The sequence below is a fragment of the Oryx dammah genome, unplaced genomic scaffold, assembly GCF_014754425.2.
Source record: "Oryx dammah isolate SB20612 unplaced genomic scaffold, SCBI_Odam_1.1 HiC_scaffold_28, whole genome shotgun sequence".
In the NCBI taxonomy this organism is placed as follows: domain Eukaryota; kingdom Metazoa; phylum Chordata; class Mammalia; order Artiodactyla; family Bovidae; genus Oryx; species Oryx dammah.
The window spans coordinates 83,421,829-83,493,917 of record NW_024070212.1 but is presented as its reverse complement, the minus strand read 5'-3'; the positions used below and the strand labels follow the sequence as shown (position 1 = coordinate 83,493,917).

Below are 72,089 nucleotides of genomic sequence, written 5' to 3'. Positions count from 1 at the left end.
TTAATTTAAAAAATGTTTAACCTGTGTGATCTTCTTTGACATCACCAGGTTGTTTAGCTTCATGGAATGTGAGCAGGATAGTCACTTCTGAGACTTATCTTTCATCTGGGTAAATGATTGTACCTCTAAGATATGTTAAGGAATTTAATCAGCATATCATACTTTACAACACTAATTAAATGAAAAATGAATAAATGGAGTCCAGGCTCTGATAATTGCTGGACAACTTCATTTTCAAGAGTCATTCAACTGACCCAAACAACTGATTCTCTACTCCTTTTCTTGAGCAGGCATGGGAATCTTGAGACTCAGATTCCCAGCTTTCTCAAGACCCTACTATATGAATTCAGCTTTTGATAAAACAAAACTCAACTGTGCCCCCTTTTGAACCACTGTTTTTTCATTTAACTGAATAGGGTCCAACTGAGTTTACCTGAACTGTGATCCATTTACACTTTCCAAGAAGCTATTGACTCTACTAGCTGTTATTTGCCTAATATCAATTGCCACCTGAGGCACAAATAATAGGAACTTTATGTCTGATGTCACCAGAGCTGAGAAGCACTTACTTCTTTTCTTTGATAGCTAATATCTTGTTTTTCTTTATATCTTTGTTATTTTTGTTGAACATGAAGTCATTTTCTATTCCCATGAAGTTCTCTAAGAATGTCCCTGACCATTCTTCCTATAATCAACACTCCCAGTGTATTTTAGGTTGGTTGGAATTGACAAAGTCAACTTATATATTAGAAATGTTCAGTCTTGAACCAGGTTAATGGGACAAGAATACTGCCAGGATGGAGAATTGGTGGATTCTCCTTCTATTTCAGATTGTTTCTGTTTCCAGTTCATTTTGCCTGAACACTAGTACTTATGGAAATATTATGGGATAGTTAAGAAGTTTCTGAAGTACCTAATAGAATGACACTCCTACATTTTGAGGGAGAAAAATAATGCTCTTTTTAGTACACACTTTATTTTGAGCCCATACCAGTTATCTATTCATTTCATTTCCAGTTCTATTCATGACACAGAGAATCATGCATGCATCCATGCTCTAGACTAGAGGCCATGATGAGTATCAAAGTTCAGGCTTATTTTTCTATGGAGATCAACCAAGGATTGAAGCATATCAAAAAAGATAAAGGCAGGGAAATAAGTTGCTTTCAATAGAGAAATTTGGCCCAGGTAAATAGTGAATCCAGAGTAAGTGACTTGTCATATAAGCCTACAGAAAGACAGTCTGGGTTTAGTCTATTTGTACATTTAGAATGAAAATAAAGATATCCTGGAAATCTATGAAAATTGATATGACACACTATCAAAAATCCCTCAAAGGTACCCAAATTACCCCCGATGACCATAAAAGTTCAACTATGCCCAACTCATGTATTAAATTCATAGCATTCTTTTTTATTTTTTAAAATTATGAAAGTATGATACACAACTACAGGAGACTTGAAAAATACAGAACAAGATTACATATAATTCCACTATATATTACAATTGTTTTTTTAAGTAGATAAATTAAGATTTTTTTAGTTGAAGTTTGAATATCAAACTCTCAAAAATTAATAGAAAACTCACAGCATTCTGAAAGCTCATCTTTTAGCCATGAATTTATGCAGTTTTAATATTTATATTCACTGCACTGAAGAAGAGCTATGAAAAAGATTGGGGAGGCCTATTCAAATACAGTTGAATAACTTTAATTTGTATTTGACATAGAATCAAAACTTCAAATGAGGTGAACTGAGAACAATGAGAAAGGACAGATTAAAATTATATAGTTTTTTTGACTGATTAATTGACTTATTGCAATATCCAATAAATATTAAATGCTTACCAAGTTTGATATACTACATCCATTGGGTGAGTAAAACATATGATCCATTCTCTTGCAGAATATACAATCCAGTAGTCTTTGGATAACATTTGTAATAATAGTATGAAAGGGGCAGCTATATGCTTTTTTGACCATACCTCTAGGTAAAAATAAAATAAATTTTAGTATAAACTCAGAGGTCCCTCAAGAGTGAATACTCCTTAAGCTCTCCCTTTGCCACCATTTTGCATCAAATGCTTTCCTTGTTTTAAAGATAAAAAATATACACCAACTATTTAAATAAATTTTTATATGTTTATTTTCATGCCATTGATGTTTAATTGTAGAAGAAATTTATTTTTAGGGTAAAATTACATAAAGTATATCATAATTTTTATTTCTTGATTTTTAAAGTAATCATGGATATCTAAACATGTTTTTATATCAATCAGAAGAAAATTCCCAAGCATTCTCTATGAATAGTTCTATTGGTTCTTTATTTTCCAAACAATATTAATTACCCACAATAACTTATTTAAGTGTCAGCTTGATGTGCCTGTTTTATTTCATGAACTCTTACTGTTATATATGGCTTCTAAAAATTTGGTCACTTTCAGCATTATATATTTTTGCAAACAGGATCCTGTGACTCATATTTACTATAAAAGTTGATCTAGTCCAATGGACAAACAAAGAACAATGACAAATGAGAAGTAGAAGGGAACTAGTCAGATAACTCTACCTCATTTATCTTTTGGGGATTTCTTTAAGTTGAAAAATTTCTTTGTAAACCTTCCAAAGAAGTCCTGCAGGTCAAGCAAACATACCTGACAACAAGCTGCAGGTAAGTCTTCCTGGCTTATTGAGAAAAAGAGGCCAGTGTCCTAAAATATATTGCATTGCTTCTCATATTTCCTTGCTTCATTTTCCCTTTTCTTTCTCATCTTCATTTCTCTAGGCTTGCTTCTTCTAAATAAAGTGTCACCACTTCAATCCTTGATTCAAGCACTACTTTATAGAAACTTGGCTAAACCAAGAAATGATTCTAGAGAACAAGAGTTTAACATTGTATTGCCTGCTTGTCAGAAGCAGTACAACCTGTGACTGGAAGTATGCTATGATGCATTGTAATCACTTAAGTTTTTACCTGCAGGAAATTGGGGTTGTGCAGTTGGAGGGCAAGGGGTTGGGAAACCAATGAGTTGTATCCCTTAATTGATGTGGGAAATTGATGTGTGTTTGTTTCTTTAATAAAAGCTGTGAAATGAGGTGCTTTCAGTTCAGTCAAGTTCAGTTCAGTTGCTCAATCGTGTCTGACTCTTTGCGACCCCATGAATCGCAGCATGCCAGGCCTGTCCATCACCAACTCCCGGAGTTCACTCAGACTCACGTCCATTGAGTCTGTGATGCCATCCAGCCATCTCATCCTCTGTCATCTGCTTCTCTTCCTGCCCCCAATCCCTCCCAGCATCAGAGTCTTTTCCAATGAGTCAACTCTTCGCATGAGGTGGCCAAAGTGTTGGAGTTTCAGCTTTAGCATCATTCCTTCCAAAGAAATCCCAGGGCTGATCTTCAGAATGGACTGGTTGGAACTCCTTGCAATCCAAGGGACTCTCAAGAGTCTTCTCCAACACCACAGTTCAAAAGCATAAAATCTTTGGCTCTCAGCCTTCTTCACAGTCCAATTCTCACATCCATACATGACCACAGGAAAAACCATAGCCTTGACTAGACGGACCTTAGTCAACAAAGTAATATCTCTGCTTTTGAATATGCTGTCTAGGTTGGTCATAACTTTTCTTTCAAGGAGTAAGCGTCTTTTAATTTCATGGCTGCAGTCACCATCTGCAGTGATTTTGGAGCCCCCCAAAATAAAGTCTGACACTGTTTCCACTGTTTCCCCATCTATTTCCCATGAAGTGATGGGACCGGCTGCCATGATCTTCATTTTCTGAATGTTGAGCTTTAAGCCAACTTTTTTGCTCTCCTCTTTCACGTTCATCAAGAGGCTTTTGAGTTCCTCTTCACTTTCTGCCATAAGAGTGGTGTCATCTGCATATCTGAGGTTATTGATATTTCTCCCAGCAGTCTTGATTCCAGCTTGTGCTTCTTCCAGTCCAGCGTTTATCATGGTGTCCTCTGCATAGGTAGCATTATAGACCTAGTTTAAAAAAAAAAAAGGAAAAGGAAAGGAGAATCCATTTCAACTTAAGGAAGAATGCAAAAACTGAAAGGTTTCTATTAAATCTCTAATGGTCAGTCTTCTCTCCTGCAGTTTCAGGGCACTCTCATGATGAAATCAGGCCAGGAATGGATTATAAGGGTATTTGAGCTATAAAAGGGATTGGTGCATAATCTCAGGAGGTCTGCTATGCCAAAAACTGGGTTTTATAGAAAAAGAGTAGAATCATGAGACCTGCAGTGGTAACATTTGAATAAACAAATCTGAGATTCTTGAATCCACAAATTCTCTTGAGCAGCACCTTCATCTTTTTGATATTCCCCCTTTCCTGGAAGACCATGTATCTATTTAGCCTGAAGCAGGTACATTATAAAGTGAGTACCTCAAGAGTCACCTGTACCACCTGTCCTTAACTCTTGGCTAATAATCAGAGGTAGGTCTCAGCACAGTCCTGAGAGAAAAGTACTAGCCTAACTCTGAAAAGAAAAATCCTTAAGCCAAAGAAATCCTGTGTGTGTATGCTCAGTCACTTCAGTCATGTCTGACCTATGCAACCATATGGACTATAGCCCTCCAGGCTGCTCTGTCCATGGAATTCTCCAGGCAAGAATACTGGAGTGGGTTGCCATGCCCTCCTCCAGGGGATCTTGCCAACCCAGGAATCAAGGCTGCATCTTTTAAGTCTCTTGCATTGGCAGGTGAGTTCTTTATACCACTAGTGTCACCTGGGAAGCCCCAGGATTGGTCTAATGTGTATCAGGGAAAACAGGAGAGAATAGTTGTTGGGATGTGTAGATCTCTATGTTTCACATTCAGTGCCACCAGACAGCATCCCGTGCAGGAGGACAGATGCTCTATGCTTAGGATGTCAGCTATTTTCTTTCCTTAATAACCCAGAGTTTGTGCAATTAAAGGATAGACCATGGTGGCAGATATGTAGGTTAAGCACCAGCTCAACAATTTAAGCTTCTCCTCATCAAGGCTGCTCTAACCATTGTCACTGCTAAATTAAAATCTGCTAACAGAAAATATCAAGGAACAATTCCTCAAGGAGACCAAGCATATTTGTTAGCAGATCATAATATCAAAAGTCTTTTGCTGTTTATGTTTTACTGGAATGAACACATATTCTAGATAGTGGTTTGACTTCCCTTTGTATGGAGCTATTCCCATCAGAGCACCTTCTGAAAGCTTATAGAAGTCTCATCTACTGGTTTGAGTCCAATACATTGCCTCTGATGAAGAGACCCATTTTATAGCAAAGGAAGTGTGATGTATGATAGTGGGCTCATGCTTATGATTTTATGGTCGTTTTATGTACCCTATCACCTAGCAACAGTGAGCCTGACAAAAGTGGAACAGCTTGTGACTGCTCAGCTAAGGCACTGGTGGTAGGGCAATGCTTGCAGGGTGGGATGCATGCGTGCTAAGCTTCCTCAGGTGTGTCTGACTCTTGGTGACCCCATGGACTGTAGCCCAGCAGGATCCTCTGTCCATGGGATTTCCCAGGCAAGAATACTGGAGTAGGTTGCCATTACCTTCTCCAGGAGATCTTCCCGACACAGGGATCCAACCAAGGATCCAGGAAACCCGAGGTGGGATACTGTCTTTCAAGATGTGGCGTATACTTTGAACTGGTGGAACTTTGTCCTATTTAACTAAAATGCATGGCTCTGGAAAACAAAGGGTGAAAGTGAAAGTGGCCATCCCAACTCTCATGCCCTCTGATCCACTTGTAGAATCTGTGCTTCCATTTCTCTAATCTTATCTCTGTCAGGTTACAGAACCTAGTTCTATGGTGGGGACAAACATTTTTCCAGGGGATAAAGTAGGGCTCTACTTAACTGGATGCTGTAACTACTACTGAGTCACTTTGGACTCCTCATATGTCATTAGTCAGGATGCTAAGAGGAGCATTACTGTACTAGCTGTGGCAATTTAATCTTCCTGTTGCTATCAGGAGAAAGGAGGACTGCTATATTAACCCAGAGGAATCACTAGGGTATCTCTTCATATTTCTATGCCTGGTAATGGTCAACTACAGCAAACATACTTGAACAAGGACAGAGCACTTAGTTGCTATCTCGTAAGTATTAAAGTTTGAGTCACCCCACTAGGCAGATAACCCAGATCAACTAACATACTAGACAAGAGTGAGAGGAATCCAGGATGGAAAATTGATAAAGAAGTTGAATGTAAATTTTGCCCTTTAGACAAACTATAGGAGTAGGCTGTAGCTTCTTGTACAAACTCTATTGCTTTCATGTTCAAGGGTATCACAAGTGGCCACAATATTGGATGTGAAATATTGGATATTCCTCTCAGAGAATTAGTGAGAACACATTCATGTATTTTTTTTTTCCTTAAAGATATATATTATAGTCCTGGAGCTTCTTAGGGCAGGAGACAATAAATGGATCTGAGTGGTGCAAGAGGCTGTCAGTCTCCATATTAAACTTTCCTTTGGAATTCAGTGATTTTCTGGCTGGATTCATCAGTCTCTGTTTGAACTTTGCTGATCAAATCCTGTGGTTGTGTTGCTTTCACCAGATTCTTGTGAATCCATCCCAGATGCTCACAGTAAGCTCACACTACAACTGGCTCCCAGCAGAGATAGAATTTATATCTATCTGGTTCAGTTCAGTCACTTAGTCATGTCCAACTTTTTGTTTGGACAAAGGATTGCAGTCCCAGGGACTGCAGCATGCCAGGCTTCCTTGTCCATCACCAATTCCCAGAGCTTACTCAATCTCATGTCCATCAAGTCATTGATGCCATCCAACCATCTCATCCTCTGTCGTCCCCCTCTCCTCCTGCCTTATATCTTTCCAGCATCAGGGTCTTTTCAAATAAGTCACTTCTTTGCATCAGGTGGCCAAAGTATTGGAGTCCAACTCTAACATCCATACATGACTACTGGAAAAACCATAATTTGACTTTATTGGCAAAGTAATATCTCTGTTTTTTAATATGCTGTCTCGGTTTGTCATAGCTTTTCTTCCAAGGAGCAAACGTCTTTTAATTTCATGGCTGCAGTCACCATCTGCAGTGATTTTGGAGCGCAAGAAAATAGTCTGTCACAGTTTTTATTGTTTCCCCATCTATTTGTTATGAAGTAATGGGACCAGATACCATGATCATAGTTTTTTGAATATTGAGTTTTAAGCCAGCTTTTTCATTCTCCTCTTTCAATTTCCTCAAGAGGATCTTTAGTTCTTTGCTTTCTGCCATAAAGGTGGTATCATCTGCATATCTGAGGTTATTGATATTTCTCCCAGCAGTCTTGATTCCAGCTTGTGCTTCATGCAATCCAGTATTTCACAAGATGTACTCTGCATGCAAGTTAAATAAGCAGGTGACAATATGCAGCCTTGATGTACTCCTTTCCCAATTTGGAACCAGTCTGTTATTCCATGTCTGGTTCTAACTATTGATTTTTGACCTGCGTAAGATTTCTCAGGAAGCAGGTAAGGTAGTCTGGTATTCCCGTCTCTTGAAGAATTTTCCAGTTTGTTGTGACCCACACAGTCAAAGGCCTTGGTGTAATCAGTAAAGCAGAAGTAGATGTTTGTTTGGAACTCTCTTGCCTTTTTTTATGATCCAACAGATATTGGGAATTTGAACTCTGGTTCCTCTGCCTTTTCTAAAACCAGCTTGAACATCTGGAAGTTGATGATTCACTTACTGTTGAAGACTGTCTTGGAGAATTTTGAGCATTGCTTTGCAAACATGTGATATGAGTGAAATTGTGTGATAGTTTGAACATTCTTTGGCATTGGCTTTCTTTGGGATTGGAATGAAAACTGACCTTTTCCAGTTCTGTTGCCACTGCTGAGTTTTCCAAATTTGCTGGCATGTTGAGTTCAGTGCTTTCAGAGCCTCATCTTTTAGGATTTAAAATAGCTCAACTGGAATTCCATCGCCTCCACTAGCTTTGTTCATAGTGATGCTTCCTAAGCCCACTTGACTTTGCATTACAGGATATCTGGCTCTAGGTGAGTGATCACACCATCATGGTTATCTGGGTCATGAAGATCTCTTTTTGTATAGTTCTTCTGCATATTCTTGACACCTCTTCTTAATATCTTCTGTTTCAGTTAGGTCCATACCATTTCTGTCCTTTATTGAGCCCATCTTTGCATGAAATGTTCCCTTAGTATCTCTAATTTTCTTGAAGAGATCTCTAGTCTCTCCCATTCTATTATTTTCCTCTATTTCTTTGCATTGATTATGTAGGAAGACTTTTTTGTCTCTCTTTGCTATTCTTTGGAACTCTGCATTCCGATGCTTTTACCTTTCCTTTTCTCCTTTGCCTTTAGCTTCTCTTCTTTTCTCATCTATTTGTAAAGCCTCCTCGCACAACCATTTTGCCTTTTTGCATTTCTTTTTCTTGGGATGGTCTTGATCACTGCCTCCTGTACAATATTATGAACCTCTGTTCATAGTTCTTCAGGCACTCTGTCTATTGGATCTAATCCATTGAATCTGTTTGTCACTTCTACTGTATAATTGTAAGGGATTTGATTTAGGTCATACCTGAATCATCTAGTGGTTTTCCCTACTTTCTTCAATTTAAGTCTGAATTTTATAATAAGGAGTTCATGATCTGAGCCATGGTCAGCTCCTGGTCTTGTTTTTGTTGACTGTATAGAGCTTTTCCATCTTTGGCTGCAAAGAATATAATCAGTCTGATTTCAGCATTGACCACCTGGTGATGTCCATATGTAGATTCTTCTCTTGTGTTGTTGGAAGAGGGTGTTTGCTATGACCAGTGTGTTCTCTTGGCAAAACTCTGCTAGCCTTTGCCCTGCTTCATTTTGTACTCCAAGGCCAAATTTGCCTGTTACTCCAGGTATCTCTTGACTTTCTACTTTTGAATTTCAGTCCCTATGATGAAAAGGACATCTTGTTTTGGGTGTTAGTTCTAGAAGGTCTTGTAGGTCTCCATAGAGCTGTTCAGCTTCAGCTTCTTAAGCATTACTGGTTGATGCATAGACTTGAATTACTGTGATATTGGTTGGCTTACCTTGGAAATGAACAGAGATCATTCTGTCGTTTTTGAGATTGCTCCCAAGTACTGCATTTTGGACTCTTGTTGACTATGAGGGCTACTTCATTTCTCCTCTGGGATTCTTGCCCACAGTAGTAGATATAATGGTCATCTGAATTCACCCATTCCAGTCCATTTTAGTTCACTGATTCCTAAAATGTCAATGTTCACTTTTGCCATCTCCTGTGTGACCACCTCTAATTTACCTTAATTTATGGACCTATGTTCCAGGTTCCTATGCAATATTGTTCTTTACAGCATTGCACTTTACTTCCATCACCAGCCACATCCATAACTAGGTGTTGCTTTCACTTTGGCTCCATCTCTTCATTTTTTTTGGAGTTATTTCTACACTCTTCTCCAGTAGCATATGGGCACCTACCAACCTGGGGAATTCATCTTTCAGTGTCATACCTTTTTGCCTTTTCATACAATTCATGGAATTCTCAAGGCAAGAACACTGAAGTTTTTTACCATTCCCTTTTCCACTGGACCACATTTTGTCAGAACACTCCACCATGACCCATCCATCTTGGGTGGCCATACAGGGCATGGCTCATATTAGCTCACATTAATAATCAGCACCCTAATTCAAACCACTGATGTTCAAGCTGGTTTTAGAAAAGGTAGAGGAACCAGAGATCAAATTGCCAACATCTGCTGGATCATGGAAAAAGCAAGAGAGTTCCAGAAAAACATTGATTTCTGCTTTATTGAGTATGCCAAAGCCTTTGACTGTGTGGATCACAATAAACTGTGGACAATTCTGAAAGAGATGGGAATACCAGACCACCTAACCTGCCTCTTGAGAAATCTGTATGCAGGTCAGGAAGCAACAGTTAAAACTGGACATGGAAGAACAGACTGGTTCCAAATAGGAAAAGGAGTACGTCAAGGCTGTATATTGTCACCCTGCTTACTTAACTTATTTGCAGAGTACATCATGAGAAACGCTGTAATGGAAGAAACACAAGCTGGAATCAAGATTGCTGGGAGAAATATCAATCACCTCAGATATGCAGATGACACCACCCTTATGGCAGAAAGTGAAGAGGAGCTAAAAAGCCTCTTGATGAAAGTGAGAGGAGAGCAAAAAAGTTGGCTTAAAGCTCAACATTCAGGAAACTAAGATCATGGCATCTGATCCCATCACTTCATGGGAAATAGATGGGGAAACAGTGGAAACAGTGTCAGACTTTATTATTTGGGGCTCCAAAATCACTGCAGATGGTGACTGCAGCCATGAAATTAAAAGACGCTTACTCCTTGGAAGAAAAGTTATGACCAACCTAGATAGTATATTCAAAAGCAGAGACATTACTTTGCCGACTAAGGTCCGTCTAGTCAAGGCTATGGTTTTTCCTGTGGTCATGTATGGATGTGAGAATTGGACTGTGAAGAAGGCTGAGTGCCGAAGAATTGATGCTTTTGAACTGTGGTGTTGGAGAAGACTCTTGAGAGTCCCTTGGACTGTGAGGAGATCCAACCAGTCCATTCTGAAGGAGATCAACCCTGGGATTTCTTTGGAAGGAATGATGCTAAAGCTGAAGGTCCAGTACTTTGGCCACCTCATGCGAAGAATTGACTCATTGGAAAAGACTCTGAGTTGGGAGGGATTGGGGGCAGGAGGAGAAGGGGACGACCAAGAATGAAATGGCTGGATGGCATCATGGACTCGATGGATGTGAGTCTGAGTGAACTCCGGGAGATGGTGATGGACAGGGAGGCCTGGTGTGCTGTGATTCATGGAGTTGCAAAGAGTCGGACACAACTGAGCGACTGAATTGAACTGAATTCAAACCACTAACTTGTAAATATTTAGCCTTACGGAGACTTCAAGAAAAAAACAGTACAACAGAAAGTGATTTAGTGCTGGTACATCACTAGACATTTTATTAATCAATTATTAATAAAATAATAATAGATGCTAGATATTAAATTATATAAAAATATACAATAAGGCACAGATTCCTCAGTCAAGAAGGTAACAGTCTTGCAAAAGTAATAGGAAAAATAGTGGCAATATAAGCTAAAAAGATTCACAAGTTCTAATAGAGTTGAGAACAAAGCAACTTTGGGATTTCTCACAGGATCTTAGGCCTGGCTGCAGTTGAGAGCTATTTAGTAAAACCAGCAGCTGTAAATTTTCATTTCTTTGTTGGAGATTTGAGAGATGACATGGAAATCCTATGGTAGACAGAAAGTTCCTACTGGTTAAAGTGTTCCATTAGGACGTGCTGTTATACTTTGGAGTGTTATAGGATCCTTCTGTTCTTTTAAGTAAGAACATCTACTTTCCATGCTCCCACAGGGACATTTATTGAGATCTGAGGCAGATGTGTTGTCTCATCAAGTTGTGTGCTTAGGGTAAACAGGGGAAAGCTGAGTCCAGTGGCTTTCTAGATAGCAGTGCCTTTTGTTTGAGTTGAAGAGACCGTCTTATTCTCAGTGTTGAATCATGATTAGCACCTATTGATTCTCATCATTTCAGACTATCTTGAGATTCATTGTGTGGGGCACCAGCATAGAGCTTTCATTCTTGCAGCTTGGAGTTTACATGACAGTCAACAATAAGACAAATACTATAGGAGGAAGTGTGGTACCGAGTGTATCTTTCATAAAGATAAGAAAAATAATTTTGGCTCTTTCTTTTCCTAGTTTCCAGCTACACTTATGAATGTATTTAGAAGTTTGCTTTTTCATCATTATTTATATTAGACAATTATTACTGGTTCAGTCCTTGCCTAGCTCAGCTAACACTTGGAGAGAGTGAAGGAATCTCATGAAATTTCATGGAATTGGAGCAGACTGAATTTTTTTTTAAAAAAAGAAATCTGCTCCTGTCTGTTTTAGGAATCTTGTGGATTGCAGGAAAGCCACCAGGATATTGGTGCCTGCTTTGAAGCCATGTGGCTGCTAATGAAACACTAGCTGCTACTGCTAAGTCACTTCAGTCGTGTCTGACTCTGTGCAACCCCATAGATGGCAGCCCACCAGGCTCCCCCATCCCTGGGATTCTCCAGGCAAGAATACTAAAGTGGGTTGCCATTTCCTTCTCCAATGCGTGAAAGTGAAAAGTCAAAGTGAAGTCGCTCAGTCATGTCTGACTCTTAGCGACCCCATGGACTGCAGCCTACCAGGCTCCTCCATTCCATGGGATTTTCCAGGCAAGAGTACTGGAGTGGCATGCCATTGCCTTCTCTGAATGAAACACTAGGGCTCATTTCAGATTTGCAATATCTGTGGGAAGCATAGTTCTCAGAATGACCTTGATATAACCTTGATCTCTGTATAATGAATGCCTCTCCTTCGAATGTGAGTAGAAGCTGTGGATATGATGAGGTATCACCCTCATGATTATGTTATATGATCATATGGCCAAAGGACCTATTTGAGCATAGGTCTAATGTAATCACATGAGCCCTTAAAAAGCAGCAAGTTTTATGTGGCTGGTATTAGAAGGAGAATTCAGAGAGATTGCAAGTATGAGAAAGATTCCATGATCTACCACTGTCTTGAGGGGGCCATGTGATGAGAAATGTGGGTGGTTTCTAGAAGCCGAGTATAGATTGTACTAACAGGTAGCAAGTGATTGGGACTTCAGTCCTATGACTGTAAAAAGCTGAATTCTGCTCATAACAGAAATGAACTTGAAAGAAGTCCCTGAGCTCCAGATGAGAACACAGCTGGCTAATATCTTAATTTTAGCTGGAGTACAGAACCTAGTCATGCAGTACCAGATAGCTGCCCTATGAAGCTGTGAGATAATGAAGAGGCATTGTGTTAAACTCCTAAGTATGATGGGCTTTTTTTTTTTCAGCAATAGAAAATCAATACAAGATACAAAGGTGGAAATAGTTTGAATGCAGATTTGCAATCACATATGAATTCATCCTGAGCATCATTTCTTATATGCTGGTTGATTTGGGGCTTAATTATAGATGTTTATTTCCTCATCTGTAAAGGGATAGAATAATACCCATTTAACTCCTAGGATTGTTATCACAATTAAATGAGACACAACTTACACAATGCCTGGCACAAAATAAACATTATTTCGCACTCCCTAGTATGACTGTCCAGGTCAACCTATTTAAAGAAGATAGAAAAAGCCTGTACTAGATACTGTGATTTGCAGGAATTGGAACTATATATGCCTTTGAAAAGGGAGGAGAATGGAGCTCAGAAGAGTAACATTTAAGTATAAGGTAGGGAAGCAGATCACGCTTCTGATCCTTAGAAGCAGAATAGAATCCAAGAGTAGGGTCACTGCTAAGACTTAGTGACTCAAAGCCAGAATCCATAGAGTCCCACATATTCTAGATAGGACTGAAAAATCTAAAGTCTGGAAGTGATGTCAACCCATATACCTAGGAAAAAAATATTTCCATTCATTTTTTATTTATTCATTCACCAAATTTTAATTGAGCACTTGTAGGCATGGTATGGGAAATAGATGGGGAAACAGTAGAAACAGTATCAGACTTTATTTTTGGGGGCTCCAAAATCACTGCAGATGGTGATTGCAGCCATGAAATTAAAAGATGCTTACTCCTTGGAAGGAAAGTTATGACCAACCTAGATAGCATATTCAAAAGCAGAGACATTACTTTGCCAATAAAGGTCTGTCTAGTCAAGGCTATGGTTTTTCCAGTGGTCATATACGGATGTGAGAGTTGGACTGTGAAGAAAGCTGAGTGCCGAAGAATTGATGCTTTTGAACTGTGGTGTTGGAGAAGACTCTTGAGAGTCCCTTGGACTACAAGGATATCCAACCAGTCCATTCTAAAGGATATCAGTCCTGGGTGTTCATTGGAAGGACTGATACTCATGGGGAGGGAGGTGGGAGGGTGGTCCAGGATGGGGAATACATGTGCACCCATGGCGGATTCATGTTGATGTATGGCAAAACCAATAAAATATTGTAAAGTAGCCTCCAATTAAATAAATCTATATTTAAAAAAATAAAAATTAAAAAAAATAAAGCTGAAACTCCAATACTATGGCCACCTCATGCAAAGAGTTGACTCATTGGCAAAGACCCTGCTGCTGGGAGGGATTGGGGGCAGGAGGAGAAGGTGACGACAGAGGATGAGATGGCTGGATGGCATCACCGACTCGATGGACATGAGTCTGAGTGAACTCCGGGAGTTGGTGATGGACAGGGAGGCCTGGCGTGCTGCGATTCATGGGATCGCAAAGAGTTGGACACGACTGAGCGAATGAACTGAACTGAACTGATGCATGGTAATTGTGCAGGATATTATTATAGCAGTGAGTGAAATATGAAAATTTCTGCCCTCCTGGACTTACATTTTAGTAGTGAGATGCAGGCAATAATATGATGATTTATCAGGTGGTGATAAGCATTGAGGAGAAAAATAAGTCCAAAAAAGAAGATAAGACATGCAAGTAAAGTGACCCTCCAGATCGCAATTTGAAGTAAGGTAGTTAATGTATGTCTCATGAAGGAGAGACCATGAAGCAAATATCCAGGGAGTGAGGAAGATGAATATCTGGGGAAAGGACACTCCAAGAAGAGGAGGTCTGGCTGAAAAAGTTCTCCATTATATTCTCCAACTAAACAAAACAGTGGCATTGGATTCCATTTATGCAAGATACCTAGAACAGTCAAATTCATAGAGTCAGAAGTACACTACCAGATGCTGAGGGATGGTGGGAGGGGAGGGAGAATGGGGAGCTAGTGTTTAATAGGGAGAGTTTCAGTTTAGGAAGGTGAAAAGGGAGATGGATGATGGTGCGAGTTGCACAACAATGTAAATTCACTTAGTGCCACCGAATTGTACTGTTAAACATGGTTAAAATAGTATGTTTAATATTATGTGACTTTTATCACAGTAAGAAAACATTAAAAAACTAATAGCTATTCTCACAATGCCCAGACAATATTTACTAATCCAGTCAAGAAGGTGTTTAAACAACAATATTTGATTTCCAGTGTTTAAATGCCGCTGCTGCTGCTGAGTCACGTCAGTTGTGTCTGACTGTGTGACCCCATGGACAGCAGCCTACTAGGCTCCTCTGTCCACAGGATTCTTCAGGCAAGAATACTGCAGTGGGTTGCCATTTGCTTCTCCAAGTGTTTAAATAATGCCCAGCAAAATGTCTGATAACTTCTCAAAAACTCATTTAGCTAAAAATCTTTATTCAGTTCAATTCAATTCAGTTCAGTCACTCAATTGTGTCCGACTCTTTGTGACCCCATGAATTGCAGCACTCCAGGCCTCCCTGTCCATCACCAACTCCCGGAGTTCACTCAGACTCATGTCCATTGAGTCGGTGATGCCATCCAGCCATCTCATCCTCAGTCATCCCTTTTCCTCCTGCTCCCAATCCTTCCCAGCATCAGAGTCTTTTCCACTGAGTCAACTCTTCGCATGAGGTGGCCAGAGTACTGGAGTTTCAGCTTTAGCATCATTCCTTCCAAAGAACACCCAGGACTGATCTCCTTTAGAATGGACTGTTTGGATCTCCTTGTAGTCCAAGGGACTCTCAAGAGTCTTCTCCAGCACCACAGTTCAAAAGCATCAATTCTTTGGCTCTCAGTTTTCTTCACAATCCAACTCTCACATCCATACATGACCACAGGAAAAACCATAGCCTTGACTAGATGGACCTTTGTTGGCAAAGTAATGTCTCTGCTTTTGAATATGCTATCTAGGTTGGTCATAACTTTTCTTCTAAGGAGTAAGCATCTTTTAATTTCATGGCCGCAATCACCATCTGCAGTGACTAGGTGTTATTTAAACCCGTGCTATGTGGCAGACAGTGCCATTAGTGCTGAGAACAACTCCTTGGTAAATAAGTAGATAGGTTCTCTTATCCATAAGGAGTTGACTTTCCTTAGAGAGTAGAGGAGACAGATATTAAACACAGTTGACACCCACATCATAAATTGTGATAAATATGAGGAAAGGAGACAAGCAAGAGCCTGAGATGGAGGCTGGCAAGGTGAGTAGCTGGCTTATATTGGGTAAAAGAAGAGGGACTGGGAGAAGATAAAACTGAAATGACAGCCGTGTGGGAGTAGAGATGGCAGCCTGTGCAAAGGAGTGGGCTCTAGAGCACTTGGGAAACAAGTGGAGTTACTGCCGCTTTCTTCAATATTTGCCAAATAGACTTGGATGCATCTAAAATGATTTCCTATCAGCACTATTCAGCAATAGCCAAAAAGTAGAAACGATCCAAATGTTCATCAGCTGGCAAATGGACAAATGAAATGTGGACTGTCCATACAATGGAATATTATTCAGCCATATAAATGAATGAAGTACTGACTCATGATACAATGTGTGTGAATGTTAAAAACATGAAGCTTAGCGAAAGAAGACGCCAAGTATTGAAAGAACACAAATTGTATGGTTCTGTTTACATAAAATCTTCAGAATAGGCAAATCTGTAGGGACACAGAGGGATTAGTAGTTGCAAAGAGGTGCAAGTGGGAAATTGGAAGTGATTCCTAGATATAGGCTTTCCATTTATGGTGAAGAAAAGTTGTGGAACTAGATAGTGGTAATGGTCACACAACATTGTGAATATACTTAACGCCACTAAACTGTATACTGCTGATGCTGCTAAGTCACTTCAGTCGTGTCCGATTCTGTGCGACCCCATACACGGCAGCCCACCAGGCTCCCCTGTCCCTGGGATTCTCCAGGCAAGAACAACTGGGGTGGGTTGCCATTTCCTTCTCCAATGCATGAAAATAAAACGTGAAAGTGAGGTCGCTCAGTCGTGTCCAACTGTTATGGACTGCAGCCTACCAGGATCCTCTGTCCATGGGATTTTCCAGGCAAGATGTTAAATTTGTACAAATTGTTAAAATGGTACATTTTATGTTGTTTATATATTTCCTCAATAAAAAATTATAGTAAAGAAATGATATCAAAAGCAGATCTGTCTGTAACAACTGTTTAATTTTCCAGTTTACCAGACTTTTTACATGCTTAGGGGAAGTATGGGAGCTGGTGTCATGGTTTGGGGAAAGAGAAAAAGGTGTCGAATAGTCACATAAGAGAGTAGGAACATGAATGAAATGAGCATGATTATCAAGCAGTCCTAAAGTTCTGCTTGAGTTTAATGATCAAGAATTTAAAATAAAACCTATCAGTAGGGTTTTGGTTTCTCTCCACTCAGTTCTGTTGTGAGGATGATGAAGAGTAGGTAGAGAATTTTATTTAACTAGGATTGATATTAAAAGTAAATTTAAAGCATTCTTATTTTATATTTAATTATATTTTTGTGAGTAATTTTCACTGCATTAGTTACATTACAATCAGAGAATATGGTCTGTATGATGACGATTCTTTGAAAGTGGTTAAGATTGCTTTATGGCCTAGGACAGTTTTTCATAAAGTCTATATGTGTTTAAATAAGATGTGTGTTCTCTGACATTGATGCAAGACAGGTAGATAGATATTCATTAGATCAACTTTGTAAATTGTGTTATTCCAATTTTCTAGATCTTTATTGACCTCAGTGCTTAATTTTTCACAGATAATTGTGTTATGTAATATTCTAACAGATTATAGGTTTACCTGTTTCCATCTGAAATTTCACCTTATTTTATGCTTTATATTATTCTGAGGTTATCTTAAACACATATAGATATAGAATCACTAAAATTAGCAGGGAATTAAAATTTTTACTATTTTGTAGTAACCTTCTCTTTTTTTTAAAAATAATTTTAATTTTGTATTGGGGTATATCCTATTAACAATATTGTGATAGTTTCATGTGAACAGCAAAGGGACTCATCCATACATATATGTGTATCCATTCTCTTCCAAAGTCTCCTCCCATCCAGGCTGCCACAAAACATTGAGCAGAGTTCCATGTGTTATGCTGTAGGTCCTTGTTGGTTATCCTTTTTAAATATAGCAGTGTGTACATGTCCACCCTAAAGTCCCTAACTATCCATTCCTCCATTCTTCCTCCCTGGCAACCATAAGTTTGTTCTTTAAGTCTGTGAGCCTCTTTCTGTTTTATAAGTTCATTTGTATCATTCTTTTTTTTTTTTTTCAGTTCAGTTCAGTTCAGTCAGTCATGTCCGACTCTTTGCGACCCCATGAATTGCAGCACTCCAGGCCTCCCTGTCCATCACCAACTCCCGGAGTTCACACAGACTCATGTCCATTGAGTCGGTGATGCCATCCAGCCATCTCATCCTCTGTCATCCCCTTTTCCTCCTGCCCCCAATCCCCTCCCAGCATTAGAGTCTTTTCCAATGAGTCAACTCTTCGCATGAGGTGGCCAAAGTACTGGAGTTTCAGCTTTAGCATCATTCCTTCCAAAGAACACCCAGGGCTGATCTCCTTCAGAATGGACTGGTTGGATCTCCTTGCAGTCCAAGGGACTCTCAAGAGGTTTTTTTTTCTTTTTTTTAAGAATCCACATATAAGGGATACCATTTGATATTGCTATTTCTCCTCTGACTTACTCAATATGACACTCTCTCAGCCCATCCATGTTGCTGAAAATGGCATTATTTCATTCTTTTTAATGGCTGACTAATATTCCATTGTATATATGTATCACATCTTTATCCATTCCTCTGTCAATGGACATTTGGATTGCTTCCATGTCTGGGCCATTGTAAATAGTGTTTCAATGAACATTGGGATGTGCATATCCTTTTAAATCATGTTTTCCTCCAGATACATGCCCAGGAGTGAGATTGCAGGGTCATCTGGTAGCTCTGTTTTTAATTTTGTAAGGAACATCCGTGCTGTTCTCCATAGTGGCTGAACTAATTTATATTGCCACCAACAGTGTAGGAGGGTTTCTTTCTCTATGTACCCTCTCCAGCATTTATTGTTTGTGGATTTTTTGATGATAGCCATTCTGACTGGTGTGAGGTGGTATCTCATTGTAGGTTTGATTTGCATTTCTCCAATAATTAGTGATGTTGAACATCTTTTCATGTGCCTCTTGGCTATCTTTATGTCTTTTAAAAAATGTATGTTTAGGTCTGCCCATTTTTTGATTGGGTTGTTTACTTTATGCTATTAAGCCTCATGAGTTATTTGTCAGTTTTGGAGACTAATCCCTTGTCAGTCACATCATTTGCAAATATTTTCTCCCAATCTGTGGGTTGTCTTTTAGTTTTATTTATTGCTTCCTTTGCTATGCAAAGGCTTTTGAGTTTAAGTAGGTCCTGTTTATTTATTTTTGCTTTTGTTTCCATTATTCTGGGAGATGAGTTGAAAAAGATATTGCTGTGATTTATGTCAGAGAGTGTTCTGCTTATATTTTCCTAGTTTTAAAGGTCTCACATTTAGGTCTTTCTCCATAATTAGGTTATTTTTGTATATGCTGTCAAAGAATGATCTAACTTCATTTTTTTTTTCACATGTAGCTGTCCAGTTTTCCCAGCACCATTTGTTGAAGAGACTATCTTTCCAACATTGCATAGTAACATTTTCTATTTTAAAGAATGCTTTGGATTTTCACAGTTTTATTTAACTTTGACATAATTGATATGAATTTCTTTTGGATAGTGTTTTCCTAAGAAATATTATTCTTTCCATTTCAACTTTTCAGTGGCCTTATGTTTCTATCACTCATAAATAATGAGTATTGGTATTTTAAAAAATCCAATCTGACAAATTTTGCTTTTACTTAGAGATTTTAATTCATTCATAGTTATTGTAGTTATTGATGTATTTGCATTTTTATCATTTTGTGCTTCTTATTTTACTTATATGTAATTTCATTCTTTTTCCTGCTTTCTTTTGGACAGACTTAAAAAAAAAATCTCATACCATTTTTCTCCTGATTTTGAAGTGATATACTTAGTTTATATTATTTTTGTGGTCAACCTTGAAGTTTAAATGTTTATGCTTAAGAAAGTTTGAATTATATTAATGCCTCTATCCTGCTCCTGAATAATATAAACATCTTAAAATATACTAATTCTAACAGTTTACTTCTTGGCTTGCATGGTGTCTTTTATAATGTTTTAGTTTCAACTAGTCTTATTTCGGAGAAGGCAATGGCACCCCACTCCAGTACTCTTGCCTGGAAAATCCCATGGATGGAGGAGCCTGGTAGGATGCAGTCCATGGGGTCGCTAAGAGTCGGACATGACTGAGCGACTTCCGTTTCACTTTTCACTTTCATTCATTGGAGAAGGAAATGGCAGCCCACTCCAGTTCTTGCCTGGAGAATCCCAGAGACGGTGGAGCCTGGTGGGCTGCCGTATATGGGGGTCGCACAGAGTCGAACACGACTGAAGCGACTTAGCAGCAGCAGCAGTCTTATTTTTAATCTACAAGTTGAAAATGATTATTTATGCTCTGTACAGGCTATATTTCTTTTATTTCCCACATGTTAGCCATGTTATTTGCTCACTATCCCTTCTATCTACAACTTTTTTTGTGAAACTGGTCTTTTATTTTTCTTCCCTGAAATACATCTTTATAGGACTCTTTATTAAGCATTTGTTGGTAGTAACCTACTCACTTTTATTTACCTGAAAGCTATTTACCATTGATCTTGTAAAGTAGTTTCACTGGGCATACTAATCTTTAAGTTTTCAGTTATTTTCTCTTAGCCTTTGATACTACATTTTATTGTCATGATTTTTAGCTTCTGTTATGGTTTTTGAGAAGCTAATTGTCAGTCTAATCACTGTTCCCTTGAAGGTAAGTTAATTCTTTATTTGCTTTTAAGACTTATTCACTTTGCTGTATAGCAGAAACTAACACAAGATTGTAAATCAACTATACTCTAATAAAGATTAGAAAAATAATTTGTCTTCCTCTTTGGTAATTTTTTTGTTTTACAATGAGATGCATAGGTGTAAATTTATTTATCCAGCATGGGATTCATGGTCTGCTATCATCAGGTTGAAAAGAATTCTTAGTGATTATCTCTTCAAATATTTTCTCTCCTCCAATTTTTAAATAATATTTTGGGAGAACTATAATTTGAACTCTTTATTTTATTCTCCAGACTTCATAAACTCTTTTACATTGTCTATATCTCAGTTTGTATTGCATTGTGGGTAATTTCATTAGGTGCTTCTTTCATCCATTCCATTATTCTTTTGTTATCTTACCTGATTCCTAATGTATTGTTTACATTTTAAATTTCAGTTATTACTTACCCAACATTTAGAAACCCACTCCAGTATTCTTGCCTGGAGAATCCCATGGACAGAGGAGCCTGGCAGGCTACAGTCTATGAGGTTGCAAGAGTCAGCCTTGACTTAGCGACTAAACTGCCACAACATTTAGAATTTCTTTTTGACTCTTTTTCAGCCTTCTGATTCATTTTTAATAGTTAAGAAGAAAGTTAGTCGCTTAGTCCTGTCTGACTCTTTGTGATCCCATGGACAGAGCCACCCAGGCTCCTGTCCATTTAGTAGGACGGTATATATATATATCACCGTGTATCTCATGGACTGAAATTTTCCACTTTTAGCACAGACATTTTGGCATCTGATAGATATAAAGTATCAGTAGCTCAGTCATGTCCGACTCTTTGCAATCCTATGGACTGTAGCCCACCATGCTCCTCTGTCCATGGAATTCTCTAGGAAAGAATACTGGAGTGGGTTGCTGTTTCCTTTTCCAGGAGATCTTCCTAACCCAAGGATCGATCCCAGTTTTCCTGCCTTGTAGGCAGATTCTTTACCATCTGAGCCACCAGGGAAACTGGTTGTGGCTTCAGAACTGATTATACTGTTGATACAAGCAACAATTCATATGGGAAATATTTTTTTCTCCAATGCTAAAATAATTGATTTTCCATGTGGGATGTTTTCTTTTCTCCCCCTTTTTTAAATTTCACATTTTTATTAATAATATAATGATCTAGGAATCTCAGCTATTTGCAGTATCTTTATTTTTATTTTCCACGTTATACTGGCCCTAGGTCTCATAATGTTACTCTGGACAGATAGTGCTGCTGTTGTTGTGTTGTTGATTAGTTGCTGAGTTGTGCCTGACTCTTTGTGACTCCAAGGACTGTAGCCTGTCAGGCTCCTCTGTCCATGAGATTACCTAAGAATCCAAAAGTGAGTGCCATTTTCTTCCTCAGGAGTTCTTCCTGACCTACTGATCAAAATCCGGGTCTCTTGATCTGCATTGGCAGGCAGATTCTTTATCACTGAACCACTTGGGAAGCCCAAGGATAGATAGTAGGTTGTAATAAATATTTGGGTCTATAAATATACAAAGGAGAGTTACTTTTTAAAGTGTTTGCTTTCCTCTCTAAATTCATGCTCTTACTTTCATATCTCATCACTAAGAATTTTGCTTATGGTCTTGTAATCTCAGTTCTACATTTACAAATAACTTTGAAAAATTTTGTTCTTATTTGTAGGTGTTTCACAGTGAGATAATTGATTGGATTTCCAGTGTGCTATATTTGCAGAACAGAATCACACATTTTGTTTCTTGAATCTACTTATAAACATGGAAAACAATCACTTTCATCCAGAATTTCAAAACTTATTGCAGTAGATTATACAAACATTATTTATAGTAATTTCCCCTGTAACTTTTAGACATTCATCTCTGTTTCATTTCTAAATTTATATGTTTTGTTTTCCCCCATTTATATTTTCTTACAACAACTGATGGCTGATTTATTTCACTTATTTCTTCAAGAGAACTCCTCTTGGATTTATTTAGGAATTACACTGTTTATTTTAAAAGTCTTATTTAGGTATATATTTAATATATTTTAATGTGAATTTTCTTCTTAGTACATCTTTGGCAAAATTAATATATTTTGATATTAGTGTTCTCATTTTGTGATTATGACAGATAATTCTAAGTACTGATACTTTCTAGATATCTTCCTTTATGGCATACAAGTTAAGAGACCATGTCTGCATTTATAAATGAATTTTACATGCCTTACTATTATTAATTTTTAGTATTATTGCACCTCTGCCAGAAAATATCAATTCAGTTCAGTTCAGTTGCTCAGTTATGTCCAACTCTTTGTGACCCCATGAACCGCAGCACACCAGGCCTCCCTGTCCATCACTAACTCCTGGAGTGCACCCAAACCCATGTCCATTGAGTTAGTGATGCATCCAACCATCTCATACCCTGTCATCCCCTTCTCCTCCTGCCCTCAATCAAAAGACCCCAGCATCAGGGTCTTTTCAAGTGAGTCAGCTCTTCACATCAGATGGCCAAAGTATTGAAGTTTCAGCTTCAGCATCAGTCCATCCAGTGAATATTCAGGAGATTGATTTCCACTAGGATGGACTGGCTGGATCTCCTTGCAGTCCACGGGACTCTCAAAAGTCTTCTCCCACAGCACAGTTCAAAAGCATCAATTCTTCAGTGCTCACCTTTCTTTATAGTCCAACTCTCACATCCATACATGACCACTGGGAAAACCATAGCCTTGACTAGACAGACCTTTGTTGACAAAGTAATATCTCTGCTTTTGAATATGCTGTCTAGGCTGGTCATAACTTTCCTTCCAAAGAGTAAGTGTCTTTTAATTTCATGGCTGCAATCACCATCTGCAGGAATCTTGGAGCCCAGAAAAATAAAGTCAACCACTGCTTCCACTGTTTCCCCATCTATTTCCCATGAAGTGATGGGACCAGATGCCATGATCTTAGTTTTCTGAATGTTGAGGTTTAAGCCAATTTTTTCACTCTCCTCTTTCACTTTCATCAAGAGGCTCTTTAGTTCCTCTTCACTTTCTGCCATAAGGGTGGTGTCATCTGCATATATGAGGTTATTGATATTTCTCCCGGCAATCTTGATTCCAGCTTGTGCTTCTTCCAGCCCAGCGTTTCTCATGATGTACTCTACATATAAGTTAAATAAGCAGGGTGACAATATACAGCCTTGACGTACTCCTTTTCCTATTTGGAACCAGTCTGTTGTTCCATGTCCAGTTCTAACTGTTGCTTCCTGACCTGCATACAGATTTCTCAAGAGGCAGGTCAGGTGGTCTGGTATTCCCATCTCTTTCAGAATTTTCCACAGTTTATTGTGATCCACATAGTCAAAGGCTTTGGCATAGTCAATAAAGCAGAAATAGATGTTTTTCTGGAACTCTCTTGCTTTTTCGATGATCCAGTGGATGTTGGCACTTTGATCTCTGGTTCCTCTGTTTTTTCTAAAACCAGCTTGAACATCTGGAAATTCACAGTTCACGTATTGCTGAAGCCTGGCTTGGAGAATTTTAAGCATTACTTTACTAGCATGTTAGATAAATGCCAGAAAATATAGTATGTGATAATTTAATTTTCTAAATTTCACTGAGTTTTTAAAAATTTTCTAATGTATAATGATTATTAAAACTATTCTATGGGTCCTCTATGATCATTTTCAGATGATAAGGTTTGATTTAGCACAGGCACTCTCTCCTTATATATATATATATATATATATATATATAGAGAGAGAGAGAGAGCTTTGCTAATATCTACTTATTATTTCAAATTACTTACTGCATTGAGTGCTCTATACCTGACAGACTTTTCACTCTTTAGCTTGCAATTGCATGAATCTTTCTTCAGACACTTTGGTTCTATTTATGTCAATACTTTAAAAGTTATTACAGTCATAGTCTCATTACATGTTGTATTTTTAGTAAGCTTCAGTTGATTTGAAGTCTATCTGATAATAATAATAAGAATATATTTCTTTTTTTAAATTGGCTTCTCTGCATCATCCTTTTTTTTTATCAGTTTTTTGAGGATGTTTTGTTTCACGCATATCAGTTCTTATTTTGATTTATCTAAACATTTAAAAAGGATTTCAATGATCAGTTTTATTGTAATTACTAATTATTGCTTTAACAATGCTACTATAGTCTTATATCTGACTTTTACATTTTCTGCTATTTTTAAAAGTATATCTTTGCTTTTTCTTTCTCTTTTAAAGTATCTTTAGCTATAGTTTGAGAATTTTGTCTTTGTTCTTTTTATCAAATCTAGACTAGAGATTTGAAAAGTGTCTGGTTTGCTTTTAGCTCCATTCTTAGCTATGTTTATAGTTTTAAGTAACTTGGTCAGACTTACATTTAATAATATAGCATCCTCAACAACAGAATTCTCTTTATTGTCTCCACTACAAAAAAATCATAGAGTTTCATTTTCATCAACTTCTGCTCTTTTACTATACACACACACACACACACATACACATATATATATATATATAATTTTATTTTTATAACCTGGACATTTATACCTTTATATTATGGTTTATTTCTTGTCATTTGCATGTATATATATGTTTAATTTTCAAGATACAATTTTGCAATTGTAACTGTAATTACTTAGATTTAATTGTAGGTGCATGGGTTAGTATTCATGGCCAGTCTTTTCATATTGAACTTTACTCTCAACTATTGACTTCTTACATCTTTCTCCTTTGGATGAAGTATATTCTTAAGTGAGTTTTTAAGGAAACGTATGTAAGTAATATATCTCCAAAGACTTTATTAATGGAGATGTTAAGCTTCTTTTGATTATGATAAAAAAATTTCACAAAATAACAGTGGCTTGAATAAGATAGAAGTTTATTTATCTTTTGTGTAAATCATTAACAGTCATATAATATAATATACTAAAATAAACTAGCATATTTTAAGGACTGCCTGCAGCCATGCTTTGCACTTATTATCTCGTTAAATCTTCAGAAAAGCTCCTGAGGTGAAATTGAGCATTCTCTCTTCTGCAGCAGGAAAACTGTGGCTCAAAAGGCAAAAGCATATGTCTTAATGCTAGTAAGTGACGGACCTGGGAGTTGAAGTCAGCATTTTCTAGTTCTCATGTTATCCTCACTTCAGCATACTGCCTCTGAGGAATCAAGTGGCAAAGTAGAGCTAAGGATAAAGTGCTGTAGGGACAGAGCTGAGTAATTGGCAACTGATAAATTCTTCTTGGGAAGAATCTTCCAAGGAAACATCAGACAGCAGGCGATACTGGAGAACAGACTTGAATAATTAAAATAAGTTTTCCAGGTGAGTAAGGAAGGAAAAAGCATTCTAGGCTAAGAAGGCAAGGGTTTTGTGTATGTGAGGTATGTAAGTTTTTGTTCCTTAAAGGAATTAATCTAATCTTTCTATTTCATTTCCAGACATGAAATAGGTGCTTAGTAAGAGCTTATTGACTCAGTTTTATTTAGTCATTCTTTTTGTTCTATGTAGCAAACATGCTACTTGCCTCTGTAGTATCGTCCTACCCTATCTTAGTAAGATAACCCTAGATACTATGGAAAGAGCAATGTGCCCAGATGAAAACTATGTGTAATTCCCAGTCTTCCTTACAGCTTGAGGATATAAATGGAATCTCCTGGGAGGGCTTCTGGGAAACTCCCAAAAGTGCCCTTTACTATATGTTTGATTCCTGATTAGAATCATATATTTACAGTCATGAGCCTAGTGGCTTAGACCATGGGCATGGAAGCGACATGGTAGTGACAATAAAGGACCCTGGGTCCCTGAGGACATTGTGAGGTCACCATACCAATTCTAAATGCCTTTTTAAAAAATATATTTTATGTGAAAAAAAATTCTTCTTGTTTATGCTACTATTATCTCTATTATCTGCTATGAGCAACCAAGTACAATTTTCAACTGATATATCCCCAATTCAGCATCCTTTCTAGGAATGTAAGTGACTGGAACACTTAAAAATAATTGTGGCTAGAAATTACTATTTGGAAAATGCACAGAAATACCAAGAGAATTTCCCAGCTGGACCCCATTCCCAAGGTGGATCTCAAAGACAGTTTTATGCCAACAGTGTAACCTGGAGGAATTCCAGAAGCCTTTCAGGAAGAGAAAGTGGCTGCTGATACTGCTATACTTTAGTGGAAGCTGAAAGGCTGGAATGATGACCTTTCAAGAAGAACAAATGTTATTAAATAATGGATTTTGTCCCACCTCCTACAACAGTCAAGAGCAAAAGGATGAAAAGGGAATCCTATTCTTCTATTAATAACTCCTCATTCAGGCTCATGCTGACGAAGCAGAAAGCATCTGTAAAATTAGCAGTTTTGCCTGCAAATTAGCCCCTTGCAAAGCCATAAAAAGAGAAAAGGAATTAAGGAAAATTCTATTAATGGAGTCAAGGATGAAAAATCAAGAGTGATAGAGCATAAATACCCAGACAACTGATAATTTTTTTTAGAAGAAGATATTACCCAGGTTTTAAATAGCTGCTTAGAGTTGTGTATGAAGAAAATGTTAATTTATAGCCCTTGATCAGTGTCCTTTCTTAATGGCTCCTTGGAGCAAATCAATCAGAACTTGAAGAACACAAGGTTTAATAAAAACCACCCCATCTACCCTAGTTGAGATATTACTGTTCCACTTTAGAAAGGCAATGCAATAAGTGAAAAGAGATTTAACTTCAGAGGCAAAGTTGGGTTTGAATCTGGCTCTGTTCCTTCACTAGCCTGGGGAAAATCTTCCAGCACTCTGTGCCTCTATTTTACCTTCTATCAAAGAAGCTGATGATTGTGCTTCATTGTGTTAAGAGCATTAAATTAAGTACCATATAAAGAATTTGGTCCCTAGTAGGTTGTTAACAAATGTTAGTCCTTTTCTATTTTTCCTTCCTCATCAGAGGGCCAGGGACATCAAACCTCCCTGCAAACCTATGCAAAGCAGTTAAATTTAGTTCTGGGAAATTCTCCCCATAAGATCAGTCCCTATTGAGGAACTGAACACATTTTCATAATTTATGACTGGTCTTGGGCAATGGGCTCCCATTTGCAATTTTATGAAAATGATAAATCACTATCCAATAGCGGGGGATAATCTCAAGAAAGATACTGAGACCCTTTTTAACAATAAAAGGGGAGGGATTCCTGTCTCCAGCAAGGAGCGTAGATAGGAGATCTTTGAAATTGATACAATTTGTTTTATTTTTAGGCTTAGTAGTTTTCACAGTCATAGGTATCTATACTGAAATTCTAAGAGAAGGTAAAGAGTTTGAGGGCTCTGTTGAGGGGCTTGGGTGTCTTAAATCACTCCTGCTTTCTTAGTCCAAGGCAGTATTTCACATCTGAAACACACATTTGCACTCCTAGATCTGAAAAATGGCAAGTTATAGACAAAGCAATTAAATCCACAGTGCACCTGGAGGACAAAAAACAGTTTGAAAGTGGATGAATCATTAAGAAAGACCTGAACAGCACTTCAAAGTCTTTTTCTCTAATTGATGGCTGTAGTTTATAAGATTGGGCAAACAAATATAGAAAAATCTAACTGTACTAGCAACACTCATCAGGGTAAACCTTCAAATGTTATAATGTAATCCCAGAATCATTCCCCTCCAAGCTCCAATATCATCCTGTAAGCAAAGAAGATTTAAAGAGCCTCTTGATGAAAGTGAAGAGGAGAGTGAAAAACCTGGCTTAAAACATCAACATTCAGAAAACAAAGATCATGGCATCTGGTCCCATCATTTCATGGCAAATAGATGGGGAAACAAAGGAAACAGTGACAGACTTTATTTTCTTGGTCTCCAAAATCACTGCAGATGGTGACTGCAGCCATGAAATTAAAAGACTCCTGCTCTTTGGAAGAAAAGCTATGACCAAACTAGACAGCATACTAAAGAGCAGAGACATTATTTTGCCCACAAAGGTTTGTCTAGTTGAAGCCATGGTTTTTCCAGTAGTCATGTATGGATGTGAGAATTGGACCATAAAGAAAGCTGAGTGCCAAAGAATTGATGCTTTTGAACTGTGGTATTGGAGAAGACTCTTGAGAATCCCTTGGACTGCAAAAAGATCCAACCAGTCCATCCTAAAGGAAATCAGTCCTGAATATTCATTGGAAGGACTGATGCTGAAGCTGAAACTTCAATACTTTGGCCACCTGATGCGAAGAACTGAGTCATTGGAAAAGACCCTGATCCTGAGAAGGATTGAAGGCAGGAGGAGAAGGGGATGACAGAGGATGAGATGGTTGGATGGCATCACCGACTTGATGGACATGAGTTTGAGCAAGCTCTGGGAGTTGGTGATGGACAGGGAAGCTTGGTGTGCTGCAGTCCATGGGGTCACAAAGAGTCAGACATGACTGAGTGATTGAATTGAACTGAAGCTCTTCATATCTTAAGATCATAGAATCTGGGCTAGATGGGGCTCTTAAAGTGATAATTTAAATTCCTCAACAACATCACCACTGAGTAGTCTTCCTACTTGTATTTGAGCACCTCCAGCAACAGAGAGGAACATCCTTTTGAGATAAGCTATAGCATACTAGGCAATCATTTGTGTAGAGAATATATATTCATTTCCAGTGCTGCCATCACAAAGTACCACAAATTAGGTGGCTTAAAACCACTTAAGTTTATTGTGTCACAGTTCTGAAGGCCAGAAGCTTGAAATCCAGTCACTGGCAGAGCCATGCTCCTTCTGAAACTTGTAGGGCAGAATTTTTCCTTGCTCCTAACTTCTTATTTCTGCATTGATACAACCCCCTACAAGTTTTCTTTGTATATGTAATATTCCATACATATATTTGTGTACCGTACATATGTTTATGTTGGCTTTATCCTTAGTAGAATTTTTCATTCTAAGTAAAGCAAGTCTCCTTGAAAATAAAAGGAGGACTGAATTGCAGCTGAGGGCCCTGGCAGCAGGGTCATGTATATGACTGTGAAGTAAATTCCTTCCAAGATTGGCCAGTAGTGGAGAGAGACTTTGAAACAATGTATGGAAAATTCCAGCAACTGGAAGAGAAGACCAGGAGGCTGCAAAAGGACATGAAGAGGCTAAGGTGTCCTTAGACTTACTCTCTAATCCCCTCTCCAGTAAGACCAGGACTTCCTGAATGTGGTGGCCATCCTGGACATGGTCATGGAGTGGATGGATCCCTTTAGCCAGGGAAAGTTGAATCAGATCCAAAAGACCATGGTTGACCCCTGAAAAAGTTTGACAGTGTCTCCCAGAACCTCAACATGGTGGTGGAAAGAAGGCTTCCTATAGAGTAGGATTATAGGTGATTGCAGGACAAGGTGGGGAAGTATGAGCCCAAGGAGAAGACAAGATCAGTGCTCCCCAAACTCCACCAGGCCCCAGAAGAGCTTCAGCCTGTATGGGATGACCTTGAAACCAAGATCAAACAGCTCCTGGATGAGCTACTGAGGTTCTACAACAGCTGATTCCACTCCTTCTAGCCCAGCTTTGAGTCCCTGATCCAACAGCAGACCAGGAAATGCATAAGACCTTTGGAGACTTGACCTAACATCTTGACCAGCCTGGCCACCTGGATGAAGTTTGGGCAGCAGGAGTGGGAGACTGAGACCAAACTGAGGGAACCCAGTTGCACTCTGTCTCTGTTGTGGCTGAGGACTAAATCCCTGTTTCCCTTAGAAGAGTCCTGAGACACAAGTCAGTCTCTTGAGCTTTTGACCTTTTCAAGTTTAGGCTCAGATGTCAGCATAGCAGAAGGCCCTGCTCTTGGCCCTCCAACCCATCTGCCAGGTTGGAGACAGAGGCGGCTTCCACTCTGCCTCACCAGCCCTTTGGAACAAAAACTTGGCGCCAGGAAAATCAAGCAGGCTGCTGTCTGCCCACCCAATAGCAAGATCCAGGAGACATGGGTAAGCAGTATAGCTAACCTCCAGGGGCTTTCTTATTTCCAAACTGTCCAGAGTACATCCTGGCCTAGAGCCAGAGCAAGCTTCCAGCTTTCGGAGGGCCTGGGCATTGTCATCTCACTTGAGTGGTTGAGATCACATTTGCCTCCAAAAGAACCATCCTGGAAGTCCACCTATCCTTGCCTCCTTTCCACTTCAGATTCTTTTTCCTCACTGGGGGAGTTCTATTCTCCAAGAATGTATGTATCTGGGAATTCAGCCTTTCTTCTCAGAGCTGTGGTCCTCCAGCTTTAACAAGCTCCTCCCTCCAACCTCCTAACATGACAAGGTCTGGCTTAGCTCACTCCCATGCCTTAAGTCAAGTGTTAGAAAGTTCCCCAAGTCTTGTAGTTTCCCCGGGTAACTGGGATTCACCTCATGGAAGTATCCTACCATGCAAAATATCTTGGATGGATTCATAGCCTCAGAATAAGAAGAGCAGGTTTTGTGCTGGCTTTAGGCTGGGCCAGAAAGAGAAGGCAGTGTCCTGAGGCTGATCTTCAGGGGAAAGGCACAAGGAACAGGCAGCCATGGTCTTTTGGGATAAACTCTAGACACCTCAAAGCTGCCAGGAAGAACAACTGTCTGAGGATGTTCAATGAAAGGTGCATTTGGTTAGTGCAGCTGTGGACCACAGCAGACGTGGAACTGGGTCCCCAGGGTTCCTGCCAGAAGCTAATGTATCTGCTCTGGGGCATTGTGTTTTGTGTGGAGTTGACTGAAGACGACAAAGGAGGGGTTCAGTTCAGAAAGACAAACTACACCTTTGCAGCAGTTGGCTCCAAGTAGTCAGAACTAAAATGAGAGCATGCCATTTTTGCCCACAACTCCCACTTAGGACCAATGGGGAAAACCCCAATATGCTCCTGCTTAGCAATTCATAGGATGCCCATCTCCTCATTAGTTTGCCTCCAGCTTCCCTACTCCCACAACCTCCCATCAGGATGGACCTTCCCCCTTTGCCACCATAAAGCTTTTTAACTTTTTTGCCTACCTTTGGTTTTGGTCTTTTCCAAATACAAGCTATGGCAGTGGCAGCCTCTCTTGCTGTCAATAAGCAGTGTTTGTTCTCCTAACAAGCAAATTTGGCCTTGGAATACAGAATGAAGCATGGCAAAAGCTAATAGAGTTTTGCCAAGAGAAAGCACTGGTCATAGCAAACACCCTCTTCCAACAACACAAGAGAAGACTGCATGGACATCACCAGATGGTTAATACCAGAATCTGATTGATTATATTCTTTGCAGCCAAAGATAGAGAAGCTCTATACAGTCAGCAAAAACAAGACCAGGAGCTGACTGTGGCTCAGATCATGAATTCCTTATTGCCAAATTCAGACTTTAATTGAATAATGTAGGGAAAACTACTAGACCATTCAGGTATGACCTAAGTCAAATCCCTTACAATTATACAGTAGAAGTGAGAATAGATTCAAGGGATTAGATCTCATAGACAGAGTGCCTGATAAACTATGGATGGAGGTTTGTGACATTGTACAGGAGAAAGTGATCAAGACCATCCTCAAGAAAAATATATGCAAAAAAGCAAAATAGCTATGTGAGGAGGCCTTACAAAGAGCTGTGAAAGGAAGAGAAACAAAAGGTAAAGGAGAAAAGAAAGATATACCCATTTGAATGCAGAGTTCCAAAGAATAGCAAGGAGAGAGAAAGACTTCCTCAGTGATAAGTGCAAAGAAATAGAGGGAAACAATAGAATGGGAAAGACTAGAGATCACTTCAAGAAAATTAAAAATACCAAGGGAACATTTCATGCACAGATGGGCACAATAAAGGACAGAAATGGTATGGACATAATAGAAGCAGAAGATATTAAGAAGAGGTAGCAAGAATACACAAAAGAACTCTACAAAAAACATTTTCATGACCCAGATAATCATGATGGTATGATCATTCACCTAGAGCCAGACATCCTGGAATGTGAAGTCCAGTAGGCCTTAGGAAGCTTCACTATGAACAATGCTAGTGGAGGTGACAGAATTCCGGTTGAGCTATTTCAAATCCTGAAAGATGATGCTGTGAAAGTGCTGCACTCAATATGCCAGCAAATTTGGAAAACTCAGCAGTGGCTACAGGACTGGAAAAGGTCAGTTTTCATTCCAATCCCAAAGAAAGGCAATACCAAAGAAGGCTCAGACTACCACACAATTATACTCATCTCACATGCTAATAAAGTAACGCTCAAAATTCTCTAAGCCAGGCTTCAATAGTACACGAACTATGAACTTCCAGATGTTCAAATTGGTTTCAGAAAGGGCAGAGGAACCAGAGATCAAATTGCCAACATCCATTGGATCATCAAAAAAGCAAGATAGTCACAGAAAAACATCTACTTCTGCTTTATTGACTATGCCAAAGCCTTTGGCTGCATGGATCACCAAAAACTGTGAAAAGTTCTGAAACAGGTGGGAATACCAGACCACCTGACCTGCCTCTTGAGAAATCTGTATGCAGGTCAGGAAGCAACAGTTAGAACTGGACATGGAACAACAGACTGGTTCCAAATAGGGCAAGGAGTACGTCAAGGCTGTATATTGCCACCCTGCTTATTTAACCTCTATGCCGAGTACATTATGAGAAATGCTGGGCTGGATGAAGCAGAAGCTGGAATCAAATAACCTCAGATATGCAGATGATACCACCCTTATGGCAGAAAGCAAAGAAGAACTAAAAAGCCTATAGATGAAAGTGAAAGAGGAGAGTGAAAAAGTTGGCTTAAAGCTCAATATTCAGAAAACTAAGATTATGGCATCTGGTCCCATTATTTCATGGCAAATAGATGGGGAAACAGTGGAAACAGGAAGAGACTTTATTTTGTTGGCTCCAAAATCACTGCAGATGGTGACTGCAGCCATGAAATTAAAAGACACTTACTCCTTGACAAGGAGTTGTGACCCACCTAGACAGAAGAGACATTACTTTGCCAGCAAAGGTCATTCTAGTCAAGTCTATGGTTTTTCCATTGGTCATGTATGGATGTGAGAGTTTGACTATAACGAAAGCTGAGCACTGAAGAATAGATGGTTTTGAACTGTGGTGTTGAAGACTCTTGAGAGTCCCTTGGACTGCAAAATGATCCAACCAGTCCATCCTAAAGAAAATCAGTCTTGAATGTTCATTGGAAGGACTGATGCTGAAGCTGGAACTCCAATACTTTGGCCACCTGATGGGAAGAACTGACGCATTTGAAAAGACCCTGATATTGGGAAAGATTGAAGGCAGGAGGAGAAGGGGATGATAGAGAATGAGATGGTTGGATGGTATCACCGACTCAGTAGACATGTGTTTGAGTACACTCCAGGAGTTGGTGATGGACAGGGAGACCTGGATGTGCTGCAGTCCATGGGGTCGCAAAGAGTGGGACACGACTGAGCGAATGAAATGAACTGCACTGTTCTCATTTGAGTGGTCTTTGTGTACCTCTACAGAGATTGTTAATTTGAGGAGCAAATAAAGCACTCAGGATAACATGCACCCCCTAAAAATATCTAGACAGGTTTTCAATATACTTTGCCTACTGATGGACTAGTTCCATTTACAAAGTTTTATGCATCAAAAAGCTTTGAATTTGATCAGGTTGTTGATTAATTCACCTCTGAGAAAGTGGCATTCAATTTTAGCTACTCAGGGGGTGCTAGTGTTAAAGAACCTGCCTGCCAATGCAGGGTACACAGGAGACTTGGGTTTGATCTGTGGGTTGGGGAGATCCCCTGAAGGAGGGCACAGCAGCCCACACCAGTATTCTTGCCTGGAGAATCCCATGGACAGACGAGCCTGGTGGGCACAGTACATAGGGTCTCAGTGAGTTGGACATGACAGAAGTGACTTAGCATGCACACGCACTACATTTTGCAACATTTAATAGCGTATGCAATAGGTGGCTTCTCCAGAGGTTATTCTATGCCCAGTGGCATTTAGCAGATAAAACGAAGTGTATCATCTTGCCCAAAAAACACAGACAAGTCTCACTGGAGAGCTGTATGCTAAATAACTGGTACTGGTGACAAAAGTACTCCCAACCCCAATTTCCTGTCACTAACATGGATTTCTTACTCTGAGAGCCTGTCTTCTTGGCCACATTTTATGATGCCAATGAAGACATGCCAGAGAGTAGCTCCTGTGTAACTTGGCATTGATCACCACGTGTGTCCAATGATGGTGGCAGGCACTATTACTATATCAAGGTAAATAAAAGTCCACTTTTTAAAAATGCCAATTCAAGATACAAATCATGTGTACAGCATACTCAGAACAGAGTTTTGAGCAGTCTAGTATCCTGAAGACTTCCAAGCTTCAGTTCCAAGGATTTGTCAGCCATCCTTGGCAATCCTGGGATCATAGATATTCCAGTCTCTGCATTTATCATCACATGGCCATATTCTTCCTGCATGAATTTCCTCTCTTCTTATAAGGACATCAGTCACATTGGCTTAAGGTCCCACCCTACTGCTGTGTGACTTTATCTTAACTAATTACATCTCCAATGACTCTATTTCCAAATAAGTTCACATTCTGTACTAGGGGTTAAGACTTTGAAGTTCAGCCAAACCCACTTAGTAATAATGTGACCTTAGCCAAGTTACTTAAGCCATGGTTTCATCTTCCAAAAATAGGACTAAAATTTGAGAAAATTAAATGAATGGCTAGACAGTGTATATCAAAATATGATTAGCACAGGGTAGGTGCTAAAGAATGCTACTTTTTTCTTTCTTAATAGTAAAACTTTATTGTCTGATCAATTAATTTTTTTGTATATTCTACTCCTCCAGCAAAGATTTATTGAACACTTAATATATGCCGTGTACTAAGGTATCATTCATATAGCAGAAAAAGAGATGTGTTCCTTTTCCTTATGGAGGTTAATCCAACTCTATCCTGGATTTTAATTGAAGAGTTTATTTAGCAAAATCACCTTCAAGATAAGAATGTTTGCTAGCCCACAGTCTGACTATTGAAGAGTAATAAAGGGAAACAGAATCAACATTTATTGGTTTTAATGTAGTAGATGCTATGCAAGATGAGTTACAGAATATCTTGTTGAATTCCCCCAGATCTGGGAATGTATATTCAATTAATTAAACTGTGACTCAGAGAAGTAAAGAAAGCTGCCTGTAAGCTCTCAGCTAGTAACTACTGGAGCCACTTTCCTCTCTGCTACATTTAAGAGTCTGTGTTATTGGTCAGGCATTTAAGTCATCAAACTAAAGACACAGGATGTAGAGATGCATGAGGAAGAGGAGTGGCTCAATCCTCCTTTAGTAAAACCCTTGACTGTATGCATTGGGTGGTGGTTTATCTTGAAAACTGCTAGGCCACCTTTCTACCCAGTTATGGCTTTTTTAAAATACTTATATGACACCAATTCAAGTGAAACTTACATTATGCCAAATTCTGCTTACTTTATGATGAATGAGTGGAGAGATCTAGTAGCACCCTTTAGCCATGGTCTTTGGAAATCAGAATGGTAAGGGATGCAATCAGTGGCCACATATGTAGACTTGTTACAATATTTTGACGCCCTTAATTTTCTGATCTAAGAAACTAGATAACTATGCATTAGCTGAAAGGTATTTCTTTACCATGTTTCTTATTGACTGCCAGATCTTCCCAAGATTCTGTATGACTACCCAAGGACTCATAAACACAAGTGCCAGGTAACAAGCTCTCTATATGGTTTGTTTTTTCAGAGAACTCCTAGGAGGTTAGCAGCTTGGAAGTCCTTATAGCTGTGGAGTTGATGTCTGTTTCTATGTTCTTTCCCTTCATTTTTTGTTCTGTATGGATCATACATTCTGTTGGACACCAGCAAGAATCCTAAAAGCCTCTCAGAATAATATATTTCTTCTTTTTGGGGTGGAGGGATAACCTACTTCAGAACTCTTTAAGTATCTTATCATGAATTTGCTGAGGCTTACTAAGTAGGTTACACTTGATTCATTTGGCCACATATAGTTGTGAATCAAAGTCTATTCAATACTGAAAACGTTCTTCTTACTGTCACTGCTGTCAATGAGGATCTTAGGGTAGTGGTCTCAACTGAGTGCAATTTTGCCAGCCCCCTCCCAGGAACATTTGTCTGCAGATAGTTTTGCTTTTTGTAACTGGTATATGTGTGAAAGTGTCATTGGCATTTATCTTGTAGAGACAAAGTGAAAGTGAAAGAAAGAAGTGAAGTCCCTCAGTCGTGTCCGACTCTTTGCAACCCCGTGGACAGTAACCTACCAGGCTCCACGGTCCATGGGATTTTCCAGGCAAGAATACTGGAGTGGGCTGGCATTTCTTTTTCCAGGGGATCTTCCCAACCCAGGGATCGAACCCAGGTCTCCTGCATTGCAGACAGACGCTTTACCATCCGAGCCGGTAGAGACAAAGGATGCTGTTAAACATCCTACAATCACAGGAACCTCTTCCACAAGAAAGAATTATCTGGCCCAAATATCAATAGTATCATCAATAGGTTGAAAAACCCTAACCTAGAAGAATATTTTTCTCTTACAGCCTTCAGGCATCTCTTCGGAAACCATATGAACCTGTGTTCCGGGGTCAGATCAACGACTTATTAATTATTTTAACATAGTCAAACAGTTCAGTGCTTTTGGACATGGGCTTCACTGCTTGTATGTAAAAATGAGGGAAGTGGTTTTGGGGAAACTGAAACATATTGAGCCACTAGTTAAATTTTATGGTCAAAGGAAAAGGGGGAAAACATTTAATATTCAAAGATTTTTTTGAAGAGATATTTATAAAAGAGAATGAAAGTGAAAGTGAAAGTGAAGTCACTCAGTCGTGTCCGACTCTTTGTGACCCCATGGACTGTAGCCTACCAGGCTTCTCCATCCATGGGATTTTCCAGGCAAGAATACTGGAGTGGGGTGCCATTGCCTTCTCCAGGGGATCTTCCCTGACCCAGGGATCAAACCCGGGTCTCCCGCATTGGAGGCAGACGCTTTAACCTCTGAATAGTATAAGGCAATTTTATATAAATCTCCCCATTCTGGCTCCTGTAGTAAGGAATGTTCCTGCAATGCAGCAGACCTAGATTTGATCCTCTGTCTCAGGAAGATCCCCTGGGGAAGGGAATGGCTACCCACTCCAATATTCTTGCCTGGAGAATTCCATGGAGAGAGGATCGTGGCAGGCTACAACCCATGGGGTTGCAAAGAGTTGGACACAACTGAGCAACTAATACTACTTTCTGTTTAAATACATGATAGTTTATTTCATAAAACATTATGAGGATCTTATTTAAAAATCAGTTCTTATCCATGGAAAATGCCTTTATTCTAATGCTAGGAATGAGTAATGGGATTCAAATTTGAATGTAAAGTCAGCAAGAGGGAAATTGGTTACTTTGTTTTCTGAGCAGCCTCTATCCTTATTTCTCACTGTTGCACTCATCACAGTGCCCAAGCCTCACTTGTTTTTGTTTATATCTTTATGACCAAACTGTGTACTCTGAGTGGATGTTAGTGGGTTTTAGTCACCTCTGTATCCCCAATGTCTTGTACATAACTAACTGCATGTCTCTCAGGAGATAGGTTAATGCTACCTGCTTTGGCTTCCTCATCTGAAAAATGCAGGCAAAACTGTGACGTTGTTGAGAGCAATAAATAAAGCAATGCTTGTAAGTATCATAACACTCTATCTGACAGATAATAACCATTCAATAAACTTAGTTATTGTTATTACTTACATTCCAACTCTGTCAGCAACAAGGGGTGTAATATTGAGAAAGTAAGTCAGGTCTTCTTTTCTTTTCTTTTTTCTGCTTTTCCTTCTGTAAATGAAAACGTGTATTAGACTATCTAAATTCTACTTCCCAGATTCTAGATTTTATATCCTTTGGTTCTGAGGATTAAAGTTTTCAGGAGCCTTGCTGGAGGTCTAATCCTGTGCAAACTCTTAGAGTTGAAAAGGGGTCCATTGATTGTGGTATAATGTGACTTTGAGGCTGAGGACAGTCATCAGGAAGGAGAAGGAGAATTTAGTGGGTAGGCAAGAGATGATGTAGTGTCAGGGAAAGAGCAGATTAGGCATCAAAGAACTGGGAGACCTCACTCATGTGTTGTGTGGCTACATATATTATTCCTCCATGACAGCTTCCAGCTTCTCACCAGTAATGTAACAAAGAACTAGCTAGCAAGTTGAAGGGCTCTACTGCTCCTACCTTGTATGATTTTGGCCCTTTCTCATCCTGTTGGGCATGCTGTGCTGAATTCACTGTTCTGTGCAGTGGTTGTTCGCCTACTCACCATGTGGGTACTCTCCTCCCTCTGTCTTTCTGTGACTCTAGATTTTGAAGACAACTCATGTCAACTTCCCATTTAGATGCTACTTTGTTAATCACTCTTGTTTGCTAAATAGAAATCCCAAAATAATACAAGTAGTTTGGATTAGGGTTCTTTTTGCATCAGAATAACCATAATGAGTCTCCTGGGACTAACTGAAGGTTACAGAAAAGCTATCTAGTACTGAGAACCCAAAGGCAATGGGAAAATCCTTCCCAGGAAACAGAGAGGTTCGAGAAATAACAAGATTAGAAGCCACCTGGAAACAGATTCATAATGATGAATAAGTCATTAAATCTTAGTTTTATCCTGTCTTGCTCCAGAAAGGACAACAGATTAAATGAAGGCAGATTTAAATTCAGTATTTGAGTGAAGTTTGTAACTAAGAACTGTAACCTATCAAACAATGAAACTAACTTCCTTTCAAGGAAGGGAGCCTTCAGCTGGAGAGTGGGAAGTTTTAAAGCTGGAGAAGATTCTTGTTTCTGAAGAGAGAAAGAACTTAATAACCTTCAATTTTTTTTTCAGCTCTGACATGATTATTCTATCCAGGAAGGTGGTAACACTTGGTGAGAACTAATACTGTGGATTGGCCAATATATCAGGTACCAGACACTAAGCACTACCTGCTCACAATGACCCTGAAAAGAAGGCCTTAATAATCTCATCTTGCAGATAAGAAAATTGTGTCTCAGAAAGGGAAACTAGGTGTTTTTCACATGCTTGAAAGAGGTGCAGTAGGGTCTGACTTTCTATCTGGTGAAGGAGCTTTAAGAAGTCAGAAATCAGCTGGTTCTTGCTGCTTTGATGGCACCAGTTTGGGTTCATGAGCTCCTCCATAGGGGAAACAATGGAAAGGCAGGTTGTTGACTGCTTTGCACATAAAAGGGGAGAGGAGGAGAAACAAATGACTGTACTCCTTGACCAAGAAGAGGAAGGAGGATGCCTGTGAGGAGAGCTTGTCTGGGAGTTCCTGCCACCTGGCGTTTCCACCTCCTAGAAGCCAGACAGACACGCCCATGCCAGCCTTTCAGCAGAGAAACTGGCAAGGAGAGAACTCACTCAGAGGCTGTTGGGCACAAGAGCCTGCCCACAGGTATTCTGTGAAAGGGAGGACCCTAGGAGCAGGGAGTAGTGGCCAATCCCAGTGGTCAGCAGGGAAAGGAAAGGAAGAGAGGGCTGAAAAGTATTGTGTGTTTTACGCACTGTGTTGTACTCAGTACTTTAAAAATATTTCTTCTTTTAATTCCTCTCAACAGTCCTATTAAGCAGGTATTATATTCTTCATTTTTCTAAATGAAGACACTAAGGCTTTTAGTGAAATTGTCTTACATTATTCAGTGTGCATTGGATATTAAGCCAATCTTGTCTGACTCTGAATTCCACATTTTTCTACCTAATTATGGTTTTCTAAATTCTATTCACTGGTCCCTTCTTGCATTTTCACCATAACTGCGTAGCCCTATACTTTTATCTGACACTTTTCTATAAATCAACTCCCTTCCTTCTTAAATTTTAGTTAGATCAATGCATTTTAAAAGGGAGATGCATAATGCCAACATAAATGGAAAGCAGTTTCACTCGCCCTAAATAGATGGTAATAACAAAAATGAATAAATGAAAACAAAATAGTGTTATTAAATTCCTGCTGTAAAGTCTTAGGTCTAGAAGGCTCTGGGCCTAAGCCATACTTTCTTTGTAAAAATGAAGATTAGTGAAGTGTTAGATTCTAAAGGTGCAGAGCACCAAAGTGATGCTTTCCTCATTGGTATCACTGAATGGATTGAAAGAGAATTGAAAATCTTGTCATGTGTTTCAAGACTATTTAACGCCCTTTCTCTAAGCCACTACATACCATTTCCTGGGCCATCAGTATCCCACGTCTGTACTTTGGCAAGTTCATCATGATCATGGCAATCTTAAGGTCCTGTCCTGAAATCAAGCAAGTGCTCACTTTGAATATCATTTTCCCAAATGAAACAACACAAGTTACTAGATAAGAAACAGAGAAGGATGCAGAAAATATCTAGATCCTCCCAAGCAGTTTTCCTACCTTGAGTTAGTCATCTAATATATCATGAAGACCATGACAATTTTCTACTAAGGAAAATGAAGAGATTTCTGGTTTCAGATATAAGTATTTCTCAATTTCTTATCTTGGAATTCAAGATCTTGTAAAATTCTGTTAGGCCCCACCACTAGCATTGTACTCAGCCCAAAGTAAGTCAAAATGAACCACTCATCATGTCTGTTATATGTCTTCAAAATTTCCTGCCACCATACTATTGCTAATCTGTTCTTCTCTCAGTTCTCATAGTGTATCTACATGGGTAATTGTAGGGGTGGGGGCAGGCAGAGAGAGACAGTCCTGAAAAGATAAGAGTAAGAGAAGGTCATTTTTAATTTGGTTGTTTGCTTTTTTGTTATTGTTGTTCAATTGTTAGATAGAATCCTTAGTATTAATAAATTCATCCCAAACTGTTCTGTTATTTCACCTAAATCTGGTGAAAAAGAAAAAGTTGTGCTAAATGGAATCAGAAGTGCTCATTGGGAGGAAAAAAAAAATAGCTGCCACTTTCAGGAACAGAAAATGGACAAGGTTGAAGACCAATTATCAGTGATTAAAAAAAAAAAAGTATTTATTTTTGGCTCTGCTGGGCTTTAATTGCTGCATGTGGGCTTTTTTTAGTTGCAGCAAGTGTGGGCTACTCTCTAGTTGTGGTGCACTGGCTTCTCATTGTGGTGGCTTTTCTAGTTGCAGAGTATGGGCTCTAGGGGAACTTGGGCTCAGTGGTTGCAGCTCATGGGCTCTAGAGCATGGGCTCACGAGTTGTGGTGCACAGGCTTAGTTGCTCCAGGGCATCCCTGGAATCTTCCCAGACCAGGGATGAACGCACGTTCCCTGCATTGACAGGTGGATTCTTTTATATATTTATATATATATGTGTGTGTGTGTGTGTGTGTGTGTGTGTGTGTGTATTTAATTTTATTTTCGGCTTCATGGTCTTCGTTGTTGCACATGGGCTTTCTCTACTTGTGGCAAGCAGGGGCTACTCTCTGGTTTTGCTGCATGAGTTTTGCATGACAGTGACTTCTCTTTTTGCAGAGGACAGGCTCTAGAGCACAGGCTTTAGTAGTTGTACTGCACGGGCTTCGTTGCCCCATGGCATGTGGAATCTTTCCAGATGAGGTATCAAACCAGTGTTTTCCCTTGCATTGGAAGATGGATTCTTAACCACTGAACCACCTGGGAAGTCCAGTGATTTTGTGTTCAATAACCCAAACATCAAAGGAACATGTGGCTATTAAGAAAGTTTTAACATTCAGAACCTCAGGACTACTCCAGCTGTAAGCTCCCGGAATGCTCATGGAAATTTGGAGGTTAACTAAAGAAATCATGTGACTGTCACATGATAAGTTTATAACTGTCTTACAAGGAGGATAAAATGATACATTTTGAAAAAGATAAAAACACAGTCGAATATTACAGAGATTTCCAAATATACACCATTATATACTTTTTTCCTTTTCTGTTTGATTTATTTGAAAACATATTTGCAAAAGATTGTGAATATAAATAAACCTTGGAAGGATTTTTAAAAATTAAGAGGAGAGTATGCAAAGGTTTGAAAGATGTCTGCTGGGGTTGGTGATAGAAAAGCTCTGAGAAAACTGCTGGAATTGTTTCAGTTCTGGGTAGGGGGTGTTGATTGAAGAGTAAGTGGGGGTTGAGTACCCAGAGACAGCAAGAACACCTTATCAACTGAGATAAAAGATGAAAAATGAAGTGTTAGATAGAGAGGAACATAGAAAATCTCAGAGCATATTTTCAGGTTGAGATTTGGCTCCTTTTTGCAGGACACAAAAGATTTGAGAGGAAGAGGCTTAAGAGGTACATTGAGAGCCTATGGGGGAGAACAGAATCAAGAAGAAATGTGAAGGGCTTGGCCTTGTACCTGAGGAAGGACACAGTAAAGTGATGACTTTCTATAAATGGAATGGAATTAGCAGAATGAATTTGTAGCACACATTTACCACTAAATAGCTGGAGAGACAAGATCTCTCTGGATTTTTGCCATTCCATATACAATATTAGAAGAGTTAGCATGCTAATCATCACGTAGAGTCACAGAACTTTTAAGGTGGAAGGAGGTCCTGTCCTCTGCCTTATATTCAGATCCATGTCAGACCAAGGGTAGGTCTACTTGTTTAACTGGATTGGCAGATTAATTTCTACATGAAAGAGAAAATTCTACTTTCAGAAATTCTTAAATATCAGGAGGTGATAGTCTGAATAGAAGTGGTATCAACCTCCCCACCAGATGGTTCTAGTTTTGGTCTTAAAAATCCCTCAGGACTTGAATCCCTCTTCAGATACGTGGACAGTGATGGACTCTTCCTCCTTAAACCAAGATAATAGGCTATTCAACCATTTTTCATATGAAATGGTTTCAAAACCTTTCATTGCCTCAGGGATTATTTTTTTGTATATACAAATATCCATTTAAAGTGTGGTGTACTAAAACAAAAATATCACCTGAGCAATGGTTTTACAGGGAAAAGTTTTGAAGAGTCCATTCTAGGTACTCAGTTTCATTAAGTCCAGCCAAATTGCTGATTGAGATTTATGGAGTACTTATTATATGCCAGCAATTTCTTAAGAGTTTTAATGCATCAACTTATTTAATCTTTTCAATAACTCTTTGAGGTAGGAACTATTAATATTCCATTTTACAAACTGATGATTGGAAGCCAAGGTGGGCTAAGTAATTTTCTCAAAGTACCACCCTTATGGCAGAAAGTGAAGAGGAACTAAAAAGCCTCTTGATGAAAGTGAAAGAGGAGAGTGAAAAAGTTGGCTTAAAGCTCAACATTCAGAAAATGAAGATCATGGCATCCGGTCCCATCACTTCATGGGAAATGGATGGGGCAACAGTGGAAACAGTGTGACTATTTTTTTGGGCTCCAAAATCACTGCAGATGGTGACTGCAGCCATGAAGTTAAAAGATGCTTACTCCTTGGAAGGAAAGTTATGACCAACCTAGATAGCATATTCAAAAGCAGAGACATTACTTTGCCGACTAAGGTCCATCTAGTCAAGGCTATGGTTTTTCCAGTAGTCATGTATGGATGTGAGAGTTGGACTGTGAAGAAGGCTGAGCCCCGAAGAATCGATGCTTTTGAACTGTGGTGTTGGAGAAGACTCTTAAGAGTCCCTTGGACTGCAAGGAGGACCAACCAGTCCATTCTAAAGGAGATAAGCCCTGGGTGTTCTTCGGAAGGAATGATGCTAAAGCTGAAGCTCCAGTACTTTGGCCACCTCATGTGAAGAGTTGACTCATTGGAAAAGACTCTGATGCTGGGAGGGATTGGGGGCAGGAGGAAAAGGGAATGACAGAGGATGAGATGGCTGGATGGCATCACTGACTCGATGGACGTGAGTCTGAGTGAACTCCGGGAGTTGGTGATGGACAGGGAGGCTTGGCGTGCTGCGATTCTTGGGGTCACAAAGAGTCGGACATGACTGAGTGACTGAACTGAACTGAACTGAACTAAGCTAGCAAGTGGCTGAGTTGGGATTTGAATGCAGATTTGTTTGATTTTATTATGTTATGACCTTCTTACATGGTGGTGTTTTTTATTCATTTCCTTTCCATCCTGTTCTTGTACAAGTAGGTTTCTTTAACCAAGTGCTGAGCAAAGAATATGACATACAGAGGCTCTTGTTAAATATGGGGTGAATCCTTGTGGTATAGATATTGCTAGCTCCCATTTTGCAGATGGGAAAATTGAGGCTCAGGTAAACAATAAATATTTATCAAGAGCTCACAAAGCACCAGACACAGCACTGTAGCCAACAGTGGGACAAAAGTAAGCACAGAGTTATACAAAAAGAATATATATATGTATATATATATTACACACACAAAAAGAATCTTATATCTGGACTCAAACATGAATTCTATTTCCATAACATCACAGCTTTTTATTTCAGCAAACTCCTGAGAATCAATCTAGAAGAACAGAGCTTGCCCACTCTGACAAAACAAAAAAGCAATCAACCAACAAACAGAAAAACTTGTTCAGAAAAGCAAAGATGTCCTTAGAGACAAAGAAAGGATTCTGGAGAGGAAAAACAATAATGTATGTGTCAAGGAATAGAGGGTCTCTTCCCATCTTCCCACAAATCTAAAACACTTTTTATGAATACCCCCCACCAGCAAATATGGCATTTTTAAAAATATTCCCTAAAAGTGTAAATCAGAGCAAAGACTATATTTCATGCCAAGAGGCTTGTATATCCATCAGGTATTTATGGTGCTGCTGTTAGCCAACTCTCCCATCTGGGATGTCTTTAGTCATCTTTCATCTGGTACACCTATTAGAGAAACTCCAGAGCCATCCATAACAAAAGGACTCATCTTTTAGAACTCCTTTGGCAGGCGGAAGAAATCCAAAGCTTTCCCATAAAGCCTGTATTCCGCATTGCGTTTAAAGTGGTTGTTTGATATGATAATGTCTTTGGGGGGAAACTTGGCCCTGCTTCCCAAGGATAATAGAGGATGATTATTTTATTCTGTTGTGCCCTCTAACGAGGAACTATTTATTAAAAAGCAGAAGGGTGTGTGTAATCTACAAATTATGGAGGGAAGAGATTGAAGATCCTCTCTGCATCCCCCTTCCCCAAAACTAAAAGCTTCAGCCAAAAAAAGTTTTTTATCCTTTCTAAATTGGGTAGTGAGTACCTGCAATAACATAAAACCAATCTAAAAAAACACAGAAGAGGAGAGATTTAATAGACTCTTCCATTAATATGATCAAATATTCCTGGAACCAAGTTGTTTCCTATATACTTTCCAGTTTGACTCTGTTCAAGCAGAGGTGAAATCTAAAATCTAAACATGAGCTATTTTTTGTTAATAATCATTTCGAAAGAGATGAATGCATTACTGAGAAAAAACAACGGCTTTAATTGTCACTTTGAACACTGCAAAGCTATCTCATTAATCCCTCAGCAGAATGCCTCATTATTAAAATAATATGTGGGGAGGTTGCAGTCCAAAAAAGCCAGGAAACAAATTCATTGGTAAAATGTTCCAAAATGTCTCAGAAAGAAATAAAACTACCAGAACTTTCATCCTATTCCAATCATAGACACCATGTTCATGAGGAATTGTAATTCGTCTTGACGTGACTGCTTAAATGGTTCCAAACACACAAACCCATGCTGGAGACCACGCTGACTGCTTCCATCCTTGGCCTGGATGCAGAGACACAGGCCTGCAAGTGTCTCCTATCCATTAGATGGTCAGATCAGAGAGGGGCTGGCTAAACGCATGGGGGTGAGGAAGCTGCAGGGTTTTATGCCTTATTAATTGGACATTGCTATTTAAACTCTCCAAGACTCCAAATGGCTTTGGCATATGGTCAGACCCATAAAATAAATGGACTCAAGAAGTGAAAAGGAATACTCTGAGTTAGGCCATTTCCTGTTCCTCCCTAGAATCCTAAACTGTATCAGGTACCAGAAATTCAAGCTCAAATCTCAGCTGAATACTCAGCCAGTCTCTAAATATTACTATAATAATAATCAAGGCTTTTCTTTTTTTTCCTTGTTGCTGTAACCTCTTCAAGAGGTGATGGCATAAATAAATAACCACCTTTATTTTTAATTGGCCAATAGGTACCAGTCGAAATAATTTGCTTAGCAAAATAAAAAGTCACTTGAGTTTTTTTTTTTTTTTTTTTTGGTAGCCGGTATTTTGTCAAGCAGTAGTGCGTCTTCGGCCTTTCATATCAGTCTTTCTGAGTGACTTGTCCTGAAAAGGTTACCTCTGGCACTAAACCTAGGAAAGCTTCTACTTCTAGGAGAGAAGGTAGTGGGAAAGATTAGTACAGGTTTCTTTCTATCTTTGCTTCCTTGAAAAGCAAGTTTTCTGAGACCAGGTGGCTTTATCTCTTGAAAATAAGCAGAGTCAGGCAACAAACTGGACACCTCTGTCATAAGGATCACTCCATCACCAGCCCTACTCATACTTGTGAGGACTGTTTGCAGATTAGCCTTCCATAACATGATCACTGAGTCATGGGCAAAGGGTAGTAGGTTTCCTTGAGGGTAGAGAGGTGAAGCCAGATTACAGATTGATGGCATGATATTAAAAAAAAGATGTATTTGGCAGCACCAGGGCTTAGCCTACAGGGTCTAGTTCCCTGTTGTTGTTCAGTCTCTCTGTCTTGTCCAACTCTTCGCGACCCTGAGGTCTGCAGCACTCCAGGCTTCCCAGCGGGCCAGTCCTTCACCATCTCCTGGAGCTTGCTCAAACTAATGTCCATTGAGTTGATGATGCCATCCAACCATCTTGTCCTCTGTCGTCTCCTTTTCCTCCTGCCTTCTATCTTTCCCAGCAATGAGTCGTTTCTCACATAAGGTGGCTGCAGTATTGTAGCTTCAGCTTCAGCATCAGTCCTTCCAATGAATATTCAGGACTGATTTCCTTTAGGATTGACTGGTTTGATCTTGCAGCCAAGGGATTCTCAAGAGTCTTCTCCAACACCACAGTTTGAGAGCATCAGTTGTTCAGCACTCAGCCTTCTTTATGGTCCAACTCTCACATCCATACATGACTATTGGAAAACCCATAGCTTTGACTAGATGGACCCTCATAGACAAACTAATGTCTCTGCTTTTTAATACACTGTATAGGTTTGTCATAGTTCCCGTGCTGCCCCACCCCCCGCCCAAGGAGTAAGTGTCTTTTAATTTCATGGCTGCAGTCACCATCTGCAGTGATTTTGGAGCCCCCAAAATAAAGCCTGTCATTGTTTCCATTGTTTCCCCATCTATTTGCCATGTAGTTATGTGATCAGATGCCATCTTTACTTTTTGAATGCTGAGTTTTAAGCCACTTTTCCACTCTCCTCTTTCACTTTCAGCAAGAGGCTCTTTAGTTCTTCTTCACTTTCTGCCATAAGGGTGGTGTCTGCATATCTGAGGTTATTGATATTTCTCCCAGCAATCTTGATTCCAGCTTGTGCTTCATCTAGCCTGGCATTTTGCATGATGTCCTCTGCGTTTAAGTTAAATAAACAGGGTGACAATATACAGCCTTGATGTACTCCTTTCCCAATTTGGAACCAGTCCATTGTTCCATGTCTTTTTCTAACTGTTGCTTCTCGACCTGCACACAGGTTTTGCAGGAAGCAAGTAAGATGGTCTGGTATTCCCATCTCTTTCAGAATTTTCCACAGTTTGTTGTGATCCACACAGTCAAAGGCTTTAGTGTAGTCAATGAAGCAGAAGTAGATGTTTTTCTAGAATTCGCTTACTTTGCCTATGATCCAGCAGATGTTGGCAATTTGATCTCTGGTCCCTCTGCCTTTTCTAAATCCAGCTTGTACATCTGGAAGTTCTCAGTTCATATATTGTTTAAGCCTAGCTTAGAGGATTTTTAGTATTACCTTGCCAGCATGTGAAATGAATGCCTACTACTAACTATGTGGTAGTTTCAACATTCTTTGGCATTGCCTTTCTTTGGGATTGGAATGAAAATGACTTTTTCTAATCCTGTGGCCATGGCTGAGTTCTCCAAATTTGCTGGCCTATTGAGTGCAGCACTTTCACAACATCATCTTTTAGGATTTGAAATAGCTCAGCTGGGCTTCCTAAGGCCCACTTGACTTTGCACCCCAAGATGTCTGACTCTGTGAGTGATCACAGCATTGTGGTTATCCAGGTCATTAAGATCTTTTTTTTGTTTAGTTCTTCTGTATATTCTTGCCAACTCTTCTTAATATCCTCTGATTCTCTTAGGTCCATTCCATTTCTGTCCTTTAATGTGTCCATCTTTGCATGAAATGTTCTCTTGGTATCTCTAGTTTTCTTGGAGAGATCTCTAATCTTTCTCATTCTATTGTTTTCTTCTATTTCTTTGCATTGATCTCACAGGAAGACTTTCTTATCTCTCCTTGCTATTCTTTGGAACTCTGTATTCAAATGGGTATATCTTTCCTTTTCTCCTTTGCCTTTAGCTTCTCTTCCTTTCTCAGCTGTGTAAGGCCTCCTCAGACAACCATTTTGCCTTTTGCATTTCTTTTTCTTAGGGATATTTTTGATTACTCTTTCCTGTACAATGTCATGAACCTGTCCATAGTTCTTCAGACACTTGTCTATCAGATATAATTCTTTGAAACTATTTGTCACTTCCACTGTATAATCATAGAAGATTTGATTCAGGTCATACCCAAATGGCCTAGTGGTTCCTACTTTCTTCAGTTTAAGTCTGAATTTTGCAATAATGAGTTCATGATCTTAGCCACAGTCAGCTCCTGGTCTTTTTTTCGCTGACTGTATAGAACTTCTCCATCTTCAGATACAAAGAATATAATCAATCTGATATTGGTATTGACCCTGTGATGATGTCCATTTGTGCAGTCATCTCTTGGGCTGTTGGGAGAGGGTGTTTGCCATAACTAGTGTATTCTCTTGGCGAAACTCTGTTAGCTTTGCCCTACTTCATTTTGTACTCCAAGGCCAAATTTGCCTGTTACCCCAGGTATCTCTTGACTTCCTACTTTTGCATTCTAATCCCCTATGATGAAAATGACATCTTTTTTTTGGTGTTAGTTCTAGAATATCTTGTAGGTCATAGAATTGCTCAACTTCAGCTTCTTTTGCATTAGTGGTTGGGGCATAGACTTAGATCACTGTGATTTTGAATGGTTTGCCTTGGAAATTAACTGAGATCATTCTGTCATTTTTGAGAGTGCGTCCAAGTCTGCATTTTGGACTCTTTTGTTGACTACAAAGGCCAGTCCATTTCTTCTAATGGAAGTAGATACAATAGTAGATATAATGGTCACAATATTAGATAAAATGGTCAATAGTAGATGTAGTAGATGTAACTGTCCTCTGAATTAAATTCATCCATTTCTGTCCATTTTACTTCACTGATTGCTAAAATGTCAATATTCACTCTTGCCATCTCCTGTTTGACCACTTCCAATTTACCTTGATTCATGGACCTAACATTCCAGGATCCTATTATTCTTCTTTATAGCATCTGACTTTACTTTCACCATCAGTCACTAGATCCCTGAGCAGGCATCAGAGGCCCCCTGCATTGGGAGCATGTAGTCTTAGCCACTGGACCACCAGGGTAGTCCCTACTACTTAGAGCATAAAGAGATAAAATGACTAAAACTATTGGAAGAGGCTGGGAGAAAAACACTGTTCTGCTAAATCCAGTCCATAGGTTCCTTATAGAGGCTCTGCTGTGGGAGGTTAAGGGAAGGGGAAAGCGGAATCCTTTTCTACCCACTTATTTGCTACCAGATGGACTCTTTAGGACTTCACAGATATATCACATTTAAACCTTATGACAATGCTTATGATGGAAGTCTGACTGTTCTATTTTATAGCTGAGGAAACTGAGGCTTAGAGCTTTCAAGGTGCATGCTCGTGGTGCATGATGTAAACTAAGGTTGGAAACGACGTCTGTATACTCTGCCCCACGTCTCCCCACCCCCAGTCATGGTGGTAACTGCCCAAGGCTCTTTGTAGCACTTTGAGTGGATAGCTGTGCCCTGCTCTCCTGCAGCACCTCCTCCCTTCCCTGGTGGTTGTCTCTATCAGCTTTCATCCTGGTGCGCCACACTGGGGTCTGCTGGGTACCTCAATACTTCACCTGGACCTCTGCTCATAGTCTTGCCGTTGGTAACCAATACTATTTCCTCCAAATAAAACCTGCCTTGGCACCAACATTCCATCTCCCCGTACCTTTGTTGATACACTCTCAGGCAGACAAGGAGCCCAAGCAATATGTAGAAAAGTATGGTGTAGCTTCCATCCTGCCTTGATATTCTTTGTTAAGTTAAGGTGTGATTGAGTGCCAAGAGCACAGACTTTGGGTTTACTTAGAACTGGGTTCAAATCCTGGCATCACTTCTCATTAAGTGAGTCACCTGGAGCAAGGGTTTGTGTCTATTAGCCTCAGTTTTCTCGTCCACAAATAGGGGATAGGAATGCCTTTCTCACGTTTACTTAGGATTATGTGACATAAGGCAGACAAGCCTTCAGCCTAGTGTGGAGTGCCTAGTGAGTACTTAATAAATGGAAGCTATTATTTAGGGTAGACGTTTGAGATGAAATGGTTTCCACATTCATTTTAGAGTTGATAAATGAAGCTAAGATTCCAAGGAAGGAATGAGGCAGGACTATCAGAGTACTGACCGACCTTCCCCTAGGATGCTGAAGTCTCTTTCTACCCCTCGGTGGAAACATTCCTTGCACTGCAATTTTTCATGTCTTGCAACGTCCAATCAATACAATTGATTTAATGATTAATTTATTGTGTTCTCAGTAAAAGCCCTGCATTGACTTCTTAAAATGGAATCTTATTGCATTTTAGACAAACAAAGCTAATTGGCAGCAATCATTTAAAGGGGAAGCCCAAAGCATTCTAAACACACATACATGATCAAACCCAATAATGAAAAACAAAAGTCTTATGCTATTTTAAGGATGCAAAAGTGGAGGGATGAGTGAGAGAGTTAGTGTTTTCTGAGTTGCTGAGCCACAGAAAAGATCATCTGGCCCAGTAATGCTCATCTGTGGACTGACCTTTTTCATGCCCTTTACGTATTGCCCTCTCTGCAAGGATATCAGGAGAGTTGTCTTTTTTTTTTTTTTCCCCTTGCTATCTGTTTTAGGAATAAATAGTTGTGTCTTTGACTTATGGTTTGTTTTTATCTCATAGACTATAACCAGTGAGGCCTTCATCCTTCCACTGATTTTCAGAAGACCCAGAAGATATGGTCCTTTCATACCCCACAACTGCATTTTTTTTTCAACGCATGTTGTATAGTTTTCATTTCTAGACCTGCATTTTTGTTTTTCTCATTGTTTACCTTTTCTTCATCTTGCTCACCAAATTGTAAAATGGATTACCTAACTACACATCAATGCATCTTTTTAAGTTGCCTCTATTTGGAACACAGTTAAGGGATATATAAACAGTTAAATAGTGAAATACAGAAAGTAGGTGGAAAAAGTCTAATTTTCTATTCTCCCACGCCACAAACTAGCTTCGCAGTTGGTTACCTGCAGCAGTATATGCCTTCTGATGAGAGCAAAAACGGACTCTACTGGCAGCTGTCCTAACCCAGTGGTTGGTTCTTTCTCCACCATTCTGCTCTCCATGGCATCCCCTTCCAGAGCTGTGAGAGAGCTAGTGGACCTCCCACCAGGGGCAGAGGGAGGGGATTCAGGGAGGGCCTGGGCAGGGCTGACTTGGCCACTGGGTGTCAGTGTTGCTGCACTGGAGGGAGGCCTCTGGACCTTGTCTTTGGCAGCAAGAAATGCCTCCTGTTTTCTTCACATAACTCAGGTGAACAGGAGTGAAATGACATTCATTAGATCTTTTTCTTCTGCTCCAAAGACAAGAAATGAGAACTCTCTTGGCTATAAACTTTCCCAACTGCCGGGAGTGTTAAGTTTAAAGCAGTGGGGGATCCCTGGTGTCTCTGATGGTAAAGAATCCACCTGCAATGTAGGAGACCTGGTTTTGATCCCTGGGCTGGGAAGATCCCTGGAGAAGGGAATGGCAACCCATTCCAGTATTCATGCCTGGAAAATTCCATGGATAGAGGAGCCTGGTGGGCCGAAGTCCATGGGGTCATGAAGAGTCAGACACGACTGAACGACTAACACTTTAATGAGCCATCAGTAATCTTTAAAAATTACCTTTCTTCACCAGAAAGCTGTCTTGATAGAATTGCCTACCCAGCACCACACCAACAGAGCCCACTGAGACAGCTAGTCACCTTGACCAGATCCTAGGCTTTGCAGCCCGAAGACCTGGATCTGCATCTAGGAATACTCTCTCCTCCAGCCCTTTATCCTAACTAGCTGTGCGACCACCAACAATTTTGAAACTTGCTGTGCTGCAGTTTCCTCATCTACAAAATGAAATTTATAAACATGTTTCAGAGGAGGTTTGTGACAGTTACATTTGATTGGGCGTGCAGAGCAGAAAATCATGATAGGTGTTCAATAAATGAGAGTGAATGTGGATAAAGTGTAAGCTAAGCTGAGCTGTGTGGTTGCTCAAAATATATTTAGCAAAGGTTTTCCAGTGTCCCCAGAAAGCAAGCAGAAGGTGTGGGTTTCAGTGCCTGCATGAGAGATATAGACAGGGAGGGAGGGAGAGAGAACGGAGGGAGAAAGAAGGGAGGGGGAGAGGGAGACAGGGCAGGAGGTGGGATGAGCTGTGTGTATGTGAGAGAGAAAAAGAGAGAGGCTCTCGCTTGACATGCATAGGAAGCACAGGTTCACAATATATCTCATGCAAGAGTTGAGAAACCCGTATCCTAACATCTTTATCCCTGCCTGACAGTTTATAACTTCCTTCCAGTAGTAGTCAGCACTTCTGAGATGCTCACTCGTGACAGAGAGCACAACGCAGAACAAGGAGCAGCCTCTCACCAGGACCAGAGCTTAACACCCCTGGGCTCTAGTGTCATCTGTAGCGACTCTCTGATATCCTCAGACTGGAGACATCTTAGTCAAAGGGACATGGCTTTGGAGTCAAGTATAGGCAAGAAGTTCAACTCCTGGACTTATGATGTGTGTGACCTCGAGTAATTATTGACCCCTTCAGAGTTTCACATTTTCATCATTTGTAAGAATGGAGATGTGGGTGCATGCATGCATGCATGCTAAGTCACTTCAGTTAGGTCCTACCCTTTGCAACTGTAGCTCACCAGGCTCCTCTGTCCATGGGATTCTCCAGGCAAGAATACTGGAGTGGGTTGCCATGCCCTCCTCCAGGGGACCTTCCCAACCCAGGGAGTGAACCCACATCTTATATCTCCTGCACTGACCTGGTAGGTCTGTACCACTAGTGCCACCTGGGAAGCCGTTGCTTTCTGTCAGGAAGCCTTCACCTAAACGGAATCCTATTCTCTTTTCCCTTGGCACATTCATTCTTTCTGGGAGCCATTATGTTACTGACCAGGTATCATTGAGTGTGGAATCTACCTGGAAGTATGGAATTCTGTTCAATTAGGCATGGCTTTCTTCCTTATCAAGTTTAGCAGTTTGAGACTGAGTATTCTCTAGGTTGATATAAGATATGATACCATTGTAGAATCTCAGGGAATGACTGCCATCATATGTTATATCAACCTAGAGAATATTCAGTCTGGTCAGTAACATGACATATTTTGTTTTTCAGTATTGGAAATGGGTCCAGAGAATCAAAGTGATTTTCCCCATCACTGTAGAGCTCAGAGTTACCATACCAGGCTGCCTTCTTGCTTATAAAGAAATAGGCTATCATTCAGATGGTAGTTCAAATACTTAAGAGACCGAAGATTAAAGTCCAGTTCTTCTCACAAACCAGCTGTACTCAGGCTGAAACTCTTCAATGCCTTTACTCACACAGAACCCCTCATTACTGTGGGTCATTGTGACACAGACTTTGGCTTGTCATAGGATTAAAAGATTCTGGCTTTCAGATAAAGTGATGAACTAATGAAACACAGTTTCCCTAAAGATAGGATGAATTGAAGCAGTGCAGGGCATCCTGTGTGTTCTGCAAGTCTTGGCCAGTATTTCCCAGTGTGATTATGAAACATGAATCTTTAGGATGCCTAGTTATTAAAAAAATTAAGTTTTGGAAAAGCTTTTAGAGTATATTTTCCCATTTCCGTAAAGGTTCACAATGAAAACTAGCATATTAAAGCCTCCAGTTCTAAAGAAATCTTCTCTAAGTTTGTACTTAGTCCACTCTGTGTTTCCAAATCATAACTGACTATGGAACTTAACAGAAAACTGTTACATCCCATAGAAGAAATGTTTTATGAATTATCTTTCTTTGAATTTCTGACATGAACAGTGTTCTGAGTACTTTATTGGTTTTCATTTTAATCTTTGCAACCAGCTAGAGACAGAGACTGGAGAGGGAAATGGCAACCTGCTCCAGTATTCTTTTCTAGAGATTCCTGAGGACAGAGGAGCCTGATGGGCTGCTGTCCATAGGGTCGCACAGAGCCGGACATGACTGAAGCGACGTAGCATGCGTGCCTGCATTGGAGAAGGAAATGGCAATCTACTCCAGTATTCTTGCCTGGAGAATCCCAGGGACAGAGGAGCCTGGTGGGCTGTTGTCTATGGGATCGCACAGAGTCGGACATGACTGAAGTGACTTAGCAGCAGCAGCAGTGACAGAGACATTGTTGATAATCTTTTTACGATGAGAAAACTGGAGCTCAGAAAGGTAAAGGAATTTGCCAGTTTCGCACAGTCAATATGCCCTGCTTTTCACTTTATTTTGTTTATAACTTTTAATACATGTTACCTTCCCGTGTCTTCACTCATAATGTAATCAATGCCTAGATTTGGACTGTCACCATTTCTGGCTGGGATATCTTCCTTATCTTTTAAGACCTAGGTTAGGCATCATTTCAGCTGTGCTAAGTGTTTCTCCCTTGTGTTCTTCCCACAGTTTTCTCTTTCCCTTGATCTTAATATTGTCCACTTTATTTTGAAAGTATCTGCTTATGTGACTCTTCTTCCCAGTAACTTGTAACTTCTTAAGAGCAGGTGCTATGTCTTCCCTCTTTATTGTATACCTACTTCCAAGCTCAGTGCTTACTTTAAAGTCATACACATTTATGAAAACTATGGTAGAGATTCAGCATCTCTCTGTTGCACTGAATTGAACTGAGCTGAACCAAAGCCAGTTCTCTCTAACTTCAAAGCCCCAAACATTTCCCATTATACTTCACTGCCTCCCATTCCAACTATAAAAGTTCTATTGCATTTTGGACCAAATAAGCAATGGACCTATTTTTGTTCCCATGGTATTTGGTAATGCTGTGGAGAATTATAGGGAGCAAATTTGGAAGGAGAATAGGTACCTTAAATGAAATTTATGTTACATCACGGGTCACATTAGCATTCTGTGTATAAATCCCTTAGTACAGAGCAAAGAACAAAGAAAGCTCTAAGCAAATATAAGCTATGATTTAAACTATTGCAGTTTCAGAGAATAGGTTCAGTCATTATCAATAATACTTTTATTTCATGCTTTGAGTTACAAATTATATTCCTGCATTTTTCTTGATAACTGTCTTGGCTGTGTAGATACAATCTGAAAGTTAAGATTCTGGTGCTCAGAGCATTGATATATATAAGTCAAAAGCCGCTAGTGGGAAATTCTGTGTAGATCAGTTCAGTTCAGTCACTCAGTCGTGTCCGACTCTTTGTGACCCCATGAATCACAGCATGCCAGGCCTCCCTGTCCATCGCCAACTCCCGGAATCCACCCAAACCCATGTCCATTGAGTCGGTGATGCCATCCAACCATCTCATCCTCAGTTGTTCCCTTCTCCTCCTACCCTCTATCTTTCCCAGCATCAGGATCTTTTCAAATGAGTTAGCTCTTCGCATCAAGTGGCCAGTGTATTGGAGTTTCAGCTGTGTAGATAGGTGGGTTGCAAACCAATAATGAACACTATACCCGCAGTGGGGGTATCATTAGGACTCGGACAGAAGAGCTATGCTTGGAAGTCAAGTTAAATTTCCCTATTTTCCAGCCTTACTACCTGTGACTATCACTATCTACCCATCAGGAGAACAGGAGAATGAAGCTTAAGCTTATTCATTTATTTGGCAAGTTTGTGACCACAATTCTTTAAGAATAGGGTTATGGAGTTTTAGTGTTTGTGTCTCCCTGTCTCTTTCCCTTGTGTTGAAGGCTTTGAGGCATGCTCTTCAACCCCCACCTCCTCTCTCCCTATATCTGACATAAGCCTTGAATGTTACTATTTGAATAGCCCCCACACTCATCTCTGGCTTCTTCATAAACCCACAATCTCTGAAAAATTGAAATAGGCTGTTGACTTGTCTTTCTGACCCTGATCTTATTAAATAAATCACACCAGTTCCATGTTTCAAGATCTCCCATGAAACATGAGAACTACTTGACTCAGTAGGCTAAATTCCTTATCTATTCCAGTGACTCCTCAAGTCATCTCTCTTATCGTTTGCCTCCTTCTCCCTGTTCAGATGCCCAGTTGCACATTGGATTTCTTAACCATTCCCATCCTGAGCCTCCATGCATTTCCACTCTTAGGAATTCTCTTTTATCCCATGTGTTTGGCATTTCCTAGTCATTCCCCAAACATACCCTCCTCTCTGAAGCTGCTCTTTCTCCTCAAACAAGTGTGCATACTGTTCCTCTGAGATTCTGCTGTACTTTGCCAGCAGTCTGTTGTGTGTTTTTTGAAAGAATGTTTATTTATTTTTGGCTGTGCTGGGTCTTTGCTGCACAGGCTTTCTCTAGTTGAGGCGAGTGGGAGCTATGCTCTCGTTGTGGTGTGCGGGTTCTAATTACTGTGGATTCTCCTGTTGGAGAGTACAAGCTCTAGGCACACAGTCTTCGATAGCTACACTGCATGGGCTCGGTAGTTGTGATTCCTGGTCTCGAGAGCACAGGCTCCATAATTGTGGCACATGGGCTTAGTTGCTCTGTGGCATGTGGGATCTTCTAGGACCAGAGGTTGAACTCATGTCTCCTCCTTTGGCAGACAGATTCTTTACCACTGAGCTACCAGGGAACCCCTTCTATGTTGTGTTAACACAGAGTTTTCGTCCTTTCTATAGCCAGAAGGAGAGTTCGGTCATGTGTGAAGGACCTTCTGTTGGAGGAACAAAGGGATCAAAATAATTACTTGCCTGGTGACACTCTCTCCTGCTCTGTGAAAGTTGCTCAGTCATGTCTGACTCTTTGCAACTCCATGCGCTTAAACAGTCCATGGAATTCTCCAGGCCAGAATACTGGAGTGGGTAGCCTTTCCCTTCTCCAGGGGATCTTCCCAACTAAGGGATCGAACCTTCCACACTGGAGGTGGATTCTTTACCAGCTGAGCCACCAGGGAAGCCTCCTCTGTGGCTGGAATGTAAAATTTAGGCTGGATAGACCTTTTCCTAGGGGGTTTCCAAGAGGGCTAGGAGGGACCAGGTGACTACTGTGAGAGACTGAAAATGGGAAGCTGAATTCTAATTACTTGGGCTTTATCTGGGCTCTGTCTTAGAGTTCCTCCCTGAAATTTACATTTAATTCCCCTATCCCATATGGAACCTATTCCAGCTCTCTAGAGTAGGTGGGGATTCAGATGAAAGCCATGGCAAGGAATAGCCAGGATGCATATGGTTGGCATCTTTTATGTTGTATTTTCTCAGGAGCTTGAAGTGACTAAGCAGGCATTTGGGATCCTGGCTCCATCACAAGCATACAGTATAACACCTAGTACATTGAATGGTATTTTTTTCTGTCTTTCTTCAGTGTTAGACTGTGAGCCTTTCATGTGCAGGGTCTAAGCACATGTCCTTGTTCCAGTCCTGTGCTGGGCCTTGTAGCTGTCTCAGCAAAACAAGAGTGGAGCTGGCCTGGAGGCTATTGGGGTGGACTTCGGAGAGAGTCAGCTTTGCTTCAGATCTCACTTGTACCGCTTAATGGCACGTGACCTCAGGCAGGTTATACAGGCATTCTATGCCTTCGTTTCTTCCTGGATCTAGTGAGGATAAGAAGTATCTTTCCTACAATTTTGTCAAGATGATCCAATGAGCTATGTATGGAAAATTTGTGCCTGCCATCTAGCAGGCAATGACTAGAGGCTAGTTCTTCATAATTTTCTTTCTCAGGACATGACATTTTATCAGCATGTAGTAGGCATTTAATAAATGTAAGTAAACAATGAAGCACTGGATAAAAGTTTTTCAAGGCACCGTACGTTTTGACTTGAGACAGGGTGGAGTTCTACAAAGAGCATGGGTTAGGAGTCAGAATGATGAGTGTGATCTATGGCGCTGCTACCTCCTACTTTCATTAACATGGACAAGCCATTAATCTGTCTCAGCCTCAGTAATATTTAACCCCAGAAGTAGGTGGTATTTTCACCTTCTCTTTTATCTGTGTCTCTGCATGTTCTGAGGCCCTGTTCTCCAGATTGAGAGCCACTTTCTTATGAATTGAAGCTTTGAGACAGGGAATTCTAAAGCAGGGAACAGAAGTGAGGGCTCTGAGAAGTCTCAAATAACCACCACAATTAAACTTTTCTTTAAATAGGATTAACTTTTTAATAGGACCCCACCCCTGAGGACCCCTGAATTCTCCCTTCTAAGTGGATATGCTTTGTGTGATTATGACTCATGTTTTTGATTTGGTCATTGGTTTTTACTAAAATAGTAAATAAGACTTGTGTTTCTTACTTGTCTCTATCATTTCAGGCATTTGGGACACCATTTAGAAAAATTAATTGCAGTATATTTTGATAAAGGCATTTTGATTTAGTGAATAATCTGAATTTTGAGAATTAAAGAAATTAATGTAACTATTTTAATTTTCACCATATTCACAACCCCAGGTAGAGGCTATTATGGGATCTATTTTGATGAAGACTTGTAATAGTTAATGCTAACTGGGGCCTGGTCATAAGAAGTGGGCCATGGTTGGATGTTAAAATTTATTGAGTGCTTATTTTATGCCAGTCCTTTTCATTATCTGTCATGCTAATAACCACCCTATTAAGCATTATTAGACCCATTTTATAGATCAGGAAAGTGGCACAATATCACAGCCATGAAGAATAACAGTTCCTGAATTTGAAACCTGATTCATACTCTTTGGGCTATCACGCTGTTTCTGAAGCAGTAACAGTGACTCCCAGACAAGACCTAATACATAGGGCAGGCTCAGTAAGCATTTCTGGAATGTTGGATGGATGGGCTGATAGACGGATGCATGCATGCATGAATGGATGGAGGGGCTGATGAATGGCTGAATGGACTAATGGATGGATAGATGACTGGACTGATGGATGAATATGCCCAAAATTAACAGCAAGGGAAAATGTGTTAAAATCACTGGAAGTGTGAAAAGGTTTAGGTAGGTTAGGGAGGCAAAAATTATTTCAGTCACTATGCTAACTGTCAAGTGACTGAGAGGAGGATGGTATCAAATTCAACAAGTGCTGAATGAACCTGCACACATCTGTAGGAAAAGGAACAAGTGTTTCAGATGCCTCCAGCCCCATTTGCTGAGTTGACAAGTTAATTACTCAGCGATCAGGAGATAACTTGGTAGCAGTAACACATGTAACTGTGTAATTATCAGGGGTTCCAGTAGTCGCTGTGTAATTATCAAGTAGTTTTCATGAAACAACATGTGTTTGCTTGTAAATATACAATTAAGTGGTGTTGCCACTGTTAACTATAAAACAAAACCAGCATCTGGTACTTAAGGTACCAGCTGTGGGTCGCCACAATTAAACTTTTCTTTAAATAGGATTAACTTTTTAAAGGGCATCAAATAGCAAAAATTCACAGTAGCATATCTGATCATTCTCTTTTGCTTAAAATAAGACTTGCCTCTTTTCTCATCACACCTTTAAATTTTTGATCTGTTTTTTAAGGTCATGCTCAATGCCAGTTCTTTTCCTTGTATTATGCAGATTCCTTTAAACAAGATATAAATTCTTTTTCCTTAAATTCTCTAAACCTCTTTGTATCTCTTATGCCTTTTAATACACCCTACTTAGCTGGGAATTTTAGGCCTATCCATCTCTCAATAGTGCCACAAATATTTATTGGGGCCCCAATTGTGTAGCAGGCCCTGGGCTAGGTAATGAGAATAGATTTCAATGAAATAGATATGGCCTCTGCCACCACAAGCTTTATAGAATAGGAAGCTGCTGCTGCTGCTAAGTCACTTCAGTCGTGTCTGACTCTTTGCGATCCCATAGACAGTAGCCCACCAGGCTCCTCTGTCCCTGGGATTCTCCAGGCAAGAATACTGGAGTGGGTTGCCATTTCCTTCTCCAATGCATGAAAGTGAATATTGAAAGTGAAGTCACTCAGTCGTGTCCGACTCTTGGCGACCCCATGGACTGTAGCCTACCAGGCTCCTCCATCCATGGGATTTTCCAGGCAAGCATACGGGAGTAGGTTGTCATTTCCTTCTCCACAGAATAGGAAGAAAGGCATGCATAAACAAGTAATTGTCAGTGTGATATATTTTGTAAAAAAGAAACAAAGGTTAGTGCTATGAATTTTAATTCTCATTTAATCTAAACTAGGAGTCCCCAAACTCCAGGATCTAATGCCTGATGGTCTGAGGTAGAGCTGATATAATAATAACCAAAATAAAGAGCACAATAAACATATTGTGCTTGAATCATGCCCAAACCATCCTCACCCCCAATCTGTGAAAAAATTGTCTTCCATGAAACTAGTCCCTGGTGCTAAAAAGACTGAGGACTGCTGGTCTAAGTTACTTGAAGGTGGTAGTCCCAAGTCCTTTTTCCTCATGTATTCAATAATTATCTATTTAGCACACACTTTGTGCAATTTGCTGTGTGTGTTCTAGATATTTCAGAGTAAATAAGATGGGCATTATCCCTGTCTATACTTTAAACTCCCAAGTTATCTACCTTAGGACCTGGAACTTATCAAGTACTCTGTGTGTATTTGTTCTTTCCAGGGATATTAGCTAACCATCTTAGTACAAAATTACTGTCATCCTTGTCTTCATGTTGTCCAGGAGAATCTAGTGACATATATTGTGAATATTTTTATAGAATATATGATCATATAAGATATTGCCCCAGAAGTGAAAACTTAGATCTATAATTTATTTGCTACTATATTTTCTTAAAGTTCATGTACTTATTATAGAAGTGTTTGACAAAAATTAGGAAAGTATACAAAATAATCACCTAAATGCTGCCATTCAGAGGGACCTGAATTTTCTCCCTGATATTTTTAACTTATAATTTTTTCCAAAGGTAAAAATTTTGTGTCCTGCTTTTTTCCACTTAACATTATAGCCTGAACATGTCTGTATATTATTAAAAATCATCTTGGTTTTGACTAGTTTATATTCCATAATAAATACACTATAGTTCTTAAACATTTCCTTAATGTCTGAATAGCATTCATTTATTCAGTCTTTATTTAAAAACTACTTCTTTCAGCATGTTTCTGGGCACTGGAAATGTGGTAAAAATGAAAACTGAGAGGGACCCATAAGGAGTTTAGATTCTGAAAGATAGATAATAAATAAATAACTACATGTTAAGGCTGGGGATATGAAGTAAAGGAAGGGGAAGAGGATAGAAATATGGGAGAGATGTTAATTTCCATAGAGCATTCAGAGAGAGAGTGTCACTGATAAGGGAATATTTGAGTAACAGCTAGAGGAAATAGAATTCACATGAATGAATCTGGAGCAACAGAGGGAAAGCAGGTGCAAAGGCCCTGAGGTGGGAATGTGTTTGACTTGTTCATATAATGGCAAGGAGGACATTGTGACTGAAAGAGAGTTAGCAAAGGGGAAGAGCAGCAGTGAAATCAGAACCGTCAAAAGTGACAGAGGTATATTGATCACCTAGGGCCTTGCAGGCTGCTGAAGGTCTTTGGGTCAAACAGGAAGCTAAAATGCCAACATTTTAAAAGATCACCTGGGTTGTCGTATTAAGAATAGATTGTAGGAAAGAAGATTAGAAAAAGAAGCCCACTTAGAAGATTGTTAGCAATAATGCAGAACTGTTTTTGGTCTTTGAATTAGAAATAACTTTTAAAAATCTTTATTATAACATTTTTATAGAGTAAAAAAAGTAACATGATGAGCTCTTATACTCCAGCTTCAACATGAAAAACACATGAATAATTTTTGTTCACCTATACTCATACCTATTAACAACCCCCACACCTTGTTGGATATTAACAACAACAACAAAAAAAAAACTTTCCAGAATACACTATCTGTGTAAGTAAGGGAATACTTACTAAGTAAACTTAAAAAAGAAAAGAGTGAAGAAATCCCAAAGGAAAATAGTATAGCATTTCTGTAGTCTAGAATTAAATGTTCTGGACATAAAATAATATAGTTGGGAAAGTATTAACATGAAATATATAAAGTTCAAATATACAAAGTTTATATTGTCATATGTAGAAAATTCATAGAAATTGATAAGAAAATTTACTAATACAACAGCATACTTTCGGGCAAAGGAAATAAAAACCTTTTTTAAAAAGAGGTAAAAAGATGACACTAAAAATTCTAATCACAGAAGAAATCTAATACAAATAAGCTAAAACAATAGAATGGGAAAGACTAGAGATCTCTTCAAGAAAATTAGAGCTACCAAGGGAACATTTTATGCAAAGATGGGTTCAATAAAGGACAGAAACGGTATGGACCTAACAGAAGCAGAAGATATTAAGAAAAGGTGGCAAAAATACACAGAAGAACTGTACAGAAAGATCTTCATGACCCAGATAATCACATTTAGATTGCTTAGATTGTTCTGGGTGTTGTAAATAGTGCCACAATGAACACTAGGGCGCATGTATCTTCCCTTTTTAAAAATATTTATTGATTTGACTGTGCTGGGCCTTAGTTGTGGCATGCAGGATCTTTAGTTGCCGTATGCAAACTGTTGGTTGTGCATGTGAGATCTAGTCTCCTGACCAGGGATCAAACCCCTGGGTCTCCTGAATAGGGAGTTCGGAGTCTAAGCCACTGGACTACAACAGAAATCCTGCATGTAATCTTCTTGAATGATGATTTTCTTCAGGTATATGCACAGGAGTGGGATTTCTGGGTCATATGATAGTTCTAGTTTTAGCTTTTTAAGGAACTCCCAAACTCTTATCCTTAGCAGCCTTACCAATTTACATTCCCATCAATAGTGTAGGAGGGCTCTCTCTTTTCTCTTCTTCACCCCTGTGAGGCATTTAGACTTCCTGTTGAATCACATATAGGAAAAGTAATTATATTCTATATAATGTTGTTCTGATTCTTTCCTCTATGCTAGGTATCTCTTCTAGTCAGTCCCATCTCATTCATAGGACTGTGTCTTCTCTGGAGAAAGTTGGCTAATATTTGGCTAGGTCTATGAAATTTCTGTTTGAAAATTTATCTATGATTGTCGTTTCTCTCGTTTCCAAGATATCACCTAGAAAGCCAATCATCTCTTGTGAGAATTAGATGATAGATAGGTGATAGTTCTTCTCCTGTGAGTAACATGTATCTTTCTCACTTTTGAGCCTTGAGACCTAGCATTCCAGTGTTCACAATTCCACGTGAATGAAACCACCATTTATCTGGTCAGGCAAACCACAATCTTGATACTTCTCAGGGCTCCCCTCTCATCCAATCCATTAGCAATTTCCAGTGGTTTTAGCTCCTAAAATTTTCCTAAATATGCTTACTTCTCTTTACCATTATCCAATCCACTTCATCATTTCTTTTCTAAGTAACCTTCTAACTGGCTCCTCCTTCCTGCATGCATGCATCTCTTCAATCCATTCTTTATATTCTCTCTGGAAGAAGCCTTCCAAATGCAAATCTGAGTGTGCTGCTCCCCTGCTCAAAACTGAATATTCAGTGTCTGCCCATTGCTCATGGATGAAATTCAGGGCCTTAACCCAACCTGTGACCTGCCTTCACCTGCCTCTCCAGCCCAATGCAAGGGCTCTATAGTCTTGGCTGGCTCTAACCATTCTGCATATTTTTCAGGCCCTCATCCTGGCAAAGCTTTGGTCCATGTAGGAGTTATGCGTATATTGACATACTTGGCCTTCATTTAGTGTAAAGGACAATACTAGTATTTCCCTATCTCCTAGCAGCCATTTTTATCGATTCTTTGCAACTTTTTCTTCTGTGCAATTCCTTTGCAAATGGTTCCCCTCTGGCTACTAGACCCACATTGCTGGCAGAAAAGTGCCTGTGTGTTTAAACTCCCCTCTTGCAGGGGCCTTTAACTAATGGCTCTAAATGAGAGTTTGAAAAACCAGCAAACTTGCACAGATCAAGACAATACTGAGGCCAGGCTTATTATAATCCAGAGCTGCCGTGCAGCATCTGGCTGAGACTAGTCTCTGCACAGCTATGTCTGAGATCACATTGTTGCTTGGCCTCCTCTCTGTCTCTGTCTTACTTCTCCAGCCCTTACCCATATCTCTGTGATAAATCTCTAGAGCTGGAGATGAATGGATAAGAAAGCTGTGGTACGTATACACAATGGAATATTACTCAGCCATTAAAAAGGACACATTTGAATCAGTTTTAATGAGGTGGATGAAACTGGAGCCTATTATACAGAATGAAGTAAGTCAGAAAGAAAAATACCAATACAGTATACTAACACATATATCCAGAGAAGGCAATAACACTCCACTCCAGTACTCTTGCCTGGAAAATCCCATGGATGGAGGAGCCTGGTGGGCTATAGTCCATGGGGTCACACAGAGTCGGACACGATTGAGTGACTTCACTTTCACTTTTCACTTTCACGTACTGGAGAAGGAAATGGGAACCCACTCCAGTGTTCTTGCCTGGAGAATCCCAGGGATGGGGGAGCCTGGTGGGCTGCCATCTATGGGGTCACACAGAGTTGGACACGACTGAAGCAACTTAGCAGCAGCAGCATAGCAACACATATATATGGAATTTAGAAAGATGGTAACGATGACACTATATGCGAGACAGCAGGGGAGACACAGATGTATAGAACAGTCTTTTGTGGGAGAAGGTGAAGGTGGGATGATTTGAGAGAGGAACATTGAAACATATATATTATCATATGTGAAACAGATTGCCAGTCCAGGTTTGATGCGTGAGGCAGGGTGCTCAAGGCTGGTGTACTGGGATGACCCTGAGGGATGGGATGGGGAAGGAGGTAGGAGGGGGGTTCAAGATGGGGAATGCATATGCACCCATGGCTGATTCATGTCAATGGATGAAAAAAAATACTACAATATTTTAAAGTAATTAGCCTTCAATTAAAATAAATTAAAAAAAATTAAAGCTACTACAACTAATTTAAAAAAAAATCTCTAGTGCTGGAACCTATGCATTGGAACTACCTTTAAGGAACCCCACCTAAGACACCTAGATAAGCATGTACTCACTCTTTAGATCTCAGGAAAAATGTCACTTCTTAAGGATTTCTGACTACCTGAAGTCCTTTTACCATGCCAACTGATGAGCATTTCTTCTTCATAGTACATCCCAATAGAACTTTGATACATGGTGAGAATCTCTGCCCATAAGCCACGTAAGGCAAGACCGTGTGTGTTTGGTTATCATTGTGTCCGCATTGCTTGGCACAGTAGCTCCAGAAAAATAAGTCTTTATTAAATGAATGAATACAAGTCGACAAGCTGTAAGTGTGATGAACATGAGTACAATGACAGATGAAATTTTATTACTCAAACCATTTTTACTGAGCAGCTATGTGCCAGCCAATGTAGTAACTGTTAAGTTTTCATAGGCACTCAATAAGTGTTTGTGAAGTAAACAAATTACATGATATATGAATTAATTGTACAAGGAAAGTTACAATCTAGTTGGAGAAAATAAAAACACTGGAACATTTAAAAGTCATGATTTGTTGACATACCCCAGAGGTTGTCTAGTTGGTTTCAAAGTTACCTTAACAAAGAAATAAAAAGAGTTTATTCTTTTTGAATTTCAGCCAGATGGGCTATTTCCAAAGTTATGTGACTATATTTGACTGAAACTAATGTACTACAAGAAGCTAAAGCTCATTATACCCCACCTATTTTCTGTGCCTGTACCCTGACTTCTGAGGTTTTACTTGGCACGATCTCCTTTTACAAGTGCTTAGAATTGAAAACAGTTGAAGTTTCATGACTTTATAGTCAGTTTATTTTTAAAGGGTGTTGGGGAGGTCCTCAGTTTGACAAACCTTAAATTGTAAGATCTCATAACCCATATTTTAGGGTGTTCTGATTGCTGAGAGTTCATAAATGAAAATCAGTATGTTAAGGTTGGAGATACTGTTTTCAAATAGAAACTAGGTTTGGATTTAGAGATTCTTACTCCAATTTCTGCCTCTCCCCCAAAGTTACAGGAATGAGATCTTGCCTTATAATAACATCAGTATTACAGAGTGAACTCTCCTTCTAAAAGCCCCTATTCTAGGCAATGTTTGTTGGTTTTTTGATGAAGGGTTTAGCACATTTACTGTCCTAAGATCAAACTGCACAACTGAAGGTGCTTGAGGATAAATTCCAAGCCAACTCTTGTTGAAACAGTTATTCTGGAATATCATATATTGCATTAAGAAAAGGTGGCATTTGGCCAGCTGAATCATTAGCAATTGCTTTGATCTATGCTCTATTTTGAATTTTTTGATATGACTCAGATTATGTTTCACAATGTATATTTCAATCATAACATCAGTAAAAATTATTGGGCATATACTAAATGTAGCACATCATGTGTTAGCCTAGGCATAAAAATAGAAAAAGAAATTCCGTAAGATGCATATATAAGTCAATCCTACCATGTTCCAGTTTTAGCTATTTCCTCACTAACTCAACTGACTTCATCCAAAGGAGGCTCAACAGCACTTGGTATTTACTTTAGAATCATGTTAGGTTTCTCCTGCTTCTCCACTATGCTCCATCAGAGTTCAGAGGCAAATTGCTTAATCCCTAATTTCTGTGGGAAAATCATTAACCTTATGTGGTCCCAAGTTTCTTCATCTGAAAGCTGATGATAATAACAGTTACCACCTCAAAACCTTTTTTTGGTAAGGCCTAAGTGAATTCAGTATATGTAAAGTACTTAGAATAGTACCTGCAATAATAAGCACTATGTTAAAGAAAAAACTTTTATATACACAAAAAACAAAACCATGTATTTGCTCACATTTTCACTGACATTAGTGTGACCCCAGAGAATTCCTTAATGTTTTTAAATTCCTTTTTTTAACTGTAAATGTGGGTCCACTGATCTCCCCACATTGTTTTATAAGCATTAAATGAGCTAATCTAGCAGAATATTGCCTTGCCAGCCAAAGCATGTGGCCTTGTACATATCAAGCATTTAGCAATATTTATTATATGAATGATTGAGGGAGTTGAGTGAAAGAACAATTAATTTCTATGCCACCCCCATGTCATATTCACTGATTCATTTCAAGAAAGTTATTGAGGATCTTCTAGGTGCCAGGTACTTTATTAGATCCTAAGGGATGCCACGATGAACAAGGCAGTCTCTTGTGGACATTTAGAATCTAATATGAGAGACAGCTATTAATCAAATAAGCAAGCACTTCATTATAATTGTGACATGTGCTAAAAACCGTGTAAAAGTAGGATGTGTGATGATCACATTTATTCAGTACACTTCTCTCACTTTACAGATAAAGAGAGGGTGGACTATCAGCTGAGAGTGAATCAAGGTCACAGTGTTAAGGTCTACAGGGCTTCCCCTGTGGCTCAGTGGTAAAGACTCTGCCTAAAATGTGGGAGACTCAGGAGACGTGAGTTCCAGCCCGGCATGGAGGAGGGTATGGCAACCCACTCCAGTATTCTTGTCTGGAGAATCCCCATGGACAGAGGAGGCTGACAGGCTACAGCCCATAGGGTTGCAAAGAGTTGGGCACAACTGAAGTGACTTAACACAGCACAGCATAAGGTTTATAGCAAAATTAAGGGTAAGGTACAGAGAACTTTCCTTAAACCGCCTTCCCTTACACATTCATAGTGTCGCCTTTATCAACATTGTGCATCAGAGCAGCACATTGCAATTCTTACAGTTATGATTGCACATTGACACATCATACTCACCCAAAGCCCATAGTTTGCAATAAACTTTATTCTTAATGTTGTACATTCTATGAGTTTGGAAAAATACATACAAAAATGTATCCGTCATTATGGTATCATGCAGAGTGTGATACCTTAAAGATCCTATGTGCCTTACCTATTCATCTCTTCCCCATCTTCCAGCTCCTGAAATCATATTATCTTTTTACTGTCTCCATAGTTTTGCCTTTTTCAGATGCCATATAGTTGGAATCATACAGTATATAGCCTTTTCAGATTGGTTTCTTTCACTTAGTAATATACTTTTAAGTTTCCTCCATGTCTTTTCATGGCTTGATATCTCATTTCTTTTTAGCATTAAATAATATTCCATTGTTTGATGTACCACAGTTTATCTATTCACTGACTAAAGGACATCTTGGTGAGTGTATCTTTTTTCTTTTGAAATCCATGTTGGGTGAAATTGACACATGGCTACTTATTGTGCCTTAAAAGACAATTAAATTCTGCTTTCAGATCAAAGTCTGGGGCTTAGTAATGAGTAGAAGGATTGGGGCAAAACACCTCAAATAAAAACAATCATGGTTTCCAAGAGTTGACTACCTTTTACATACTAAGCACTTTATCTCCATCATTTGATTCAATCTGCATAACCTGTGAATAAATATTATTGCAAACTAAGACTTAAAGGGTCTCTGAGCAAGATTGCTTCAGGATCACATGGCCAGAAAGTGCAGCAAGCCATGTTGGTGTGATAATAAAATTCACGCTCTTCTAAGGTAGCAAACTGTTTCTACTTTGGAACAATTTGGGCTCAGATAGCCTCAGAGTATATTCTTTAGGTTTCAGAATCAGTTCCTGAATTTCTAGTTGATGAAGACTGAATACTTAAATATACATCTTATTGCTTTCTTCTTTTGGTACATTACTTACTTTTTTCCCTCATGTGAAACTCATGCTTGATATGATGGGATAAGGAGAAAAAGAAAAGAGAATTAGGATATCAGAGAGCATCATAGAGAAACTGGGAAGTGACTACAGAATGTTTTTTAGTGTTCTAAAACTCCTTTATTTTTCCAGGTACCTCTGAATTAGTGGACAGTGGGACAACACTTCATGGAAATTCCCAATATAATCATTATTAACCAGTATTATTAACCATTATTAATGGCCTTTTGAAAAGGCCATTCTATTCTACTTTTCAGAAACTCTATTTCCACTGCATGCTCAGTCACTCAATTGTACACAACCCTTTGTGACGCTATGGACTGTAGCCTGCCAGGTCCTCTGTCCATTCTTTCCAGGCAAGAATACTGAAGTGGGTTACCATTTCCTTCTCTAGAGGAGTACTTGATAATACGGGTGACTATGTGTCAGGGAGAGGGTTGTGTTGGTCACTCACCTTTGAGGACTCTCAAAAAAACGTACAAGAACTTTTACTCTGTAGAGAGCCAAAGCTCAACTGTGTAGAAGGAGCAGAGTCATGGGCTAAGGGTTATGCTAAGCCTTTACCTGTATATTACATGGATAACTCATTTTCTCAATAACTCATTATATCCCCATTTTACAGATGAGAAAACAGAAGCACAATGAAGATAAATAGTCCAAACAAGGTGACTCAGGTGGGGCTGAGAATCAAACCTAGATCTGAGACACTCCAAAACTAGCCTTTTTCTTCCCCATGAGAACATATTCAATTAATATTACTTAGGAAGGAAGACAAATCTGACCCACTGGCTGGGTTGTTTTATTTGTTTGTTAAATCTGGTTTCATTTTGCCCTACACATTGATCAGCTGCTCCACTAACAAACACAAATTTTAAAAGCTCCTAGAATATCTCACTTTTTCAGTGACTGTTAAAAGGACACTGGGGAGGAAGACAAGAGTGGAGTTTTGCAAGATCCACAAACTGCTCTCTTCCACATCTCTCTTGACATATCATCACCCATTAAGTTTCATGCTATTACAGTAACAATAAAGCAGATCTCTATAAGATACATGGAAAATTCATCATTCTCTGCTAGGGTAGAGGACTTTAAGTGCCAAGGCCAAAAGGAAGAGAGATCATTGTTGTAACTTTAAGTTCAGAGAATAAATACGTATATGGTAGTGATATTAACACACATTTTATGCTTAAACTTTTAAAAAGATCCTGCCAGTTTTTAAATAGAAGAACATGGTAGGATTTAGTCTCCCTGTTAACTAGATTTGTTTGAGCCTGGAAAAGAAGAAACAAAAATAAACCTAGAAGCAATACTCATGGTAATTATTTTAAATAATAATAGACACTTGGATCCTGAGACAAGTACACATACATGAGAAAGATTTAAGGCTGAAATTAGGTAATTTAAAGTGTCTACAATCGTGTGCATGATTATTCTCATGTATTATAGTAATGAGGCATACATGGGAAGTCGTTTACAATAAGAAAATAATGAGTATTATTTGTACTCTGTCACTTCTAGCATTCCTGGAGTCAGCTGGGGAAAGAAGCAGTCAGGGAAAAGAGCCAGGCAAGGGAGAGGAGGCAGTAGCTCCTTTCTTTTTGTTGCTTTATTTTGCTGTTGAGTGGAGACAATCAGTGTTAACTTGTCTCCTGCCAGATCTGATGCACTCCACCTGAAGTTAAATCTGAGTGCCAGTGCATGTCCTGTGCCATTCCTAGGAAGAGTCACGCAGGATCCCTGTGATACCAAGACAGAAAGTTTCCATTCGGTGCCTTAGAGATGACTATTTCTCTTTCAGTGGGTAGATATAGGAGAGGTTGGTAGTTCCCAAATGTTAGCATGTGTCTAAATCACCTGAAAGACTTATTGAAACACTGCATGATGGGTTTAATCCCAGAATTTCTGATTATGTCTGGTGTTAGGCACATGACTTTATGTTTTGAATAAGTGCCCACATGGTTCTGACACTGATGGTGTGGGGACTACACTTTGAGACGCTCTGATGTAGAGGTTAAATAAAACCACAGGTTCTACTGTTAGGCAGGCCTGGGTTCCTATCCAAGCTCTTCTACTTGCACGATCCTGGGAAGGGTACTATACCCTTTCAAAGAATCATTTCTTTTGCTCCAGTTCAGTTCAGTTAAATCACTCAGTCATGTCCGACTCTTTGTGACCCCATGAGTTACAGCATGCCAGGCCTCCCTGTCCATCACCAACTCCCTGAGTTTACTCAAACTCATGTCCATCAAGTCAGTGATGCCATCCAGCCGTCTCATCCTCTGTCGTCCCTTCTCCTCCTGCCCCCAATCCCTCCCAGCATCAGAGTCTTTTCCAATGAGTCAACTCTTCACATGAGGTGGCCAAAGTATTGGAGTGTCAGCTTCAGCATCAGTCCTTCCAGTGAACACCCAGGACTGATCTCCTTTAGGATGGACTGGTTGGATCTCCTTGCAGTCCAAGGGACTCTCAGGAGTCTTCTCCAACACCACACTTCAAAAGCATCAATTCTTTGGTGTTT

At 39.5% G+C, this 72,089-nt stretch overlaps 1 pseudogene; it reads left to right on the top strand.

The window, feature by feature from the left end:
• The first annotated feature begins 15,984 nt into the window (after positions 1-15,984).
• On the top strand, positions 15,985-30,330 carry LOC120856576 (annotated as a pseudogene).
• Positions 30,331-72,089: the final 41,759 nt, after the last annotated feature.